The following is a 72,089-nucleotide window of genomic DNA, read 5'->3' on the forward strand; positions in this document are numbered from 1 at the left end:
GAGGCTGTATTCAAGTGTGTGTGTGAGATGAACTCATTTCCTATCCTGCCTTTCCTCCTGTCACTCACTCCTCCACTTAGCACAGCATCTATCCACAATTTAGCCCACCATTGTTTGTGTAAGAGAAGACCTTAGAGATGGCTTAGTTATAGGTCTGAGAACAGAAGGAAGAAAGAAAAAACAGGAGGCCATTTAAATTCACAGCTTGAGGGCTGGAGAGATGGCTCAGTGGTAAAGAACACTTTCTGCTCTTGCTGAGGATCCTGGTTTGATTACCAGTTCCAGAGGCTCTAACACCCTCTTCTGGCCTCCACAGGCACCAGGTGAGTTAGATGCAGGGCAAACACTCACATACATAAGATAAAAATAAGCTCATCTTTACATACACACACACACACACACACACACACACACACACACACACACACACACCCCTCTACAGCCTTAGACTACATCAACAAAAAAAACCATAAAAAATACAAACAAACAAAAAATCTTTTCTGCACATTCCTTTCCTGAAGGCTGAAGTTAACCCAGCAAGGCCACATCATATCACATTCTGATTTGGTTAAGAAGTACCAACAACTCTCCACTTCTTTCCCTCAATCCCGCCCCCCCCCCCCACCCCATTAGAAGACAAGAGCTCCCTGGGTAGCCTAGGCTGGCCTGAAACTTGCCATTCCGCTGCTGTTTCTCATCATCTGGGATGATAGCCCTGCATCACCACGCCAGGCTCACACAAGTCTGTTTTGGATGAACCTTCTATCCCAGGACAATGACTGTTTTGTGGAGTTGGTGCCATTGCACATCTACAGCCAATGCATACGATGTTAATGTAATTGTACGTTTCTTCTCCCTCGGGGCTTATTATGACACACCATGGTCCCTTTAGATCATTCGAGGTCTTCTCCCCCATTGCTTTCTGGCCATGTTGGCGGTGGCCCTTAGCTTTGGATATCATCTGTTTAGTGAGACAAGCCCTTCACTTTCAAAGGCCTCTTAGTCTTGAAAGTCTGACCCGTTTTTGAGCTTTAGGGCTCAGAAGGACCTTCCTGTCTTCCCCTTATCCCCAAGGGGTGGCTGGCATGGCTCATGCACTTGAGAGTTGAGGGGACAAGGGGTGAGACCCATCCGTTAACCTTTTACCTTGCAGAGGTTGGAGATCCTGGAAAGGCCATTTTCAGACTAGGTAGCTTAGGAGACAGAGGCTGAGAGAAGGCCTAGAACCAGAAGAAACCGGAACAACTGGCTCCCTGTATGTGACATGCCTGACAGTTCCCGGGGCTCTTCCCAGGTGGAGGATACTTAAGTCAAGTATTATAAAAGGTTGCTTTAAAACATTTATTACATTTTAATAAGTATACAAAGAATTCGTTTTCATTACAGCATTCCCCCAAAAGATTAATGTTAATTTTATAAGCTAGACACACAGAGTCAAATGCTGTGTGATCTCATTCATGTGTAAGCTACAGATCCTGACCTTGAACAGAGAGTAGAATAGTGAGTATGAGAGGGGAGACAGGGAAGAGGGGGTGATGAGACTGTTCAACAGTTTATTCTTTTATAAAGGATTAGAAGACAGGAGTTGGAGTGTTCCTGGCTAATGGGGATGAAAGTGCTAAGGAACTTGATCTGGCATCATGGTTTGCCTTCATGTTCTGAGAGGTTTCACTGTGCTCTATGAGTGGGAGCAATGATCATATGTCCACTGAGACAAAAGGGAAGAATTAACATAGTGACAAATCACAGCTGTATACGTTTACCTTGATCTAGGCAGGCATGGTGAAGGTGTGGAAGACAGCCTTGCATTTGAGTTCAACCCTGTACCTTTTGGATTTCTGCTTATTTATTGAATTGTTTTTAATTGTTAATTACTCCCTGCTGGCCCTTCTCTCCCTCTAGTTCTGGGATGGGACTCAGGGCCTCATGTACACTTGATGAATGCTCTACTCCTGAGCCATGCCCTATTACTCCATCACTCATGTATGCTTTTACTAGTCTACAGTCAGCCTTTAAAAAAAAATCACATTTATTCAGTGTGTGCGTGTGTGCACGTACGCACCCTCGAGCATGCACAAAGCAGTCAGAGGACAATCTGTGGGAGTTAGTTCTCTCCTTTCACCGTGTAGGGCCAGGACTGAACTCAGGCCATCCAGCTTGGCAGCAATCCTCTTTACCCATCAAACCACCTTGTCCTCCCCACCCTCACTTCTGCAAATTGTTTGTTTTGTGAACTCTATTCCAGCAGCTCACCTTTGCCACCGTAGCTTGGAAGCACCTGCAGAACTACACAGTGAATGAACGCAGCTGTGTACCAACACCATGATTAAAAAATGCCAACAACAGAGATATCAGGCCAGATTTGACTCACAGACTATCACATCAACTCCCATACTATCTAGTTGTTGTCTTTTTTTCTTTTCCAGAGCTGAGGACCGAACCCAGGGCCTTGTACTTGCTAGGCAAGCACTCTACCACTGATATCTAGTTGTTTTTTAGGTCTCAGAGAATTTGTTCCAGACACACCCTCCATCCTAGGTAGACTCCAAACCCCTTGTATTCAAAATCTTTTACATAAAATGGCATCATATTTGCACAGAACGAATTCCTGTCTTCTTTCATATTTAACTCATCTCTATATTACGTTTAATGCCTAGCACAGTGGGTAAAGGTGCTCATCACCAAACTTGAAGTCCTGTGTTCAATCTCTGGGACTTACATGGTGGAGGAGAAAATGGACTCCCAAAAGTTGTCCTCTGACCACACACACAATAATAAATATAAGAATAACTCCACCTAGCACAACTTCAATACTGTGCATATAGTTGCTATGCTATGTTGTTTAGGGAATAAGAGGAAAAGTCTGTTCATGCCCAGTACAGATGCAAATTGAACAACTATTTTTTATCAATTGATTGACTTTTGGTGCTGAGAATTAAATCCAAGCCTTTGCACATGCTAAATTCACACTACCATTGATTTTAAACTATAGATTTATTTTGATGCTGTAGAGATGGCTCAACATTTAAGAGTGCTGGTTGCTCTCACAGAGAACCCACATTCTGCTCCCAGCACCCACAGGGCAGCTCACAACTCCCTGCAGCTCTTGTTCCGGGGGATGCAAGCCCCTTTCTAGACTCCGTGGTCACCGCACACACAGTGCACATACATACATGGAGTCAAACACTTACACACATAAAATAGAAATTATTTTTATCTTTTTAATTATGTGTATTCACATTTGGCTATGTGCACTTGAGTTCAGGTGACTGCAGAGACAGAAGAACGAGTTGGACCCTCTGGCTCTGAGCCACACGACCTGGTCCTTTCAAAGAACAGCAAGCATTGTTAACCTCTGAACCGTCTCTCCAGCCTTACCATTGAGTTTTAAAAAGCATTCCTTGGTGGTTTCATATATGAGCACGTGTATATTTAGATCATGTCTAACTCTCTTCTTTTTCCTCTTCAACTCTTCTTGACTCCTCCTAACTCCTCCTAACTTCAGGTTGCTGCCTCCTCCTCTTTATCTTCCCTTTCCTCTAAAGAATCCACTGAGTCCATTTAGTGCTGCCCCGATGCCCATGAGTACAGGCACCAACCACTGGAGCACGGGCAACCTATCATGGGCCACACCACTGAAGAAAACTGCCCTTTCTTCCTCCAGAACCCATCAACTGTCAAGAGCTCTTGAAGCTAGATGTGAGCTGATTGATTGACTTTCTGATATGAGGTCTTTCTACTCAACTCAGGCTGGCCTTGAACTCCTGCTTCTGCTGGCTCAGCCTCCTAAATGCCGAGATGACGTGTAGATGAAGTGCAGCTCTAGGCTTGACTCATTGAACACTTTACATCCAGTGTTGGTTTTTTTTGTTTTTTTTTTTAATTGGTTTTTCAAGACAGGGTTTCTCTGTGTAGCTTTGCGCCTTCTCCTGGAACTCACTTGGTAGCCCAGGCTGGCCTCGAACTCACAGAAATCCGCCTGGCTCTGCCTCCCGAGTGCTGGGATTAAAGGCGTGCGCCACCACCGCCCGGCCCAGTGTTGGTTTTATCTGAGGAGGTTGATTTGTGAATCTGCAGAGCCAGCTGCCTGGACTATAGGAAAGAGACAAGTGTTCAGGCTCCTAACTGGTTTGGACTCCGTTGAATGCTCTTGGGATTCATAGGTGACTTCTATTTATCATTTGGTAACTAGGAACATGATGTCCCTGAGGAGAGGGAGAGACTGCTCATCTTCTGTGCAGTCCTGTGTCTGTGAGTGTTCAGAGCAAGGTGAGAAGCAACACTGTGGCTTCAGAGGACCAGTTCATTTGGAGCAAAATCCTGAATGGGGCTTCACACTGAGAAGCAGTTGCAGGATACAGGGCATGGAAAGCCTAGTCAGGCGACCTGTCTTTTGGAAACAGGTAGAGAACTGAGACAGATACAGAGGGCAGCCATCTTAGAAGACAGCCATGTGGGTAGTGGCATGAAAACAATGCTGGAACAGTTCAAGGCTGCACGTGGTGGTGCATGCCTGCAATCCCAGCTACTTGGGAAGCTGAGGGGATCAGTACTGAGGACTGAACTTGGAGCCTTGAACATGGCAGGCAAGTACTCTACCACGGAGCTATATAGTCTGGCCCTCTTTAAAAGAGAATTTTATTTTCAGTTTTGATTGTGTGTGTGTGTGTGTGTGTGTGTGTGTATGTGTGTGTGTGTGTGTATGTGTGTGTGTTGTGTGTGTGTGTTTGTACATGTGAGTGCAGGTACCAATGAGGCCAGAAGGGGGCACAGCAGTTCTGAGCTGCCTGATGTGGGTGCTGGGAATGGAACCCTGGTCCTCTACAGAATCAATATGCACCCTCAATCACTGAGCCATCTCCCACCCCTTGCCCAGTAGCTCTCTCTTTAACTTTTTATTTTGAGACAGAGTCCTACTAAGTTCCAGGTGCTGTCCTTGAACTTGTAAACTGCCTTCCCCCACATCCTCTAGAGAAGCTGATATTACAGGGCTGTCAAAGGCTGTGTCAAAAGCCACAGTTTCTAAGCTGTTTTGTAACTTCCAAGTGTTTGGCTGCTAAACAGATTGGCAGGTTTTATATTTACGTGCATTTTATTTAATTCATGGAAAACACATCATCCCATTTTGGTTATCTTTAAAAAAGTAAGTCAAATCGGGCGGTGGTGGCGCACGCCTTTAATCCCAGCACTCCCAGTACTCGGGAGGCAGAGTCAGGCGGATCTTTGTGAGTTCGAGGCCAGCCTGGTCTACAGAGCGAGATCCAGGAAAGGCACAAAGCTACACAGAGAAACCCTGTCTTGAAAAAAAAAAAAAAGTAAGTCAATAAGGATAAATAAATACGGACATATGTAAAAAAGGGACACAAAGTCTGAGGTTTCACTCCAAAGGAGGGTCATGAACCTCAAGCTGGGACTAGAAGTGTCATCATTTCTTTCCCAGCGACCCCTCCCTTACAGCATTGCTGTCCTGGTCATGCACAGGGAGCAGCCACATTAGTTGGGTGCCACTGTTTCCCAGGCACCGGCTGATTTTGTCCTTGTGAAAAGTCGACTATGGGCGTCTTCGGGCTGGACACCCAACTACTGTGGTTAGGGCGACTAGCCTAAAGGTGCCCTTTCAAGAGCTCTTATGCAATGGAACTTCAGCAAAGGCCTGGCACTTTAGATTGAGAGCTGCAGCAGCTCCCAGTTGCTTGAGATGATCTCAGTGAAGGAGGCTGGAGGCAGAAAACCTGCGTGTGTGTGTGTGTGTGTGTGTGTGTGTGTGTGTGTGTGTGTGTGTGTTTCTACCCTGTCTCTAACCACCCTCTCTGGTATTTGGGTCCGAACACCTTAACCTTTTGCTGCTGGGATAAAAACTGAATCCGATCCAGGGCAGGCTCTCAGTCTTCCCTGCAAGGGCATCACCCCTCCCCTGACTTCTGAGCTGCAAGTGCCCGCCCCTCCACTTACCCACTCCTTTCCCAGACTCCTCCCTCACCAGACCTGGTCTCCTCTTTCCCTGGCAGAAACGCGATGAGCAGCCACGGCAACAGTCTGTTCCTGAGGGAGAGCGGCCAGCGCCTGGGTGGCGTGGGCTGTCTGCAGGGCCTGCAGGACAGTCTGCAGCAGAGAGCACTGCGCACGCGCCTGCGTCTGCAGACCATGACCCGAGAGCACGTGTGGCGCTTTCTGCGTAGAAATGCCTTCATCTTGCTCACAGTCAGCGCTGTGATCATTGGTGAGCTCTGCTTCTGGGAGGCGGGACTTCTATTAACTATTCACCCTCTCTGGTGCACTCATCTCACAATCCCCTAGCCCATCAGAGGACGCAGGTAGAGAGGGCACATACATATGCAAACACAGCTGTATGAACACGATGTGATGTCACATGTCTGGGTATGGGCATACACAAGTACACTGAACAGACATGCACTTTATGACTACACACAGAGAAGGATAAATATATCTTACATATGAACATATCTTACATATCTTAATTTAGAAGTGCAGTCACATAAACTGTGCTAACGTTCATAAAAACATGCAGCTATCCATCATACCCTTGGGAGATTGGTTCTGACAAACACTACCCCATTTTTTTAAGGAACTTGATTGTCTATTGGTTTGGGTATCCACAAGCATTTGTTATGTGTGGATGCTCAAGTCCCTTAAATAAAATGGGGTAGTGTTTGTATAGGATTTGTGGCTATCTTGCTCTCTAGGTTACTTGTAACACCCAAAGCAATGTAACTGCTAGGTAAATAGTTGTTATACTGTATTGTCTAGGGAATATTGATAAGAAAAAAAAATCTCTACATGGTCAACAGACATAACTTAAACAATTATGTGTAGGTTGTATAAAATAATGAGTTCCTCATGACATCTTCATATCTATATACAATATGCTTTGATCATATTCTTTTTTCTTCACCCCCCCTTACCTAGTCACCCCCTGCTGGTCCCTTTTCTCTTCCCAAACAGCCCCCCTTCTGCTTTCAACAGATAATTTTTCCCCTAAAAATTTCCATGTGTACTTGATTAATTTGACAGTGTGGATTCCAAGGATACCACGGCCAGCTGTGTTAGACTTTGTGAATACTTTCACACACTCATCTATGCATTTACATCTACATGCTTAGAAGCCCAATTGCATATGCACTTCCATATTTGAAAGTGATAACATAGGGCTGGAGAGATGACTCAGTGGTTAAGAGCAGTGGCTGTTCTTCCAGAGGTCCTGCGTTCAATTCCCACATAATGGCTCACAACCATCTGTAATGAGGTCTGGTACCTTCTTCTGGCCCACAGGAGAACACTGTGTGCATAATCTTAAAAAAATAAAAAGAAAGTGGTAACACAGACAAAAGAGTCACACTTATAGACACACCCAAGAAATGCATGTGCATATCTTCGTATATGAGCCTATGTGCATATGAATGTACACATACACCTATCCATACACAAATGCATACAATGCACATATATATCCATGTGCACACAACTACATGCACACATTCATTCACACAAATGCTCATCATGAACACACACATATATATACCCATGCTCACACAAATGTACACATACTTACACACATACACACATGCACATACATACCCATGTATACATCTTTTTACACATGCCCATTCACTCACAAATACCCACATTTGTATATACACAAGCACACACACACATACCCATGCACAAATGTACCCATGCACACACAAATCCATGTAATACCCATGTACACAAATGCACCTCCTAGAATGGCCATTGCTCACCCTACTATACTCTTTCAGAGATGGATGGAGGGTGCTTGGGGCTGAGATTCATAATTCACTCCATGAACCCTTCTTTTCTGGCTCTAGGGGTCAGCCTGGCATTCGCCTTGCGCCCATACCAGCTTTCCTACCGCCAGATCAAGTACTTCTCTTTTCCTGGTGAGCTGCTCATGAGGATGCTGCAGATGTTGGTGCTCCCCCTCATCGTCTCCAGCCTTGTCACAGGTGAGACCCTAAGCCACTGTGCATCTCCAGGACCCATTCCGAGCCCACACTTGAGAAAAGAGCCACGGCTTCCCCACCCATGGGGACCCTTTCCCAACACATCAACTCAAGCTGTGCCCAGGTCTTGCTTCAGTCTTGCTGTCACAGGATCCATGTGGCCCAATAACTTCCTTGTACTTGTTCTTGAAGGTAAAATCCCATCCTGCCAGATCTCTGGGGTATACAGAGGGGAAAGAAAGGCTGTGGAGGGTCAGGGGAGGCAGCTGGGATATGGGGTAGATGATAGATGGAGTGTGGGTGAACATGTAGGAGGTGAGTGGGATGGAGGTGCCAGGATGGAAGGTGGAGGAAGGGAAGGAGCTATGATGGGTTAGGTAGCACCTTTTCTTCTAGATAGTACATGTTTTCGTTTCAGGGCCATCGAATCTTCGTTTTATGGTCCAGGTCTGATGCTGGAGTAGAAGAGCATCTATAGGCAATATGTCAGCAAGTGGGCATGGCTGTTGCCCTGGTTTCATTTATGTTGTTACAATAAATACTTGACAAAAAGCAACTTAGGGGAGAAAGGGTTTATTTTAGCTGACAGTTTCACGTTAGAGTCCACCATTCAGGGAAGTCAACATAGGAACTTGAAGCGGTTCATCATAACCCACCCACAACCAAGAGCAGAGAGAAAATAAATGGACACATGCTTGTTTGTATCAAGTTCCAACTCTACATGTATATAGTCCAGAATCCCTTGTCTAGGGAATGGTGCTACACACAATGATTGGCCTTCCTCCTTCAATCAATGTAATCTGGACCCCCCCCCCCCCGCCCCCAGTCATGCCACAGGTCCACCTGATCTATAAAATTCCCTATTGAGTCTCTCTTCCTAGTGGTACTAGATCGTGTTGAGTTAACAATTGAAACTACTCATCAGAGTTGTGTTTCAATAAAACTTTACAAAAGCAAATAGTGCACCAGATTTAGGCCATAGGTGATGTTTAGCAACCCTTGGGTTTAGGAACAGAAATAATGATCAAGGCTGGTTTCTTAGGTTGGGCTTCGAAGCCAAGCCTGACATGTAGATCTGGTCACAAGAGACTCACTGACGGAGAAACCCACGAGGAAGTGAGGGAAGAAGGACAGGATGGGGAAGGAAGCTAAGCAAAGGCATGTGTTCAGAAGAAGGCTGGTGTCTCAGTGTGCTCCCACTGGGCAGGGGCTCTAAAGTGTGAGCAACATCATGGGGGTGTCCCTGACCACCACCTCTGTCTTCATCTGAATCCCTGGACCAGCCAATCATTGACTGCTGCTGGACTCTGGGGCCTTTCTGGAGGAGGCCTATCTCAAACTCATAGCAGCTGGATGGTTGCATTGGCCTGGTAGGGGACATATAGGTACAGCATGAACAGTATCCAGGCAAAATGTAGAAAGGGGTGGGTTCAAGGGAGGTGGGAGTTGTGGTGGGCCCTGGGATGAAGACTTCAATGACTGTGATATTTATGGTGCAGGATAGGGGGAGGGTTGGGTGGAAGTTGAAAGGTTGACTTGGAGTAAAGCGGAGGTACTGTGATTGGTGGAGTTATTTGGAGTAATAAAATGGAGTGGTATGTGATCACGTGTGTGTGCTTCCCCACAACATATCTATGGTAGTGAGCAAACTGGTTTTGAGTCAGGTCCAGGGTGCTGGCCCAGTTACTCATTTCTTGAGCAATATTTTCATTTAAAAATTTGTTTTTAGCTTGAGAATCAAAAACTGAATCATCCCTGGGTTGAACCACCAGGGGATTGGTTTCAAGATCCCTATAGACATCAATACATGAGGATGCGGAAGCCCTTTCTGTAAAATGATGTAGTGTTTGCAGATGACCTATGCCTCTCCTCGCTTGTACTTCAGATCATCTCTAGGTGGTGGGGGTATACCCTGTACACTGTACAACTTTATTTCAAAGTGAAACAAAACTTTTATTTACTTTTACATACTGATTTTGTTATTATTATTTAATCATGTGTCTATGTGGGTATGTACACATGAATGCATGTGCCCATGGAGGCCAGAAGGGGGCATCAGATACCCTGGAGCTGGAGTTACAAGTGGTTGTGAGCCACAGAATATTTGTGTTGCTACTGGAATTTGGGTTCCCTGTATGAGCAGTATGTGTTCTTAACACTGAGTAATCTTACCAACTCCCTTTATTCACATTAAAAAACTATAATCAAATTATATTTTGCCTGATAATATATTTATTCATGATAGCATAAAAGTGGTTGTGATAACTCTCAGCATTAGAAGGTGAACCACGTTTTTTGTGGACATCTTCAGTTAAGGGATGTGCAATGATTTTGAGCTGATGGTATGGAATGGGTGGAACAGAAGGAGGGAAAAAGGAGTGGGTGCTGTTGCAGGGACTGCATTATCTCTCTTCTAGGTATGGCATCCCTGGACAACAAGGCAACAGGGCGGATGGGAATGCGGGCAGCTGTGTACTACATGGTGACCACAGTCATTGCGGTTTTCATTGGGATCCTAATGGTCACCATCATCCATCCTGGGAAAGGCTCCAAGGAGGGGCTGCACCGTGAGGGCCGAATTGAGACTGTACCAACAGCTGATGCTTTCATGGACCTGGTCAGGTGACATTCTCATTTTGTTGGGACTTCTGGATATGCATGCAACAATTCTCTTTCTGTGAGCGACTACAGGGAAAGGTGGATCTAGCTTGGAAAAGGAAGCAACTATTGGTTGCCATTTCTGCCCTGGATCCTTGCATATCCTTAAGAAAGCTAAGTCTAGGTCTGATCTTTGAGCTCTGAGGCTGGAGAGGACAGTGTTGTAGTATCCCAGGACCGAGGAAGAGGAGCTGCTGCTGTTCACTAGGTGTTCATAACCTCTTTGGTGAGCAAATGATTCTTTTAGTCCAATAAGACTTTGCCTGTCAGAAGTAATGTCAAAGCCAGCCATACTGTTCCTATGGTACTGACTTGGCACCGGAAGAGTTTAGGAACTCTTATGGTGTTTTCCGCTGCTATTATACACTAGCTGAGATCCAATGAGATGGCTTAGTGGGTAAAGGCATTTGCTGCCAAGCCTGACCACCTGAGTTCGATCCTCTGGACCCACCTGGTGGAAGGAGAGAACAGAGTCCTGCAAGTTGTCCTCCCAACTCCATATACATGCTGTGGCATATGTGTACACACACACACACACACACACACACACACACACACACACACACACGCCTAAATAAATAAAAGTTAGGGACAATGAAATGATTTAGTGGGTAAAGGCACTTGTCACCAGGCCTGACAACCTGACGGGATCCACGTGGTGGAATGAGAGAACCAACTCCTACAAGTTGTCTACCTTTTACCTGTACACCATGGCACGGCACCTCCCAATAAATGTATTAAAAATTAAATAAAAAGTATACTTGAAACTGAGTTAGTTGTAAAATAAAATCAAAACCAAAGAACCAAAAGACAAAGGTTTATTTAGCTCATGTTCAGGGATCTAGGCTGTCCAACAACTTGGCACCAGCATCTGGTGAGGACCTTCTAGCTGCATCCTAACACCGCAGAGAGCACATAATGGTTATCCAGAGCAAGCATATCAAGATCAAGGCCACTTCCTATTACTCTGTAAACTTCTTTAGTCCAAGGCTCCACCATCACCTTTATGGCAATCAGATTCCATGACTGTGGGAGGGGCCTAACTATAGTCAATCCATGGTAAGTTACATCTGCACCTCTGAGCAGCTCTATGGGTTTGGGCGAGCTCCTCTGGCCTTTGGTTACCTCGTGTGGAAGCTAGAGATATTTACAGTGTTTACTTCTAGGGTCATTGCAGGGTTTATGTCAGATGATGTAGGGCAGGTACTTTATCAACATTCGGCCCACACCATGCATTTCTATATTGCCTGCTGCTGCTGTTGTCATGGCTATCAGTGCAGTAATGACCTTTGGCTCACTCCCAGACTCTAACCACTTTCCCTTCTCTGATGTTTTTGTGCAGAAATATGTTTCCACCTAACCTTGTGGAGGCCTGCTTCAAACAGGTTTGGAGAAGCACATGGTTTAATCAAGGAGGGATGGAGGGTGGAGGGAGCTTGCTTCCCAAGGAGAAGGGTGGAAGAAGGGCCTGAGTGGGGGGACCTTGGGGAGGATTCTGGGAGAATATGTGTGCTGCCCATGGCTATGATGGTGAGGCAAAGGGTTGCCAGGTTATGGAACTCATGGAGGCTGGGACGCTGGGGTTGGGGTTCTGAGACTTCTGATCACAGGTGTGCTAAAATCTGTCTGAGCATCAGCTTGGGGCTGATAGTAGAAAAGCAGCCACAGGCAACATGTGAAGAGGACTTACACTTTCCTCTAAAACTTTATTTACAGAAGCGAGTAGGGGACTGGATTTGGCCAGCAGGTGGCGTACAGCAACCCCTTTATTGAAGGCTAGACGTAAAGATGCAGACTATCTATCCATTTTTCCATGCTTTTTAACACCCTCATTATTTGGTTACTTATTTCTTTTCCTTGGTGAAGAGGATGAAACCCAGGACTTGTTTATATTAGGCAAATGTCAGTTACTAATTTCTTTTATATTATTATTATTATTATTATTATTATTATCATTATCATTATTTTCAGTGTGTGTGTGTGTATGTGTGTGTGAATGAATGTCAGGTGTGGATGTGGAGCTCACATGACAACTTTTGGGGGTTGGTTCTCTCCTCCCACCATGGGTTCTGAAGATCTAACTCAGATCGTCAGGCCTGTGCTCAGGGAACACTTTGACCTGCTGTGAGCTGTCTTGCTGGCACAGTTACTCATTTCTTTAGTCATATATTTTATTAAGAAATTTAAAATAGAGATACAAAAATTGTACTATCCCTTGGCATTAACAAAGATTGTATACAAAATCTTCGCTGCTCAAGTCTCTTCTATCAATGGGTAGAATTTGCAGATGACCTCTAGATTACCTCTAGGTGATGCAGGACAGCTAACACATGTAAATGATATGCAGACAGCTGTTCTGCATTAGAACCATTTAGAGCAGTGGTTCTCAACCTTCCTAACACTGTGGCTCTGTAATGCAGTTCCTCATGTTGTGGTGACCTCCAACCATAACATTATTTTTGTTGCTAATTCATAACTGTAATTTTGCTCCTGAGTGGTGTCTCAGTTCCTGAGATGATATGAAGTTCGTGTGTTCCAATGGCCCATGACCCACAGGTTGAGAACCGCTGGTTTAGAAGCTAATGACACACAAAGTTCTGTATGTGTTCGAATGGTTTTCTCCAGCATTTTCAATCCATGGTTGCTTGTGTCTATGGACATGGAACTCATACATGTTGAGGAGTTGTGTGTGAAACTTTTTCTGGGGAGATAAAACACACAGGTCTGTCACCTCATGACAGACCAAAGTCATGATTGCACCAATTTGGTGAGCCAATGAGTTCTTGGCAAGCTTTTTAATTGGAGTGTAGGTGAGGGGTTACTTACAGGAGCAGTCGTGACTCAAAAGCAGTTGCATCCCCAGAAAAGTCCATCCTATCATGGGTGGCAACTGTTGAAAGCTGTATTCCTGGAGGAGCTCTCTGTGCAATGTGCAAGCAGCTCCCCAGGTCTGGGAATCTCCTCTCGGCAGCTTGGCAGGTCAGAGTCTCCTCCACTAGCCACTAGCTAACGATTTTATAAAGACAGGGAAGGGACTTCACAAATCTTGTAAGCTTCAGATTTCTCAAATGGGAAGTTTGTTTACTTCCTGAATTTCATGAATCTTCCAGCTCCCTCCTGGAGCGAATCTTTCAATTTAGAGGAAGCTGCTGTACAACAGGGTGATATGCTGTAAGTCTTTATGGGCCTTTGAAATATATACATGCATATATGTCATATAAATATGATATATAAAACACATATGAAACATGCATATGTATTCATATATGATTCATTATATATGATAAATGCATATATTTCATATATAAATGCAAAATACATAAATATATATGAAATACATATATATAGTGAAATGGCCAAATCATTCCAATTAAACAAGCAGACGCACATGTGCACACAAATAAATCAGTTTTGGTGCATTTTGGTTATTGGATTGTTGTTTTATTGCATTTTATTTACTTTGTGTGCGTGGTTGTTGTATAGATGGGTACATGCCATGGAGCACATGTGTGGAGCAGAGGACAAGTTGCAGAGTCAGCTCTCCACTTCTACCATGTGGGGCCTGGGATCAGACTTAGTTTATCGGCCTTGGTTGAAAGTCCCTTCACTTGCTGAGCCATCTTGTCTGCCACAGATTTGGATTTTTGGGTAGCTCATCTTGTATTTCTTTGAGTTATTTAGTTCACTTCCTCGGTTACGTATCCAACCGTGGGCTTGCTGGGCTTTAAGAGTAATTCGTGTGTGTGTGTGTGTGTGTGTGTGTGTGTGTGTGTGTGTGTGTGTGCATGCTTGTGCAAATGCCAAGTATGGAACTCAGGGCCTCACACACCTAGCTCCTGGTTTTTACTAGCTCCTGGTTTTTATTTTTGTTTTTTTTTTAGGGATATTTACAAGGGAGTTAACCACCATACTGAATCTGGTCTCAATTTCTCCACATTTCAGTTTAAGACGCAGTACAGCACCCGAGTGGTAACCAGGACTATTGTAAGGACAGAGAATGGGTCAGAGCTGGGGGCCTCCATGTCTCCCCCATCCTCAGTGGAGAATGAAACCAGCATCCTGGAAAATGTCACCCGGGCCTTGGGCACCCTGCAGGAGGTGATAAGCTTCGAGGAGACTGTGCCTGTGCCTGGTTCAGCCAGTGGCATCAATGCCTTGGGCCTTGTGGTCTTCTCTGTGGCCTTCGGGCTGGTCATTGGTGGCATGAAGCACAAAGGCCGTGTCCTGAGGGACTTTTTTGACAGCCTCAATGAGGCTATTATGAGGCTGGTGGGCATCATCATCTGGTGAGTAGTGGGTGGGTGCATGTGCCTGGGTGGGTGGTGGTTCCTGGGCGTGACGGTGACCAGGCTGATGGGATTGTTGGAGACATTTGGCCAGTCATTCATCTGTGTGTTAGTTAATTTAATCATTAACTCATCTGTTCATTCATATCTTTCTGTAGTGATTTATTCATAACCCCATTTATTCATAACCCCATTAATCTATTTACTCACTCACTCACTTGTGCATTCACTCTCTGATTCATTCACTCATTCATCTATGTTCATTCTCCCACACATTGGGTCACGACTTCCCCCCATTTTTATATAATAAAAATGTATTCTTAGATAATTTCATACATGTATACAAAGTGTCTTGATAATACCCATATTTCCATTCTCCCTCGACTTCTCTCAGGCTCTCATGTTCCCCTTCCAACTTTATATCCTCATATGCATGTGTTTGTATATATCTCCCATTGATTCCAATTAGAACTGTCTGTATGAACATGGATGAGGGCACAGCCACTGATTTGGGCAACCTACAAGATGCCACATCCAGGAAGAAATTTGACTCTTCATTCCCCAGAAGCCATTAACTGTCAAAATAGTTTCTCAGCTAAGAGTGGGGCTTGTGAGTTTCTCCTCATTCCATGTTAGAATGTTGACTGGCTTGATCCTGTGTCAGTTTGTGCGGACAACTACAGTTGCTGTGAGCTCATTGCACTGTTTTTGAGACACGTCTTCCTATGTAGTCCGGGATTGTCTGGAACCTGCCAGCCTTTTGTGTCAGCCTCCTGATTAATGGAATTACAGGCATGCAACACCACATTTCTGCATTTGTTAATTCACTCATCAACTCACTAATTCACTTCCTCATTCTTTTCTGCAATGATTCGACTTATTCAGTGACTTATTCATTCATTCATTTCCTCATCTATTTCTTTTATTCACTCATTCATTCTCATTTTTTCTAGCATTGGCCCACTTACTTATCTTCTTTTAATGTCTTTTGCTATTTATCAGTTAAATCATTTCTTCGTGTATCTATTCACTGATAAATATGTTCATTAGTTAAATTACTTCACAACGATCACTTTATTATATCTATCTATCTATGTATCTATCTATGTATCTATCTATGTATCTATCTATGTATCTATCTATGTATCTATCTATGTATCTATCTATGTATCTATATATCTCTGTATTTATGTATCTATGTATCTATGTATCTATCTATGTATCTCTGTATCTCTGTATCTATGTATCTATGTATCTCTGTATCTATGTATCTCTGTATCTATGTATCTATCTATGTATCTATCTATGTATCTATCTATCTATCTATCTATCTATCCTGTCTGAATATATGTGTATGGATATGCATACCACAGCATGCATGTGGAGACAGAGGATAAAGTTGTGGGAGTTAGTTCTCTCTTCCTACCATGTGGATTTCAGGATCCAACTCAGGCCACCAGGCTTGGCAGAACATGTCTTTACCTGGGGAGCCATCTTTCTGGCCCCCATAATTATTTTTAAGTGCTAGGGTTGAACCAAGGCCTTACATCTACTAAATAATCAATCACTCTACCACTGAGCTGTACCTTCAGTTTCCTAAATAACAATCTTTTTTTTCCATGGTGCTCAGGATGGAACCTAGGGCCTTGAGTAAGCTAGGCAATTACTGTGACACTGAGCTGTAGTGTTAACCCCATTAGTTAAGACATTGACTGCATTTGTTTATTTACTCACTCAAACCAGTACACTTGGATTCACCCCCAAACCTGTTGATTTATGTATGCATTTGCCATTCTCTCATTTACTCCCTCAGATATTCCATTTATCTCTTCACTTTCATACTTACTCATGCCCTGTTTTAGTTTTCTGTCTACATTTGGGTATGGTGTGATGTGCATGTGAATGTACGTTATTTTTACATGAGTGGGGGCAAGAATGTGTGTGGTGGCCCAAGGGGATGTTGGGAATCATTTTCCATAGCACTTATACCATGGCAACTCTTATAAAAGAAAATTAGGGCTGGTTTTCCATAGCTCTTATTCATTAAGAAAGAATCTCTCAGATAAACCTGGAGCTCAAGGAAATGGCTCATCTTGCTAGTCAAATTGCTCTGAGGGATCCCCTGACTTCACCTTCTGAGGCTGGAAATACAGGCTTGCTGCAATGCCTACCAAGCATTACATAGGTTTTGGAGGGTCCAAACTCTGGTCCTCATGCTTACATGATAAATGTTTTAACCACTGAGCAATCTTCCCAGACCTGTGTCCCCTTTTCACATTAATTTTTTCAAAATTCTTTCACTCCTTCAGTAGCTCATTCATCTAGCAGACAGTTTCCCAGGCTTGAGACACAGCAATACACTGAAGTCATACTTTATCTTGAAGAAGTTTGTAAAATCCAGGGGGAGACAGATGTAGACCACTATGTGTAACACAAAGCCATAGGTGCTGTAGTAAAGCTCCAGCAGTGGTGGATGGACCCATATGCAGTGGATGCTGCCTGGGAAGATGAGGAGTGAGCCATGCAGCTGGGCTTGAAAGGAGAGGAAGAACCTAACTGAATGTAAAGAGGAGAGGGGTACATCACCAACAAGGAAGAGAACAGGCAATGCCTGAGAAACTCCGAGTGACTGGACAAGGAGGACTCTAGGTTCATTTTGGTTGCTAAAATTCTGACATAAAGAGCAAAGGGTTATTTATAGCCTCACATTTCTAGGTTACAGTCCGTTATTGTAGAGAAGACAAAACGGGAACTTAAAACATCACATCACAGTGAAGAGCAGAGAGAATCAACACATGAATCCCTGCTTGCTTGCTTGCTTAGTTTCAGCCAGCTTCCTCTATTCTTACACAGTCCAGGGCCAAGCCCATTAAATAGTGCTGCCCACAGTGGACTGTCTCTTTCTACAACAGTTTGTAATTAAGACAGTCTCCCAAGCACATGTCCACAGGCCAATCTGATCTAGATAATTCCTCATTGAAACTGTTTTCTCAGGTGATTTTAGGTTGTGTCAAGTTGATACTTCAAACTAACTAGCACAGAGAGCAATTTATGGAAATTTAGAAGGCCAGAGATAGGGGATGTCTTAGTGTCTTGTTAGGGTTTCTATTGCTATGAAGAGATACCATGAGCATGGCAACTCTTATAAAGGAAAACATTTAATTAGGGCTGTTTTACAGTTCAGTGATTTAGTTCATTAATATTATGGTAGGAAGTGTGGTGGCATGCAAGCAGGCATGGTGCTGGAGAAGGAGCTAAGAGTTCTACATCTGGACCTGCAGGCAGCAGGAAGAGAGAAACACACTGGGCCTAGCTTGAGCATCTGAAACATCAAACCCTGCCCCAATGACACACTTCCTCCAACAAGACCACACCTAGTCCAATGAGGCCACACCTCCTAGTAGTGTTACTCCCTATGAACCTAGCGGTACCATTTTCATTCAAACTGCCACACTAAGGATGGAATTCTGAAGGGAATAGTCATCTGGAGTTGAGCTGGAAGGGGCCTGAATGAGGGAATGAGATAAAGACCCCAGAAGGCTGAATGATGTGATGTTGTAGGAACTTTTCTGCTGATCAGATGAGTAGTGGGTGACCAGTATGAGGTGGGTACATTCATAGAATCCAATTGTATTAGTTAGCTTTCTGTTGCTATGACAAAATGCCCAGGAAAACCAATTTAAAGGAGGAAAGGTTTATTTTTGCCTCACAAGTTTGCAGGAAACAATGCATGGTTGGCTGGCTCCATTGCTTTTGGGCCATGATGGTGAAAGGATATAGCCAATGCAGCTGCTAACTTCACTGCATCTAGGAAAAAGAGAGGGAGAGAGGGAGAGACTGGGGAGAAGACATGTCCTTCAAGGGTACAACCCCTAATGACCTACTACTGTCTTTAACGAGGCCTTTCCTATAGTTTACTCCCAATAGCTCATTCAGCTATGACTCTATCAATGGATAACCCACAGCGGAGGCTGGAACTGTCATGAAGAGTTAGCTTCCACAGGCCCCACCTCAGAACACTGGTCTTCAATATATGAGCCTTTGGGGGCAATGTTTTGGGAGCAAACCCTAACACCAGTGCTATTTAAAAAATATTTTATTTTATATATGTGTGCGGATGTGTAAGTGTGTGTGCAGGTGTTTCTGTGGGTACCCACAGAGACCAGAAAGTGGTGCCAGATCCCTTGAGCTGGAGTTAGAGGTGTTTTTGAGCTGTTCAATGTGGATGATGTGTCTGAAACTAGATTTTCATCATTGAACAGCAAGTACTCCTAACCACAGGGCCATTTCCCCTGTGTCCCAGTGCTGGCTTTGATGCTCGGGAAAGGTTGGGGTGGAGTTGGGGTTTCGTGGTAAGAACTGTCTGGCTACAGGACACTATATGGGCAAAGTTTGGGGAATGCCAGCTCCAGACCTGTGAGGAAGATCACCCTAATACATATGTGCCTTGCCCAGGTATGCACCTGTGGGCATCCTGTTCCTGATTGCTGGGAAGATTCTGGAAATGGAAGACATGGCTGTCCTTGGAGGTCAGCTGGGCATGTATACTCTGACTGTCATCGTTGGCTTGTTCCTCCATGCTGGTGGTGTTTTGCCTCTCATCTACTTTCTCGTCACCCATCGGAACCCCTTCCCATTCATTGGGGGCATACTACAGGCCCTCATCACAGCCATGGGTACCTCTTCCAGGTATGGCCTTTCCCTGAACTCTCCCTCAGTCCATTCTTCATCTTTCACAGGTTCCTTTAGGTACCCTCCTCTCCACCTCCCCAAACACCTCTTCTGGTTGTACAATAGTATTGGGGAACTCTTGAAGCTCTCCACAGGTGGCCTATACTTGGGGATCTAGTCTTTGTCTTGTGATGACTCTCATAACCTCCTTGTTTCTTTTGTTTCTCTAGTTTATAAGGAGGAGAGGCAGATGTCAATTCTGGGTTTAAGATGGTATTGGGGGAGTAACACAAGCTCAGAGAGTCTTGGCTTCTTAGGCTTTCCTCTCCTGTTTGTGCTTTTAGAGGGTTACTAAAGTGATCCTTATTTCTCATCATCCAAATTCAAAACAGCTTGACAAAATATCCCAAGACCCAGACAGATAGGAGGAAATATTTTTATTGTCCTCATTGAAATATGTACCTTTAGATCTTTGATCTGGGGCTAAATAGAACTGATACTATTGTACTCAGAATTAAACCAGTCTGATCACTATGGAGCTAGTCAGCCCCTGCTCCTACCTCCAGTGCTGTTTCTGATGCTCGGGAAAGGTTGAAGTAGAATTGGGTGCTTTGCAGTAGGCAATGTCTGGTTCCAGGGCCAAAGACTTGAGTCCAAGCTTTAAGTTTCTTGGCATAAAGCTGACCACACAGGGGTCAGTTCTTGCAGACAAACTGACCTCAAATGAGATGCTTACTCTTTCTACTAAAGTTGCCAGTCAAATGAAAGTACCCTTTACAATAGCCACAAATAACATAAAATATCTTGGGGTAACTCTAGCCAAACAAGTAAAAGAACTGTTTGACAGGAACTTAGCTTTCTCCACATCTATTCAAAATAGTACCTGAAGTTCTAGCTACAACAATAAGAAAACTAAAGGAGATCAAGGGGATACAAATTGAAATGGAAATTTCCAAGAATCATTATTCACAGATGATGATAGTATAGATAAGTGACCACAAGAATTATACCAGGGAATGCCAACTGCTGATAAACACCTTCAAAAAATGGCTGGCTACAAGAGTAACTCAAAAAAAAAATCCTCCTATATACAAATGGGCTGTGAAAGAAATCACAGAAACAACACACTTCACAAGGGCCACAAATTATACAAAATAACTTGGTGTAACTTTAAGCAAGTGAAAAATCTGGGTGATAAGAACTACAAGTCTTTGAAGAAAGAAATTAAAGAACATATTAGATGATGGAAAGATATCCCATGCTCATGTATTCACAGGATTAACAGTATAAATGGCCATCTTGCCCAATCCCCAAAAAATGCCAACACAATTATTTATAAACCTTGAAAGAAGAATACTCAACTTCATGTGGAAAAACAAAAATTCCAGAATAGCAAAAAACAATCCAGTATAGTAAAAGAACTTCCAGAGATATCAACATCCCTGATTTCAAGCTCTACTACAGCATTATAGATATAAAAACCTCATGGTTATCATATAAAAATGGACAGGTTGATCAGTGGAATCAAACTTGGGACAGACATAAAGCCACACACCTATGTGGTGTTGATTTTTTTTTTCACTCTTTGGCTTTTTGGAGGACTCACCACCTAGCTCCCAAAGAAATACATATGGAGCCTTATTATTTCTTATAAATGACCAGTCTTAGTTTGACTTGTTTCTACCCAGCTTTTCTTAACTTCAATTATCTCTTCTACCTTTTGCCTCTGGGCTTTTTCCTTTTCTTATTTCTGTATATCTTACTTTCACTCTTACTCTGTGGCTGGGTGTGCGGCTAAGTGCCTGGCCCCTAAGAGTCTCCTCTCCTTGTTCTTGCCATTTCTTCAATCCTTTCTTCCCATATATCTCCTCCTATTTATTCTTTCTGCTTGACAGCCCTATCTATCCTTTCTGCTGCCTTGATATTGGCCATTCGGCTCTTTATTAGACCAATCAGGTGTTTTAAACAGGCAAAGAATAACATAGCTTCTCACAGTTAAACAAATTAAACATAAAAGAATCCAACACATCGTTACATCATTAAAACAAATGTTCCACACCATAAACATGTGTAACACATCTTAAAATAATAATATTTCATACCACCTATGGACACTTAATTTTTTACAAAGATGTCAAAATTATACACTGGAAAAAAGACATCATCTTTAACATATGGTGGTGGTCTAGATGGATATCAATATGTAGAAGAATGCAAATAGATTGATATCTGTCACCCTGCAGAAAAATCAAGTTCAAGTGAATCAAAGATGAAATAAAAAACTGATACACTGAACCTGATAGAAAAGAACGTGAGGAATAGCCTTGAATTTGTTGGCACAGGAGATAATTTTCTGAACAGAACAACAGCGCAGGCACTAAGAATAACAATTAACAAATAGATCCTCATAAAATTGAAATGCTTCTGTAAGGTGAAGTATACAATCAATAGGACAAGACGGCAGCTTATAAAATGGGAAAGATTTTCACTAACTCTACATCTGACAGAGGACTGATTTCCAAAATATATAAGGAACTCAAGAAACTAGATATCATCCAACCAATAATCCAATTAAAATAAAGGCTACAGATCTAAACAGAGCATTATCAACAAAGGGATCTTAAATGACAGAGAACCACTGAAAGAAATGTTTAACATTCTTAGCCATTAGCGAAATGCAAACAAAAACAACTCTGAGATTCCATCTTACACCTGTCAGAATGGCTGAGGTCAAAAACACAAGTGACAGCTCATGCTGGTGAGCATGTGGACCAAGGGGAACACTATTCCATTGCTTTTGGGAGTACAAATTTGTACAGCTACTTTGGAAATCGATATCATGGTTTCTCAGAAAAGTGGGAATTGATCTACCCCAACACCAAGCTATAACACTATTTGAAACATACCTAATGGATGCCCCATCAAATCACAAGGACATTTATTTGCTTAACTTTATTCATAGAAGGTTTTTTCATAATAGCTGGAAACTGGAAACCACCTAGGTGTCTCTCAAGCAAAGAATGGATAAAGAAATTGTGGAACATTTAGACAATGTAATATTACTCAGCTATTAAAAACCATGACATCACAAATGGATGGAATTACAAAAAAATAATAATAATCTCAAGTGAAATATCCAAGACCCAGAAAGAAAAGATGGTATGTACTCACTTAGAAATAAATATTAGCTGTAAAGTAAAAGATAACCATGCTACAATCTACAGACCCAGAAAGGCTAAATAACAAGGCAGGCTGAGGGTGGTGGTGGTACATGAATCTCCCTGGGAAGGAGAATTAGAATAGACATTATGGATGGAGGAGGTGGTGGTAGGGGCAGGTACAGAAGAAATTAGATGGGTAAAGAGGGAAGGAAAGAGTACTGGGAGAGACAACTGAAATGGGGGGGGGCATCTCAGGGACAAGCAAAAACCTAGTACAATGGGAATCCCCATTAATCTCTGAAGGTGACCCTAGCTAAGACTCCTAGCAATGGGGATATGGAATTTGAACTTGCCATCTCCTGTAACCAAGTAAGATGTCCAGTGGAGATATTGGAACACCAATCTAGCCACATAACCTTCAACCTACAATTGGTCCTACCTATAATGTGTGCTGTGGTAAAGGTTGGGCTGAAATTGTGAGAGTGGCCAAGCAATTACTTGTCCAGCTTGAGTCCCATGCCAGGAGAGGGAAATCACTCCTCACAGTACTTGGAAGGCCAGGGCCCAGAAATCAATAGCCAAGGAAGGATAGAACTAAATATTTCTCACAAAAATAATCAATGAAATGATTCTTAATTATATTCTGCTTTACTCATAGATTGGTTCCTAGCCAAATTTTCATCAGAGAGGCTCCAAACAGCAATTGAGGGAAACAGATGCAGAGACCCTCAGCCAAATATTAGGCAGGGCTCAGAGAATCCTGTAAAAGAGGGGAAGGAAGGATTGTATGAGCCAGAGGGGTTAGGGACACTATAAGAAACTACAGAATCAAATAACCTGGGCTCATGGAGGCTTACAGAAATTGATCTGACAATGTGAGAGCCACCATGGAACTGACCCAGGCCCTCTGCATATATGTGACAGTTGTGTAGCTTTGTCTTCTTGTTGGCCTTCTAACAGTGAGAGCAGGTGCTGTCTTTGAATCTTCTGCTGGCTTTTGGGAACATAGAACTCATACTGTGTAACCCCATCCAGCCTTCAACTTGATATGCCATGTTTGGTTGATATCCATGGGAGACCTGCCATTCTCTGCATAGAAATGGAGGAGTAGATGGGGGTGGATGGAGGGGAGGTGCCTATGGGACTGGGAGTAGAGGATGGAGCAGGTTGTAAAAAATAAATAAAAATTAAAAAGAGGTGCCATGGTTGTGGTGTCTCTTCACAGCACTAGAAAGCCTCACTAAACAGTGGGTTACAAGCATGAGCCAAACACAGTACATTCATCAGGAGTTCTGTGTTACATGAATAACCTTCCTACAACACAAGCACCATGTTTGTCAGGTTACTCACGTCAGACTCGCACAGTACATTCACCATGTGTAGTGAAAAACTGATCTCAGTCTCACACAGTTCATGCTCCATGAGTACTGCAATTAAGAGGTATTGTCCCACAGCATATGAACCATGAATGCTGGGTTATTTTCATGGGACCACTACCATATATACACCATGAATGCTGGGTTATCATCTTGAGGCTCACACAGTATGTGCAACTTGAGTACTGGGTTATTGGCATGAGCTTCCCACATTTTATGAACCATGACTGCTTTATTGTCACACAGTACATTCATGAGGATGATTGGGATAAAGGCATGAGCCTTCTGGCACAGCCATAGCTGATGGGAACAGCAAACATCAAAAAGCTAGAACAGCTGCTTGACAAAAATCCAGCAGAGCAGAGTCAGATAATTGCTACCATGACATTTTTGGTCTTGATCTCCACATGTTGCATACTTGGGGGACTTTTAATATTTTTACAATTTGGGGATGTTGGATTGGTGGAAAATTTCTTAAGAATCATTTATGCCTTCTCCCAGGAGTACTGCTTCTATGTTTCTCCAGGAAAGTCCTGAACATACCACCCTCCCACTTTTAGAGAGATATCCTTATCTATTTGAAGGTCTTCCTTACACCTTGGAGGTTATAACATACATTAAGTAGCCAGAGATCTCTTTGTGAGGCTCTGAGATATTCTTGAAACATCTTCCCCTATACTTACTCAAAAACAAGATAATCAAAACAAAGTAAACTTTAAAAGTTCAACAAGGCTCAGCGGGCTAGAAGATTTGGCTGCAGATCAGATTACAAGCCCCTTCCTACTATACACTCAGGTGTCCATGTGGCATATATAGCAACCAAGTTAGGTTAGCAGAAGTTACCTCTGCCCTACTCAGAGACCTATATCGATGAGCAAAGAACGGTGTGGAAAGATGATAAAGGAAAGTGTTAGGACCTCCTTTTGTTAGAGAACTTAGCTCATGCAAAGCCACTGTGGTATCTTATGACCAAGGAACAAAAGAAGGACAGGATTTTATATATATATAAATAAAGTCTGTGAATATATAAGACATAAAATACTGTATTGTGTCATATATTGAAAAATAACTGCAGCAGCTTTGGCCTTAGAATGCTTCTTGGGCACTCTGATCATTAAGAGTTAATAGTACACTGGTTGGGACATGGTAATCTTCCCAGCATGGCTTGGAGGTTTTCTCTCTGTCTAGCATCCTTGAAGCCACAAGAAGTGCCAGCCTTAGAACAGGCTGCCATATGCCTTTGGATTCTTAAAAAATGGTTTTTGGGATTGATGATTAAAAATTTTTATAAAAGATAATCAATTGTAAAAGATAATGATGACTAGACTTGAGGGAAAATAATTGTAAAAGATACCTCTTCTCTGTGATGGTTTATCAATGATGACTAAACTTATGACCCTAGAAGTGTAAGAGAAAAAGTTAAACATGATATGATCTGTTTTAGAACAACATGAATCTGACCCTGCTTACTGAATTCTGTATAAATAAAGAAGCATTCTGACTGCTGGCTAGTCAGGGTGCAAGATTCTCTCTATCATCATGATTCACTCATCCTTCCCTGGCCAACTCCTTACGTCCTCTCTGGGACATGGTCACTACCAGAGCTGGCCCCAGGCAGCCTAGAACAATAAATTATACATGGTTGCTGCATTATATCCATGAGCAAAGCATAGTACATTCACCATGAACGCTGACTTACAGCCATGAACCCACTGAATGCATGCAGTATGCATGCTGACACACTAGTTTAAGTTTCGCACAGGTCACTTACAATGAATTCTAGGTTATTGGCATGAGATGCCCACAGTACAGTGCAGCCTAAGTTCTGGATTACTGTGTTGAGTCTCACACAATACATTTACAATGGGTGCTGGGTCACAGGTGTAAACCTACCACAGTACAAAAAAAAAGGAATCTTGAGATCCAGATGTAAGCCTCCACAGTACATGCACCATGGGGGACAGATTGAAGCCATGGGACCCCATAGTACATGCAACATGAATTCTGGGTTGTAGGCATAGCCATCCTGGAAAAAAGAATCATGTTTTCTGGGATACTTCTGTCAGCCTCATATAGTACATGGTTTACGAACGTTTGGATACAGGCATGAGCCTCTGACAGTACACGTACTATAGGTGCTGACATGCTGGTGTCAATCTCACACAGTACATGAGCCATGATTGCTGCATTAAGGTTGGATTCTTCCACAGTATATGATCCATAAGTTTTGAGTGACAGCCATTGGGCCAACACAGAGCATGCAAGAAAAATGTGGGGTTATAGGCATGAGTATTCTACAGACATGTACCATGAGTGTTGGGCTACTGGTGCAACCATTCCACATTTCATAAACCAGTCATGCTTGAGTAGAAAGGTACATTCATGATGATTGTTGAGTTATTAGCCTGAGCACCCAACAGTACAAACACCATGTTTGCTGGTTAGTAGGCATGACCCTGCCAAAGTTCTTGCACTATAGATGGTGGTACATGTATCAGCCGCCAATAGTTCTTGCATCATGCATGAGTGCTGCATTATATCCATGACTAAGCCACAGTATATCCTCCATAAATACTGGCTTACAGTCATCAACCCAACACAGCACATACAGCACCAGTGCTGACTTAGTTGTCTGAGTCTCACACAAGGAATTCTATGGTATTGGACTGATGCACCCAGAGTACCTGCCCCATGAGCTTTGGATTACTGAGTTCAGTCTGACATAGAACTTCCACAAAGATAATTGGGGGAATTATCTTGAATAATAATTAATTCAGAAAGATCTAGGCATAACTATTCCATGAGCAGGTGATGCTAGGCTGCATTAAAAAGCTACCTAGCTATATATGAGTCTGTGAGTGAGGGAGACAGTAAACAGCTTGTTTTCTGCTTCACATTTCTGCTTAACTTCCTGGCCTTATCTCCTTCAATGATGGACTGCAACATGAAGTAGTATGTAGTGGTATTTAAGTCTTTTCCAATAGCAATCTCTGAAGTCTCCAGAAGAAAGATGGGGCCCCACAACAATGACTCTACCCAGTCCAGAATGACCCCATGGTATTCATAAACATTACTCGATGATCAATCCAAGACTGAAAACTCTCCAAAATAGTCCCATAATAAGATGGTCCATCATAATCCACTTCTAGCCAGAATCTCAGACAACCCATTACTCTGAGACTGGCTGCAAATCTACAGTTAGTCCAACTGAGACCTAACTATCTGAGCTTTCTTACAGGACCCCACAGAGATACCATCGCCCCCTGAACAGCAGGAAGCAATTCTAAGAAAACAATGCCCCTTTTCTCAAAGGTTTCATGTTTCTCAGGGTTATGGATAATGGTTATAAGGTTGGGGGTGGAAGAAAATATTGGACTTGGGACTCTTCTTAAGAAAAGAAAAAGGGGAATGGATAGGTATGGGATATTAAGGTAGATTATTGTATATACTAGTAAACTAATTTAGTAAAGTATCAGATTTAGATGAATTGCATTGTTATGGATTCTTGTACATTGATACAAATGTAAGTTATGTTTATATTCTTATTAAAGATAAATTATATATTGATACAAATGCAGAACTATAATTCTTGTAATGTACATATATTTCTACTCTTATTTGAAATGTTTGCATATTGATAGAAATGTAAAATTTTATTTGTCATACTGTATGTATATTCTACCTCTGTTTAGGATATTTTGTATATTGAAATGTATTTAGCATTTTTGTCATATTGCACTATACATTCCTACCTGTGCTTTAGCTATTTTGTGTATTGCCACAATTTTCAGGTCATTGTCCTTTTACTGTACTTTTGCTTACAGTCTGTTTACCTTGTTTACATGAAGCCTTAGTCCTTAGGTTATTGAGGTAGATAAGACTTACAGATTTATAGTCACCTATGCTTGTCATCTCTATAGTTATGTTAGTTAGTTTGTCCAGATTTACAGATATATAGGTCAGATGGACAAATAATCTTCAAACACTTCATAGACCTAGAGAATATGGCATTTAAAAAACCTAGAATTCTGTTCACATGATTACGTCTTAGAGCACTGATTCGATCCCAAGAGAATGTTGGGCTTCTAAGATATTTCCATTTGGAAGTTTGTCTTCTTGGCACAAAATGGCCTCCTGGGCAAAGATCTGCCCTTGTGTTGACTGCTGACAGTAGGAATACTGTCCCTTCAGAATGAGTGGGCCACAAAGATAAGCAACTCCTGAGCTCTGCCAAGACAGGGTAAGATAATCTTTCAAAATATCTGCTTCTGAAAAAGATTTCTCAGATACTCTAGGCCTATAGCCAATTTGAATGCACCAATGATGATGAGAAGCTTTAGTTGACTGTCCAGGCTGCCAGCTGTCTCTGTCTACTCTTGCAAGATTCCTGAAAGTTGCTTGAGTCCATCTCCTGTTTTCTCAGATATTATGTTCCTTCTCAGTTCTTTCATGGAGTTGAAGACTAGATAGTTACAGTTACAATTTTCCCATATCTTAGCTAGAAGATATTAGTACTAGAGTCAGAATCTTCAAGGTAGGACAGCTATTGTAATCTTGGTAATTTGCCATTTACCTATGTTCTAAATATTTCTAGACATTTAGCATGTCTTTCTTGTTTGATGTTATTCTTGTTGGTTGTAGTTCCATTTTTGTTTATGTTATTGCCCTTTATTTTTCCTGGACAATATTTGATAATCATTCTTATTGTATATAGTTTGCATTAATATTAGACCTTCTCATTTAGACAAAAGGAGAAAACCTAGTGGTAATTGCTCCATCCATGACCTTGGACTATACGGACCAAAGGAGGTGGTGCTTCATGCTCTTGTACATGACCTCTTACAAGGGGTAGTGGAAGGGTCACATGCCCTTCATCCTCCTCCTGCCTGCAAGGTGGTTTCCATCCCAGTAGGAACACAGGATGGCTTCTTTTGTCTACTCCATTCTATAATTATAAGTGTGTTTTCTAAATTTATATCTTAATAAATTCTGTTACACATTTAATACACTCACATGGATTGATCATAATAGTAGTAAACTGTAGATGTAACCAACTGTCTTATTAAATAAGAAACACAGAACCAATGCAAAGAAGAAAGCCAAGAGGTCAGAGCTAAGAGCTAAAACATTACCCTTCCTCCTGCGGTGGTCCTACCTCTCCAGACCAGAGCTACTTCCTGTGTTAAAGTCTTTATATAGACTTTCGGTTCTGCCTTCTCATTGGTTGTAAACCCAACCACATGACCGCCTCATCACTGCGTGTCTGTATAGACCTCCAGGTCTTCTATGGTTGGTATTGAGATTAAAGGCATGTGTCTCCAATGCTGGCAGTATCCCTGAACACACAGAGATCTACCTAGCTCTGCCTACCAAGTGCTGGGATTGTAAGTGTATGCCACCACCTCCTGGCTTTCCTATGGCTTGCTAATAGCTCTGACCCCTGGGCAAATTTATTTATTAACATACAAATAACATTTTAGTACAAAATAAAATATCACCATATTTCCCCTTTTCTATTTTAAAAAAATGAAAAAGCTTATAATTGACATAAGAAAAGCTATATACAAAAGTACAATAACTATATATAATAATAACTATAATATATACAAGTAATAAATACCTAAACAATGTCTAGTCCATTTGTATTTGACAAATTCAGAGAAAATAATTCCATTACCTATCCTATTTTGGTAAGTCCAAAATGTATCTAATTCACTTTCTATCCTAATTAATCTTCAGCTATAACTAACTAATCTTCGACTCCCTCAGAGACCCAAGAAGGAAATAATACAGCGATACAGCCTCACGGACTACTCCATGATCCTAAAATTTTCTTTGTGTCCCCATAAGATACAGCGCCCCCCTCCAGCAGGAAGTAGTAAGAGAAGCTACGCCCAAATTCCCAAATTATATGTAATTTTACTTTAAGGTTAAAACTTTCCTTTTTGAAAAAAAAATAGGGGAAGTGCTGTGGGATGTTCTGTATGGCAAATGTGTTGCTGATTGGTCAATAAATAAAACACTGATTGGCCATTGGCTAGGCAGGAAGTGTAGGCAGGACAAGGAGGAGAATAAAGCTGGGAAGTGGAAGGCTGAGTCAGAGAGACACTGCCAGCCGCCACGATGATAAACAGCATGTGAAGGTGCCAGGAAGCCACAAGCCATGTGGCAAGGTATAGATTTATAGAAATGGATTAATTTAAGCTGTAAGAACAGTTAGCAAGAAGCCTGCCACGTCCATACATTTTGTAACCAATATAAATCTCTGTGTTTACTTGGTCGGGTCTGAAAGGCTGTGGGACTGGCAGGTAAAAGAGATTTGTCCTGACTGTGGGCCAGGCAGGAAAACTCTAGCTACAAATGGCACCCAACGTGGGCTAACAAAAATAAAAAACAGGAAGTACCTACAAGCAACTTCCAAAAAATTGTGAGTTGACAGAATCAGCCAGCTGCCTGGACAGTCATCTGAGGTTTCTCCGCAGTGTTGGGGCATCATCCCAGCCTATAGGCTTAGCATATCTGACAGGCTCATTTGTGAAGTAGGATGTACACAAGGTGAACAGTTCAACCTCACATTGGGTGAGAGCAGTCCATGTAACAGAAACACCTGAATTCCACTAGTGTCATGTCATGATTCAGGATTTTAAATTCTGGAAATTGTTGGTAGTTTTTGAATTCAGCTGTTCATTCTTCTTGGCTATGTGTGTATGTGGCTTCATCTCAGCATCCTGTTCTTCTCCACATCCCTCTATTAAATTCCATTCTACTATTGAGAGGCGTGAGCTTAATTACTCTTCAAGAATAACTGTTTTAGCTGGTGTTCCATTGCACATCAGAAGCCATCGGCCCACTGCCTGTTCAGCTGCCTTCGAAGAAAAGGGCACTGTACCTTTTCCAGATTGCAAAGGCCACTTCAGGGATGGTGCTATATCGTCCTGGCCTCAGAAGATGCCTTTTGATAAAGCCATAACCACACTTGTTTTGGCAAGAATCAGTAGTCCTTTGTTTCGTGTCCTGTCTATCTTGTTTGTCAGCAGTTGATTCGAGGATACTTTGTTGTCCAGTGGCTAACTTTTGCCACAATGAAAGTTAACTCCAATTGCAGTTTTTTCAATGCCCATATTTTCTCTGAAGTAGATTGGTACTGCCAGGAGTCAACATGTCTCATAGTCATAACAAAAAATAAAAATTTTCTAAGTTATTAAAACAATTTAAGTGCCATATTCTGTAGATCTCTGAAGGGTCTGAGGATGACCTGTGTATCTAAAATATATCTGCTTAATCTTGAAAACATACCTAATATGACTACAAGTTCTATTATAATGTCTAACTACTAACTTTCATTTCTTTATATCCTAATAGTTGGTAATAACAACATTCAAGGATCAGAAAATTGCATTACATTGTTAAATGAATGGTATAAGTACAATTAGAAACATACATATAGCATTTTCTAACAATATGAATTTCAATATATATAATTTGTATACAATATAAAACAATCCAATCCAATGTAAAGTATTTACATTTTTCTTTTCTTTTCTTTCTTTTTTTAAACAAGAACCTTAAATCTAATCTCCTTTGCTTAGCCCTCTTCCTAACCCTTGACAACAACTTGTAACCAACCCCCCTAATCAATGAAAATTATCCCAGACCCAAAACCCATTAAAAGACCCCCCCAAAAAAACCACCCAACCCACACCACCTCTTTGGGAATGTGGGCATCGTATTCTTAAAATTGCTTCTTGTTGGGTATGGGCGAAGGTATCTTTATCCTGAAAAGAAAAATTTTAAGTTAATTGTCAAATTCTAGGAAAGGTAACTATATCCTTCATTATCCAGTCTGTGTATAATGCAAAAGTACAGGGTTTATCTCAAATCCTTATTTAAGTAGTCTTTGAGACTGGATCATCTCAGCTAGTCCTCTCAAAATTGCTCTGAGCACTTTGTATTTCAAAGCTGAACTGTAGATGATGTTTGTCAGCTTAGTGATGTTATTATTGTCCATGTGGAATTGTTGTTGTTGTGGGGCCCCATCTTCTTCCTGGAGACTTCAGTTGATTTTAGGCCCGGCCATGAATTGCTGCAGAAAAATGATAAGAGACTCGAACACAAAGACATATATATGCAGCTAATTGAAGCCTTTTATCTTTCTAGAATTAGTTAGTACTCTATATGACCATTCATATCTTAACAAAGTTTAAAATGTATATATATATATTAATCTTGTAAATTTTGATATAAAATACATACTTTAAGAGAAGTTTAAAGAATCAGAATAGAATCAAAGAGTTGAGATTAGTAATAGAATAGTCCCTTAATTAATTTGGCTTTTCTCCTGTCCCATAGCAGAAGATGGCTCTTTTATTCTGGCATGATACAGGGAGTTTGCATTTTCCTTTTAACAACATGTTTGAGTTTAAAGAAGGAGAGAGCCATTCTCCAACTCCAAAGTCAGCTTTAAATTTTAATTGAACTGGGACTATTAGAAGATCAATAGTGTTAAATCTTTAGAGAAAAGCAGAAACAAACATTTAGGAAGACATAAAATTTTTTAGAGGATATACCCATATGCCATTTCACTCTGTTTCCTGGGATAGATGATTTGTCCCTTTTCTTCAGTTGTCTTATTTGTCCAGTGTTCTTCAGATTCCTTAACCTTCATTCTCCTAAAAGGCAAAAACAAAAACCTTCCCCAAAGGTTTTTTGGGGATGTTCCTTTTGGGCAAGTATTGGTGAAATTATTAAGGCCACTCCATGTAGTTAAAAGGAGATTTATTTAATGGCGTAACTTACAAATTAAGGGATAGGTAGATCGCGGGTTCTGGGGAAGGTGTATCGCAGTCCAGCAGTGTTCTCTGGAGCTCTGCTTGGCCCACCTCCACTCTCCAGGGTCCTGGAACAGAGTGAGAGTGCAGCCCATCCAGATCTCAGGTCTTCAGGCGCCTCCCTTGGCCCCGCCTTGTAGGCTTGACAGTTGCCGAAGTCTCAGTGGGGGTTGGAACTTCCAGATCAAAGCTGGAATGGCTACTCACTACATCTCCCCCTTTTTGTCTAAATAAGAAGGTTCTAACCTAATACAAGACTATATACAAAGGAATGGTCATCAAATATTGTCCAGGAATAATGAGGGATAATGACCTAGATAAGATGGAACTACAACCAATGAAAACAATATCAAGCAAGAAACACATACTAAAATCCAGAGAAGTATAGAGCACAGGTAAATGGCATGTTACAAAGATCATTCCAAAAGGTGTCCTATCCTAAAGAACCTGAATCTAATACTTAATATGTTCTGTCTACTAAGTTGTCACTATAACTGCTAGTCTTCAATCCCATCAAAGACCTGAAAAGGAATATAATGGTACCTGAGAAATGGTAGATGGATGCAAGCAACTTTCGGGAATCTTGCAAGAGTAGACTGAGACAGCTGGCAGCCTGGACAGTCACCTAATGTTTCTCAGCATTGTTGGTACATTCAAATTGGCTACAGGCCTAAAGTATCTGACAGACCATTTTCAGAAGCAGGAATTCTGAAAGACCATCTTACTCTGTCTTGGCAGAGTACAGTGATCACTTTCCTTTTGTCCCGCTTGTCCAGAAAGGACAGCATTGCATTCGTACTGTCAGCCGTCGAGACAAGGGCAGTTCTTTGCCCAATAGGCCATTTTGTGCCAAGAAGACAAACTTCCAAATGGAAATGTCTTAGAAGTCCAACACTCTCTTGGGATCAAATTGGTGCAGCCAGGAGCAATTGTGTCTCACGTCAACAGAATTCTAAGTTATTTAAATGCCATATTCTCTAGGTCTATGAAGTGTTTGAAGATTACCTGTCCATCTGACCTATGTATCTGTAAATCTGGATAACCTAACTAACATAACTATAGAGATGACAAGCATAGGTGACTATAAATCTGTAAGTCTTATCTACCAAAATAACCTAAGGACTAAGGCTTCACATAAACAAGGTAAACAGTCTATAAGCAAATGTATGGTAAAGAACAATGACTTCAAAATTGTGACAATACACAAGATATTTATAACAGAGGTAGGAGTATATAGTGCAATATGCAATATGACAATAATCTTAAATATATATGAATATACTGAATATCCTAAACAGAAGTAGAACATACATAAAGTATGACAGATATAAATTTACATTTGTATCAATATACAAATATTTCAAATAAGAGTAGAAATATATGTACATTATAACAAATATAGTTCTGTATTTGTATCAATATACAAATTATCTTAAACAGGAATATAAAAATAGTTTACATTTGTATCAACATATAAGAATCCATAACAGTGCAAATTACAGTGCAAATTATCTAAGGTTGCTATTTTACTAAATTTGTTTACAAATATATACAATAATCTACCATAATATCTTATACCTATCCATTCCATTTCTTCTTTTCCCTTTTCTCTCTCTCTCTTTTTTTTAGGAATACTGAGTTTAATATTTTCTTCCACCCCCAACCCTATAACCATCATCCATAACCCTGAGAATTATGAAACCTAAGGGAGAAGGGGCGTCGTTTTCTTAGAATTGCTTCCTGCATAGATGTTATCTCTTTTGGGTACTGTGAGAAAGCTCAGATAGTTAAATCTCAGTTAGACTAACTGTAGGTTCTGCAGCAAGTCTTAGAGTAATGGGTAAGATTGTCTGAAATTCTGGTAAGAAGTGTAGTATGATGGTGATTACCATGGCATCATTCTGGATTGGGTAGAGTTGTTGTTGTTGGGGCCACATCTTTCTTCTGGAGACTTCCAAGATTGCTATTGGAAAAACTTATTTGTTATCAAAATGGAAGGTTTGGATTTAAAGAGGACATAGCATGTAAGAAAGGATTCTGAGAAATCAAGAGTAAGCATGGAGAGAATTAGAATCTTGAAGACAATGGTCCCTTTTTATTGGTTTCATTCTGTCTCACACCAGAGGGCTCTTCTGATATGGGACTGAAGAATCTCTCAAACTTTTCTTTTAGCAATATGCTTGGGTTTAGAGAAGGAGTGAGCCAATTCCATCTCCAAAGCCAGCTTGGCTTATAATTGAATTGGAACCACAACTTTTCTAGATTGATAGAGAGATGTTAGACAGTGAGATTTTACCATGTGTAGATTGGTACCAATAGATTCTTTCTTTCTGCTGTAAACATCCGGATATCCAAGGCCTTATGATTTTTGGAAGATGGGTAATTCCATTATCCTGGAAAGACAAAAACAGAACCCTACCCCAACTTTGGTTGTTAAATTTTTCTTACAACTTGTAGAGTTGTCACATTTGTGGATGATCTTTTACTTCTCCTCATCAAGGGTTTTTTCCTGTTCGAATCTAATTTTTATTTATTTTGTTGGTATCCATAGCTTTTCTTCTCCTGCAGAAACAAAGGCAAAACCCCTTCCCCGACATAGAACATATCCAGGTTTCCATTCTGAGGTCAGCACAGCTTTGAAATAAACGTTGGTTTAGCTCAGGAGTTTTGTCTGTCATCCAATGTATCTCCGCAGCTGTTATTCCTTTCTCATCAGCATTGAGAAAAAGCACTATGCAATCTATTTCTAGGAGTCATTGTTACCTGTTGCTGTTTATTTAACATATCCTTTAAAGTTCGATTGGATCTTTCTATGACTGCTTGGCCTGTGGGATTGTGTGGTATACCTGTAACATGCTTTATATTGTAATAAGCAAAGAATTGTCTCATTTTATTGGAGACATATGCTGGGGCATTGTCTGTCTTAATTTGTACAGGTATTCTCATGATGGCCATAACTTCTAATAGGTGTGTAATCACAGAATCAGCCTTCTCAGAACTCAGGAGTTGCCCATTTAAATCCTGAATAGGTGTCAATGGTATGATGTACTTACTTTAATCTACCAAATTCTGCAAAATGAAACACATCCATCTGCCAAATTTCATTTCTTTGTATACTTTTAGGATTGCTCCCTGCAGGTAATGTAATTTGGTTATAGATGGAACAAGTAGGACATTTTTTCACAATATCCTTAGCCTGTTGCCAAGTGATGGAGAAATCTTTCTTCAAACCTTTGCTATTTACATGGTATTTCTTAGGAAATTCTGAAGCTTCTAGCACATTACCTATTAGTAACTGATCAATCTCATCATTACCTTATGCTAGAGGTCCTGGCAGACCTGTATGGGATCTGATATGTGATATATATATATATATAGGATCCTATATATATATATAGGATGTTCCCTTTTTCTGATGATTTCCTGCAATTGTATGAATAATGAAGTTAATTCTGTATTATCAGGAATAAATTCAGCAGTTTCAATATGTAAAACAACTCTCTCTGCATATTGAGAGTCAGTGACTATATTGAGGGGTTCTGTAAAGTCCATCAGTACCATAAGAATGGCATACAGTTTTGCCTTTTGTACAGAGCTGTATGGACTTTGCACCACTTTACTTAAGTCTCCTGATTTATATCCTGCTTTCCCTGATTTATTTGCATCAGTATGGAATGTGAGGACTCCAGAAATTGGCTTTTGTCGTACAATGTGAGGAAGGATCCATTCAGTCTTCTTTATGAATTCTATTCTCTTGCTTTTGGGATAGTGGTTGTTAATCTCTCCCAAAAAGTTACTGCAGGCTCTCTGGCAGTATTCAGTATCTTTCCATAGTGATGAAATTTCCTCATTAGTTAAAGGTACTACAATTTCTGCTGGGTACATTCCTGTGAACTGGTGAAGTCTTAGTTTACCTTTTTGAATTAAATCATAGATCTTTTCTACATAAATCTTTAATTTCTTATTTGGTTTACATGGTAGGAATATCCATTCCAATATAATATCTTCCCTCTGCATCAAAATACCTGTGGGGGAATGTCTGGAAAGGAATATGACAAGAATGCATTTAAGTTCTGGATCCACACGATCCACATGTGCTTCTCAAATTGTCTTTTCTACTAGAGCCAATTCCTTCTCATCTTCAGCTGATAATTCTCTTGGACTATTTAATTCTTTGTCCCCTTCTAGAGTATTAGCCAAATTTTGTAGTCCATCTTTGGGTATTCCCATGATACCCAGTAAGTTGGAAATGCTTCCTAATAACTTTTGAAAATCATTAAGAGTCTTCAATCAATCTCTCCTTAGGTGTACCTTTTGGGGTCTAATTTTTTGTAGCTCTATCTTATATCCTAAGTAATTAATAAAATCTCCTCTTTGTATTTTTTCAGGAGCAATTTGCAGTCCCCAGTGAGGCAAAACTTTTTTTACTTCTTCAAACATGCTTTCTAATGTATTTAATTTTAGATCAGCTAATAGGATATCATCCATATAGTGATAAATTATGGATTGTGGAAAGTTTACACGAATTATCTCCAATGGTTTCTGCACAAAGTATTGGCACAAGGTAGGGCTGTTTAACATTCCCTGTGGGAGGAACTTCCATTGATATCTCTTGACTGGCTGTCAATTGTTATAATTAGGTACTGTGAAGGCAAATTTTTCTCTATCATTTTCTTGTAAGAGTATGGTAAAGAAACAGTCTTTTAAGTCAATAACTATTATAGGCCATTCTTTAGGTAGCAGAGAGGGCAAGGGCATCCCAGTCTGTAGGGAGCTCATTGGCTGAATTACTTTATTAATAGCTCTCAGATCTGTCAGCATTCTCCAATTACCAGACTTTTTTTTAAATAACAAATACAGGAGAATTCCAAGGGCTGGTAGATTCCTCAATGTGTTGAGCATTTAACTGCTCTTGAACCAGCTGTTCTAAAGCTTGTAGCTTCTCTTTTGTCAAAGGCCATTGTCCAACCCAGACAGGTTTATTAGTTAGCCATTTTAAAGATAAGGCAGTTGGTACTTCTGAGAGTTCAACACCAGTCGTGCTCTGTTTGTGAACAGCCTGAATGGTTGGTGACTGATTTTTATAGCATGTCATGATAATATTCCTAGAAACATGCATTGGTCTGTATTCCTTTTCTAAAAGTGTAGGAATTTTAATCTGGGTATTCCACTGTTGTAACAGATCTCAGCCCCAAAGATTTACTGCTACATTTGCTACATATGGCTTCAAACTTCCTCTCTGTCCTTCTGGCCCTATGCACTCAACCCATCTCGAACTCTGTTTTATCTGAGATAGGGTTCCAATCTCTAAAAGTTGGACATCTACCTCTCAAAGAGGCCAATTCAGATGCCATGATTTTGGTTTAATTAGAATCACATCTGCACCTGTGTCTACCAGGCCCTCCAGAACCAGTCCATTAATTCGAATTTTAAGCTTTGGTCTTTGTTCATTTACAGAAGTCTGCCAAAATATTTGTTTTATGATGTTCTTGGTAAACTGTGATCCACCTATCAGAGCTGTTTTACCATCCATTGCAGTATCGGTTTTTACATTAGGCATTGGTTTATTCAGTTGTGCTGGAGAGGAATTTCTTCCTCAGTGGCTGGGAATGTTTGTACTACATTTGATTTTGGGGCCTGCAAGAGGCCCCTTGAGGCGTTTCCCACCAGTAAAGGGTTGCCTCGTATATCTATTTTTGATCTGCACTCACTGGTCCAATGTCGGCCTTTGCCACACCTTCTACATAATCCAGGAGGTGGTTGGGGTCTCCTGTTTAGGCTATTCCTAAAAGGAGTATTACTTCTAGAAGTACCCCATGTACAATTTTTACTTATATGACCTGTTGTACCAGTTTTAAAACATTTGGTAACATGAGGCCTTCTTTCACCTCTGGGATTTGTCTCTCCTATCCAAGTCTCATTACTATAGTTACGAGACTCAACACCATTACTATACTGAATCCATTCTTCCAAAGGAGCTGATCTGATCTTTAATGGTGTAACTATTCTTCTGCATTCTGCATTAGCATTGTCGAACGCCAAGGACTCAGTTAATACTTTTCTTAATTCTTTATCTGATACAGCTTTTGTTATAGCTGTGTTGAGCCTTTGTAAAAAATCGGTGAAGGGTTCGTGCGGTCCCTGAAATATCTTTGTGTATACCTCAGTTGGTTTTCCAGGTTCTGGAATTTTTTCCCAAGCATTTAGAGCTGCTGTATGGCATAGGGATATTGTATGCTCATCATAAGTGTACATTCCTGTCAGTGAAACATCCCTCACCAAGTATTTGATCATGGGAGATCACAAAACCTCTAATTTTACCTTGTTGTTCTAAATTTTTTGCCTCTTCTCTCAACCAACTTTTCCACTGTAGCTGCTGGCTATATTCTAGCACAGCTGAAATTAACTGATGCCAGTTCTGGGATGATTCTATGTGAGGTAGACCACGAATTAACATCTGTTTTATGTATGTGGAGTGTATCCCATACGTAACTACTGCTTACTATATATTTTTAAAGTCCCTTGTTGAAATTGGTTGTAATGTATATGTATTATATGGCTCGGGGTGTGTGTCATCTGCTGGCTTCTCATGGATGATAACAGGATAAGCCATTGTATGAGAGCCATTTGGAGATGTTACAACTTCTATGGTCTTGCCTTTCTGCTTATTAGGTCCCTTGTCATGTTTACTGAGAGTTTCTTCTAAGGCTTGCAATGAGCACCTAGGGTCTGTTCTAGGGAGTCAACCTCCTCCCTGGCAAGGGACTTCAGATTTCTCATGGAATCATAGAAGTTTTTATGTTCCTCAGAAACACATGATTCCATGGACCTTATCTTATCAATTAATGATAATATTTCTTCCTTATATAGTGTCTGGAGAGTTAGTGTTCTGTCCATTAAATATTCACATTTATTATCAATAAGATCATTTTTTGGTACAAGCCTGTTTTGTAAATCCTGATCAGCAGATTCCAGAGAAAGAATCTTTTTCTGTAAGGCTTCATTGCTATCTTTTAAAGCAGATTCCAGAGAGAGAATCTTTTTCTGTAAGCCTTCATTGCTATTCTTTAAAGCCTGTAAATCCTGGTTAGCATATTCCAGAGAAAGAAAATCTTTTTCTGTAAGCTTTCATTGCTATTTTTTAAAGCCTGTAAATCCTGTTTAGCAGATTCCAAAGAGAGAATCTTTTTCTCTAAGTTTTCATTGCTATCTTTTAAAGCTTGTATCAGTCCCAATAATGACTCATCTTTGTTCTTGTTATTAAACCAGTGTTTGAACACTGTGTGAATTATTACGATGGATGTCAAAATGGTACAGGCCAGATATGCCTTAGGAAGGTCATATATTTCCAGGAAGATGTCATTCATCATACAGGCAAAAAAGTTTTCAAATTCTTGTGAGGTAATGTTGTCGGCCATATTACAAGAATTTCTCAAAATTTGTTAGTCAATTTTAAGGTGTAAAATTATCAAGTACTTTTACTTGAAACAATATGTTTACCTTTCGTGGTTTTGGGGGGTGTAGTAGCACTTTTCAGCCAGCAGGTGGCGTTGGTACAGCTCCAAAGCAGGGCCTGCTGGTGATCTTGGCTGACTGCAGCTCGCTGGAGTCAAGATGGCAGGAGCCGGAGCCTACACTCCGGAAGCGGGGGAGTGCCTCTTTCGCTGGTCTCGGGGCTAAGCTAGGGAACTGAGACCGGACTAGCTGCTCCCTTTTTCGGGAATGGAACTGTGTAGGCATTCCCTGGTTATATGGAACTTTGCAGGCAGGTTTAGGTACCCACTAGCTGGGGAGGAGGCTGAGGGTGGGAGCCACCCAGGCCTTTGGAACTTGCCCCAAGTGAGCGCCAGATATTGGTGAAATTATTAAGGCCACTCCACATAGTTATACGTAGATTTATTTAATGGTGTAACTTACAAATTAAGGGATAGGTAGATCGTGGGGTCTGGGGAAGGTGTATCGCAGTCCAGCAGTGTTCTCTGGAGCTCTGCTTGGCCCACCTCCACCCTCCAGGGTCCCAGAACAGAGTGAGAGTGCAGCCCATACAGATCTCAGGTCTTCAGGTTCCTCCCTTGGCCCCGCTTTGTAGGTGTGACAGTTGCTGAAGTCTCAATGGGGGTTGGAACTTCCAGATCAAAGCTGGAATGGCTACCCACTACAGGCAAGTTATCATCTGATTAAATGAAAAGGCATGTGTTGCTGGTGTAAGTTAGTTTAAATTGGATGTTCATGCTATTTGATGAACTATCACCTCCTCTAATTAAGAGGTCTCTCTTGTTCAAATCGAACCTTTATCAATTTTGATGGTACCCACAGCTTATCTTCTCCTGTAGAAACAAAAGCAAAACCTCGTCCCCAATGTAACACATATCCTGGTTTCCATTCTGAGGTCAGCACATCCTTACAGTATATAGGCTGATTTAATTCTGTAGTTTTTCTATTATCCAATGTCTCTCTGCAGCTGTTGTTCCTTTTTCATTGGCATTGAGAAAATTTAAAGTTATTAGAGCATTATGTAGTCTATTTCTGGGTTTTTTTGTTACCCCTGTCTGTTTATTTAGCATATCCTTTAGAGTTCTGTTTGATCTTTCTATAACTGCTTGACCTGTAGGATTATGTGGTATGCCTGTAATATGATTTACACTGTAATAAGCAAAAAACTGTTTCATTTTAACAGAGACATATGATGGAGCATTGTCAGTTTTGATTTGTGCAGGTATACCCATGATGGCCATAACTTCTAGTAAATGAGTGATTACAGAATCAGCTTTTTCAGAACTCAAAGCAGTTGCCCATTGAAATCCTGAGTAAGTATCAATGGTGTGGTATACATATTTCAATTGTCCAAATTTTGCAAAGTGAAAATGTCCATCTGCCAGATTTCATTCCTCTGAGTACCCTTTGGGTTACATCCTGCTGGTAATGGCGTTTGATTGTAGAAGGAACAAGTAGGACATTTCTTTACTATTTCTTTGGCTTGTTGCCAGGTTATGGAAAAATCCTTTTTTAAACCTTTACTATTGACATGATGTTTTTTATGAAATTCTGAGGCCTCCATATTAATAATAATTAATAAGGACTTTGAATTACTTTACTGAAATTCTCTGATTTGTAACCTGCCTTTCCTTGTTTGTTGGCATCTGTATAAAATGTACGAAATCCAGATATGGGTTTTTCCTGTACAATTTGAGGCAAGGTTCAATCAGCTCTCTTTGTAAGATCAATTCTATCACTTTTGGGATATTTGCGGTTAATTTCTCCAAAAAAATTAATGCAAGCTTTTTGCCAAGGTTCACTTTCTATCCATAAGTTTTCAATGTCCTTCTTAGTTAAAGGTACAACAATTTCTGCTGAGTCTATTCCTGCTAACTGACCAAGTCTCAATTTTCCTTTCCAAATCAAGTCAGAGATTTTTTTCCACATAAGTTTTTAATTTCTTATTTGGTTTATTTGGTAAAAATATCCATCCAATATAATATCTTCCCTTTGCATTAATATTCCTGTTGGAAAATGCCTAGAATTAAATAACCAAAATGCAATCCAGGTTTGGATCAATACGATCCACGTGCCCTTCATGTACTTTCTTTTGAACCAAGGCCAATTCTTTCTCAGCTTCAGGTGATAATTCTCTTGGACTATTTAAGTCCTTGTCACCTTCTAAGGTTTTAAACAAATTATTCAGTTCATCATTTTTTACCCCAACAATAGTTCGTAGATGAGAAATATCTCCAAATAATCTTTGAAAGTCATTAAGAGTCTGTAGTCTATCTCTCCTAATTTGCACCTTTTGAGGTCTAATTTTTTGTAGCTCTATTTTATATCCTAAATAATTAATAGAATCTCCTCTTTGTATCTTTTCAGGAGCAATTGGTAATCCCCAGCAAGGCAAAATTTTCTTTACTTCTTCAAACATTCTTTCTAAAGTGTCTGCATTTGAGTCAGCTAGTAAAATATCATCCATATAATGATAAATTATAGATTTAGGAAATTTTTTACATATCACTTCCAATGGCTGTTGTACAAAATATTGGCACAGTGTTGGACTGTTCAACATTCCCTGTGGGAGGACCCTCCATTGAAATCTTTTAACCAGTTGAGAATTATTATAAGTAGGCACTGTGAAAGCAAATCTTTCTCTGTCTTTTTCTTGTAAGGGTATTGAAAAGAAACAGTCTTTTAAATCAATAGCTATGAGAGGTCATCCTTTTGGTAACAGAGTAGGCAAAGGAATTCCAGATTGTAGAGATCCCATTGGCTGAATTACTTTGTTAATTGCTCTAAGGTCTGTTACCATTCTCCATTTATCAGATTTCTTTTTAATAACAAATACGGGAGAATTCCAAGGGCTGGTTGATTCTTCAATATGCTGAGTATTTAACCGTTCTTCTACCAGCTCTTCTAAAGCCTGGAGTTTCTCTGTTGTTAAAGGCCATTGCTGAACCCATACAGGCTTGTCTTTTGACAATTTTAAAGGTAGAGCTGTTGGTGTTTTTGAAGATTATCAGTTGTTGTGCCCTGTTCTTGTGTGACATGGATGGCTGGTGACCACTCATTAGAATAATATCTTCTAATATTTCTCTCAGAAACATGTAGTAGTTTATGATTTGTTTCTGAGATTAATCTGAGTATTCCATTGTTGCAACAAGTCTTGATCCCACAGGTTCATAACTATGTTAGCCACATATGGTTTTAATTTTCCTTTTTGTCCTTCTGGACCTATACATTCAAGCCATCTTGCACTCTGTTTCACTCGAGATAATGTCCCAATTACTAACAGTTGGACGCTTACCTCCTGAAGAGGCCAAGTTGGATGCCAAAATTCTGGTGCAATTATGGTAATGTCCTTACCTGTGTCTACCAGACCAGACAACAAAACACCATTTATTTTTATTGTTAATTTTGGTCTTTGTTCATTAATAGAAGTTTGCTAAAAAATTTTCTTTATGTTATTTCCTGAATTTCCTATTCTCTCTGTTTCATCATCCTGACCAGCATGATTTATTCCAATAGGCATTTGGTTATTTAGTTGCTTTGAGTAGGGGTTTCCTCTACAACTGGAGGAAAGGTTTGAACTGGATTTACTGTGGAGGCCTGCTTCAGGCCCCTCTGGGAGTTTCCCGAAGCCTGAGGCAAAGGATTACCCTGTCTGTCCCTTGTTGATCTTCATTCATTGGTCCAGTATTTTCTCTTACCACACCTGCATACTCCAGAAGGAAGGGGCATTCTGTTGCCATTGTTCCTTGAAGAAACATTATTTCTAGGAATGACCTGTTTACAGTCCCTTTTCAAATGTCCTTGCTTTCCATATCCAAAACATCTAACATTGCTCAAACCTTTTGAAATTGCTTTTCCTACCCACAGATCATCATGGTCATGAGCCTCAACATTAATGGTATCTCTAATCAAACCTTCCAAAGGTGCAGATCTTGCCTTTAACGGCCTGATTATTGTTTTGCATGCTGCATTTGCATTCTCAAAGGCCAAAGATTCGATTATTATCTGACTAGCCTCTGAATTCGGGACCATTCTCTGTACTGCTAAAGTCAATCTTTGTAAGAAAAGTGAAAGATTCTTTTGAACCCTGTATAACCTTTGTAAATGACTCAGTTTTTTTCCTGGTTCCTCAACTCTGTCCCATGCATTCAAGGCTGCTGTTTGACATAGAATTAGGGTTTGGACATCATATAAACATTGTGTTTGTACTGAAGCATATTGGCCTTCTCCAATAAGCTGATCCTGGCAGACTTGTATTCCTTTATCCCTCCATTGTTTTTCTATATTTTTAGTCTCCTCTTTGAATCACATTTTCCACTGGAGATTTTGTCTGGGTTCAAGAACAGCCTTTGCCAGCTCCCACCAGTCCTGTGGTAGAATCCTATTACAAGTTGACCAGGTATTTAACATTTTCTTTACATATGTGGAATGCATGCCATAAGATTCTATTTCCTCTTTAAATCTTTGTAAGTCTAACATTTCAATTGGAATCCAAGTATTTTGTCCATTCTCTTCACCAGGTAGCTGCTGTACAGCTACCGGATAAATTAAGGGTGATTGTGTGAAAACAGGCTTTCTTTCTGTAACCTTATGATCCAATTTTGAAACAACTTCACTGTTAATTTCTTCTGTCTGAATTTGAATTTCTCTATAATTCATTTTTATAGGTTTAATAGATTTTTCTAAGACTGTTATCCTGGCACTTAATTCGACTATCTTTTTAACTAGTAAAATGAGGATAAGAAAAGTAATAAACTGAATAATTCAATCAATATTAATCTTCTCATATAGTTGTTCCATTGTCAGAGTGCCTAAAATTTCAAAAAAAAGCCCAATTTTCTTCCAATGTACACATAAAGCCCATTTTTTAAATGTAGAAAAAAAATTTCTCTTTTAAATAGATATCTTAATTGACTTACCAAGTCTGTGCAGAACAGTAGAAATCTGAGGGAATTTCAAAACAGCCACCTGGTGTCCGAGGTGTGAATCCAGAGACAGAGAGGGAGAGAGAGAGAGAGAGAGAGAGAGAGAGAGAGAGAGAGAGAGACAGAGACAGAGAGACAGAGAGAGAGAGAGAATGCATAGCCACAAGTTCTGACTTGCTTAAATCCAGCCACATTTTTCCCGCTTGAGCCGAAGTCAAGCCTTGACTTTACAGGCAGGGGCCATGTTCGGCAGGGCAGGCCTGAGTTGCTTGTACCAGTGGTTTTATGCAAGTAGCTCCAGCTGTGGATCAGTTAGACCTGGGCCCGAGCTAGGGAGACGGGCCGCCCAGGCCGGAAATTGGACCTGCCACCAAGCGGTTTTTAATGGATTCTTGTCACATTGGGTGCCAAATGTAGATGTAACCAACTGTCTTATTAAATAAGAAACACAGAACCAATGCAAAGAAGAAAGCCAAGAGGTCAGAGCCAAGAGCTAAAACTTTACCCTTCCTCCTGCGGTGGTCCTACCTCTCCAGACCAGAGCTACTTCCTGTGTTAAAGTCTTTATATAGACTTTCGGTTCTGCCTTCTCATTGGTTGTAAACCCAACCACATGATCACCTCGTCACTGCCTGTCTGTATAGACCTCCAGGTCTTCTATGGTTCGTATTGAGATTAAAGGCATGTGTCCCCAATGCTGGCGGTATCCCTGAACATGCAGAGATCTACCTAGCTCTGCCTACCAAGTGCTGGGATTATAAGTGTACACCATCACTGCCTGGCTTTCCTATGGCTTGCTAATAGGTCTGACCCCCAGGCAATTTTATTTATTAACATACAAATAACATTTTAGTACAAAATAAAATCACCATAGTAAGCTGAAATAATTCTTTCTTCTGTAGGGTGCTTTTGTCATAGAGTTTTATATGGCAGCAGGATAAAACTAGAGCACACACATACATGCTAACTGCTACACAGATGCTGAATTCCAGGACAGAGGGACTCAGGATGTTTCCCAGTTGGTAGAATGTTTGCACAGCATGAACAAAGACTATGGTTTTATCTCCAGTATCTCTTAAGTCCGAAGAGGTGGTTCACACCTATAATCCCAGTAGTAGCTAAATGAAAGAAGCAGGATCAGGAATTGAAGGTCATTATTGGTTATCATGAGTTCAAAGCAAGCCAGGAATTAAGAGAACATAGACTCACAGGGGGTTTTAACTGATCTACTTCCTTTAAGCACAGAGGCAGAATAAGGGCAAGAAAATGCTGTGTTCTTTCAAAGGATTGTAATTTAGTCACTTGTCTCACCTGATAAAAATGACCAGCAGGTCTTACCCTCATCTCAAATCTCCTCAGCAGAAGCATTTCTGTTAAAACAGATGACATGAGTTCTCTAGAATGCCAGCAACTATGTCTAATTCATCTTGAGCTTTCTTTAATGCCAGATAAACTTACTCCCCTTGGGGTACATGTAGGAAGCAGGTGAAGTTTTGGTTGAATGTATATAGTTGACCAGGGCATGGTAATACCAAGGATTCCAATGTCTCATACCCATGGGAATGGCAAAGTCTTTCCCTGTTCAGTCTTGAAGAAAAACAAAAGCCCTCCTGAGGACCACATATCAATGTTGACAGCATGTAAAACTTGCAATCACAGCTTCCTTTTCCTGGCCACCTACAATCTGACCCAGCTTCCCTAACAAAGACACTACCACACAACACCAAAAAGATTAACACTGTGCTTGATGGTTTTATGTCAACTTGACACAAGATGAAGTCATTTGAGAGGAGGAATCTCAAATTTTAAAAAAGTCTCCAAAAGGTCTATTTGTGGGCAAGCCTATAGGACATTTTCTTAAATAATGATTGATATGAGAGGGACCAGAGGGACCAGTCCATTGTGTTTGGTGCTATCCTTGAGCTGGTGGTCCTAGTTCCTATCAAAAGACTGGCTGTGCAATCCCATAATGCACCATCTGGTAAGCAACCCTCCACAGCCTTGCATCAGTTTTTGCCTAATGTCTCCTATCCTCACTGTCCCTGATGAACTGTTATATGGAACTGTGAGCAAAATAAACCCTTTACTCCCCAGGTTGCTTTTTGTCATGGTGTTTTATCACAACAGTAACCCTAAGACACCTGGCTTCCCCATTTAGCTGTATAAAATACCCCAGCTCCTCAGTTCAGATTCAGATGTATTAAAGCACACACATACACAACACATGCACACACAACACACACACACACACACACACACACACACACACACGCTGAGTTTCCTTAGTTGCTAGGCTACAGCTGGTGTGCCTCCATAAGAGGCCATGGACCTACTAAATGCAAACTTTCCTGTATATGTATCTTTCATTTCTTCATTCCATGCTACTCAATTAAGGTTAATATGTAAGCAAAATGAACAATAAACCTTTATTCATAACTCCATCCTCACCCATTAGGTGCAAGCAATACTTCAAAAATCAGGACCATGAACAAACACTGCCCTTGTAAGATCTTCAGACAAAGGAAGTTCTTGTGTTTCCTTAAGTGATTGGACCTATCTGATTACAGCATCATCGACAAAAAGGTCTCAAGGTCTTGGGATTGCACCCTAACACTAGCCATCCATGAACACCAGTCATCTATCCTCACCAGCATCCAGAATTGTAATTGAGAAGCCATAGAGAAAAAGAAGGGCATACTAAGAAACCAGAGCTCTTTTTTTTTATCACTATAGCTCTATAGTAGAGAGGTCAGAGATGGTGATACCTCCAAAGGTGACTTTATTGTACAGGATTGTTTTAGCTATTCTGGGTTTTTTGTTTTTCCGTATTAAGTTGAGTATTGTTCTTTCCAGGTCTGTGAAGAATTATGTTGGGATTTTGATGGGGATCACATTGAATCTGTAGATTGCTTTTCGTAAGATCACCATTTTTACTATGTTAATCCTACCTTCTCATGAGCATGGGAGATCTTTCCATTTTCTGATATCTTCTTCAATTTCTTTCTTCAGAGACTTAAAGTTCTTGTCATACAGGTCTTTCACTTGCTTAGTTAGAGTTACCCCCAAGGTATTTTATATTATTTGTGGGTATTGTAAAGGGTGATGTTTCTCTGATTTCTTTCTCAGCCCAATTGTCATTTGTATATAGGAGGGCTACTGAGTTTTTTGAATTAATCTTGTATTCTGAAACATTACTGAAGGGGTTTATCAGTTGTAGGAATTCCCTGGTAGAATTTTTGGGGTCATATCATCTGTAAATAGTGCAAGTTTGACTTCTTCTTTTCCAATTTGTATCCCCTTGATCTCCTTTTGTTGTCTTATTGCTCTAGCTAGATCTTCAAGTACTATATTGAATAAATATGGGGAGAGTGGACAGCCTTGTCTTGTTCCTGATTTGAGTGGAATGGCATTCAGTTTCTCTTCATTTAATTTGATGTTGGCTGTTGGCTTGGTGTAAATGTCCTTTATTATGTTTTGGTATGTTCCTTGTATTCCTGGTCTCAGAAACCTTTATCATGAAAGGGTATTGGGTTTTGTCAAAGGTATGTAAAATAAAAAAAATCTTAAAAAAAGTCATATTCAACAAATATTTGTTTAAATTTTGGGGGAAAAAGCCAGAGCTATGCCAGGCATGGTGTGACTTAAAGATGCGGGAGCCTAAGTCTGCAAGACCACTTTTGTAGGCTCTGAAGGACTGTCCTTGAGAAAAAGGAGGAAATGAGAATTCCTACTGCTAATTCACAGGCAGGATGTTCATTAGCTCCAGGGAAGTATCTGGGGAGGAGCATGGTAGAAGCAGAACACAACACATGTCGCTCAGTCCAGACATCAGGTGAACTGGTGCTGAAATGAGCTTCACATTGTTTAGCCAGGTGGCCACACCTTCCACCTGGGTTGACATCAGGGTAAACCTTCATGACCTTGGACTAGGATGCTACCTGCAGCTGAGGCAAACCCTGAAAGTAGCTTGGAAAGCAAGTATGTCCACTAAGGTTCCTCTTAAGAGGGAAGAGCAGAAACCAGTAAGAGAAAGCAACTGTAAGCCAGACCCTAGCATAGGACTCAGAGCTGGCCCTGTCATCTGCCCTCTTGTTCAAGGGAACTCTGAGATAAGACTGCATTCTCTGTAGAAAAGCATAGCATATTGGTACTTGTCTATTTGCCCAGGTATCCAGCCATTTAAAAATTGTCTGCAGCTTGGGTGGCATGGAAGGGATCTGACAGGAAGAGCCCTTCATCTAATATTTTCAGGGTATATCAGCATGTTACAGCAAAATAAACTTTATCCTATACTCACTTGTAACCAAGTCAGCAGGATCATATTAGAGGTAAAGTTTGCAACTCTATTGACATCTAGGAAATCCAATACCGGCAATACAAAAAGGGTTCCAAAAAAACGTTTTCATAGTCACTCAAAAACAAGAATTCTAATCTGCAAAAATGCATGAGAGGTTCCTTTCATCTCTTAATTGTATTATCCTGGCTTGTAGTATGTCTACAAATCTGTATTTGTATTTCTATATGAATCTTCCATAATTAATGTGCTAATTATCTTGAATAGTATTTTTCCTACTGCACTGAGTACTGCTAAACTAATTTTCTTAACACTTTTAGGGTTTTCTAGTTGTACATGACCATGCGTGTTGCATTATTTCTATTTCTAGATTTTCACTGGTGAATGAGTATTTTAAAGGTGGATAATAGTTGAGTATTATTATTGGTGTGTGTGTCTGTTCTTTTAGGATCAATCTTCAGATGAATCTACACTTCTAGCACTAGTTTTGACAAATGCAATGCATATGGGGGTTTTCTAGGCTGGACTTTATAAGGTACATTAATTAATGCCTTATAATGAGGAACTAATTTAACAAAATTGTGAACAAAGTGTTTTATCTTTAATATCAATTTTCTGGTAGACAAAATTTTTGAGGAAAATTTGTGGGTTCATTACATGTTTTATAATATGATTTTCCAAGAGAGATGAAACATTCATATATATTTACTCATAAAAAGAAAAGAACTGGGACTGCAGAGCTCTTAGCAGCCAGATGGACTCAGTTCCCAGGGAAAGGACAAGGATGGCAAAATCTTTTAGCCTTTAGGGGATGCCTTTGTTAGGCACCGTTCACAATGGGCAGCTCCCGCCTGCGGGTCTTTGAACCTCATTTAGAGAGGAAAGATTCTGAGGCACTCTCTGGGCACCAGCTGCCCTTGCCTACCTTTGATGTGCCTTATTTCAAATACATCGATGAAGAAGATGAAGACGATGAATGGAGTAGCCGCTCACAGTCTTCCACTGAGGATGACTCAGTGGACTCTCTGCTCTCTGACAGGTACATGGTGGTGTCTGGGACCCTGGAGAAGACCTTGGAGCACCTTTTGAATGACTTGCACCTGGCAAAGGCCTAGCACATAGAAACAGAGATGCTCCTTGATGACTTCCTTCTCACATACACAGTATTCATGACAACTGATGACCTGTGCCAGGCACTGTTAAGGCACTATTCTGCTAAGAAGTATCAAGGGGAAGAAGAAAACTCAGATGTCCTTTGTCAAAAGCGTAAGGTCTTACATCTGGTTTTGCAGTAGATTGCTCTGTACAAAGACTGGTTACACGAAGATGAACATTCAAAAATGTTTCTAAAGACCATATACAGGAATGTGCTGGATGACATCTATGAATACCCAATTCTTGAGAAAGAATTGAAATAATTTCAGAAGATACTTGGGATGCATCATCATCACACTGTCGACGAATATTCACCACAAAGGAAGAATAAAGCCCTTTTCCATCAATTCAGTCTTAAGGAGAACTGGCTCCAGCACAGAGGAGCTGTGGCCGAAACAGAGGAAATTTTTTTGCCATGTGTATATAATGGAGCACTCCTATGTCAATGTGATGGCGAAAATTTCCAGTACAGCCCAGGTAATCCTGAAGGTGGTGGCTGAGAAGCTGCAGCATGCCGAAGAGGATCTGGCTCTGGTGGCCATCATGTTTTCTGGAGAAAAGCATGAAATTCAGCTAAATGACTTGGCCATTTCCAAATACCTGGAGGCATCAGGTCAGATATTTGTCTACCAGAAAGATCTAGCAGACACTTTGAATCCTTTTGCAGAAAATTAGGAATCACAGCAAAGGTCGATGAGGATTTTGGGAATGAACACTTGGGACCTTGCTCTGGAATTAATGAGCTTTGATTGGAGTCTGTTCAACTCAATCCATGAGCAAGAGCTGATCTACTTCATGTTCAGCAGACAGGGAAGTGGGGAGCACACAGTCAACCTCAGCCTTCTGCTCCAGAGATGCAATGTGGTCCAGCTCTGGGTGGCCACGGAGATTCTGCTCTGCAGCCAGCTGGGCAAGCTCGTGCAGCTGGTGAAAAAGTTCATCAAGATTGCTGCTCACTGCAAAGCTCAGCAGAACCTGAACTCTTTCTTTGCTATCCTGATGGGTCTCAACACTGCCTCTGTCAGCCGGCTGTCCCAGACCTGGAAGAAAATTCCTGGGAAGTTTAAGAAACTTTTCTCTGAACTTGAAAGCTTAATGGATCCTTCCCTAAACCACAAAGCCTACAGGGATGCACTCAAAAAGACTAAGCTGCCAAAAATCCCTTTCATGCCCTTATTGCTTAAAGATGTAACATTTATTCATGAAGGAAATAAAACATTCTTGGATAATCTTGCCAACTTTGAAAAGCTGCACATGATTGCAGACACTGTCCAAACGCTGAGACACTGCAGAAGTAACCAGTTTGTAAGTGACATGTCTCCAAAGGAGCAGCAAGAGTCCTATGTCAACCAAATATATGTCATTGACAGCCAGCAGGCCCTGTTTGAGCTTTCTCACAGGCTGGAGCCCCGGGCCTGAGCCATGCCATTCTGCCCTGTGACTGCAGCACATAGAGTGAAGGAAAGGTCTCTGTACAGCATGTTGCTTCCTGTGAGAAAAGAGGTTACTGAGTTTTATCAGCATACCATGAGACAAGTGCAGGAAAGCCAGCCAAAGCAAGTTTGGGAAGTGATGTCATCCACCAGAGGTGGGAGAGTGCCCCCCCTCCACCTCTGCTGTCAGTGAGAAGACAAAAGGAATCAGAGCATCCTTGGAACAGGGTTTTTCTTATGATGGTGATTTCAATCCAGCCCGTCTCAGCTTATGGTGTGGCAGCATTAAGAGAAAACGTGTCTTGATATACAGCAGCCAGGTTATTGCTGTTTTTTTCCAGTAAGATTGTGTGTATAGCAGGAATGACTGTCACTCCTCCTGCACCACTTGACTGCCTATGGGCCATTAAGAGACTGAGAACACCTGAAGACATCTTCAGTGAGAGCATCTCCAGAGGGCCCAGGAGAGGCTTCTGCAGCTAGAAACTGGACATCACCCTGGCAGGCATGGCCTGCTGTGCAAATAAGAAATGCCTGGCACACACTTCTTTTCTTCCACAATCATTTACCAGTGTATAGGCAGATGAAACTAGCTTCTGTACCACTGATGTACTCCTGTAAGCAAGGTAGACTGAGTTTGTCATCCAATAAGGAACTTGGCAGCATTCAGTGTCTGGGAACTTACTTTATATATATTTTTGTTGTTGTTGTCATTGAGCACAACGTGATTTTCAGAAAAACCTGGAGCCCAGATGGTGGGTGCTCAGTGTCCACTTACTGAGATCACAGAATTGTCAGTTTCTGAATTCTTGTGCCTGATGCAGCCTTGGTGTTTGCAGAACTCCACCAGGCTCCCTGCCCACAGGATGCAGAATGTCAGCCCATGAGGGAGCAGGAGTGAAGCAGAGTATATATCGCTTAGCGGAGTATATATTGCTTAGCGGAGTATATATTGCTTAACAGTTGGGCTTATCAGTCTTTCAGTGGTTGAAAGATACCCAGAAATGCCTAAAATCTGACTTAACTGGAGAGTTGGAACCCCCACAGTCCACTTCCCAAGTAAGGCCAGAGCTTCTCTGCAAAAAAAAAAAAAAAAAAAAAGAACAAAGATGTCACTGAAGTTAATCTTGCTGAATGAATGAGTTTTATTCAGGTTACTTACAGGAATGTGTGAAAGGAGTTGCTTACAGTCATAAAAAGGGCTCAGATAGTTGCTACCATGAAACTCCAATCCACCGTGGGATACAACTTATGAACAATGGACACCCTGAGCTCACTGCACATGTGTAGGCTTGTTTACATGCTGGAGCATATGAATGATTTCACACATACACTACATTGTAAGGTTTCTCTCCTGTATGAAGTTGCTTATGTATTCTAAGTTTTAAAGAACTTGAAAAGGAGTTCTCACATTCCCAACATTTGTAAGATCTTTCTCCTGTATGAATTCTCTCATGTTTTCTAAGTCCTGATCTATATTTAAAGAATTTATTACATATTCTACATTTAAGGTTTCTTCCCTGAATGAATTTTCTTATGTGACTCAAGATTTGTAATACATGCAAAGGATTTTATACATTCATTATGTTTGTAAGGTTTCTCACCTGTATGAATTCTCTGATGTTTTATAAGAGTTGAGCCAGATCCAAAGGATTTCTCACATTCTCTACATTTGTAAGGTTTCTCTCCTGTATGAGTTCTCTGATGATTTTTAAAATTTGAACTATGTGTAAATGACTTCTCACATTCACTACATTTGTAAGGTTTCTCTCCTGTATGAATTCTCTGATGATTTTTAAGAGTTGAACTATATGCAAATGACTTCTCACATTCCCAACATTTGTAAGGTTTCCCTCCTGTATGAATCTTCTGATGATTTTTAAGAGTTGAATTATGTGTAAATGACTTCTCACATTCACTACATTTGTGAGGTTTCTGTCCTTTATGAGATTTCTGATGTGTTCCAAGATTTGAGCTACATCCAAAAGATTTTTCGCATTCACCATATTTGTAAGGTTCCTCTCCTGTACAAATTTTCTGATGGTTTCCTGTAGTATTTCTGGTGTTATAAGGTATACACAGAGATGATTCATAAAGCATTTTGCCAAGGTCATTATTTTTATAAGACTTCTTTTGGATATTCACATGCTGATAGACAGTACTCTTTGATCCTTGATCCATGATGTTCCCATATTTACCACATATGCGATGTTTCTCTGGAAAGTGAGAACAAATAGGGCTAATAGGAACTGATGAATGAGTAAGAAATTAAATATTCGAAGTTCCCTTATGTTACCTAGCATTTACTAGAAGCAGAGCTCTCAGCATAGGCCTTCTGTGTTTTACTATCATTAACTGAACAGTAATAAAAACCACTGTAGTCTCCATTAAACACAAGGATCACTAAAGGGGCTTTGATCCTCACATGAAATGGATATTTTCAAGAGGCAGGAAAAATGGGTGATTGAGAAAGGATCATATGTGGATTATTTCTATACAGAGTCATACTGTGCAGCCTTGGTTGACTAGGAACTAACTATGTAACCCAAGGTAGCCTTGTGAGACCAAAATGAGCCATCTTAGAAATAAGACCAAAATGCTTTCACCCTAAAACTAAGGCCTGAGATTTCTCCTTTTAGGTACAGGCCATGAGTTACTAAAACCAGTCAGTTCAGATTCCAGAAACCAGGAAGTATAAAAGTACAGAGTCACAAGGTAGTCACGAGGTAATGACTGCTGGACTATGGAATGTCCTCTCCCTGGTTTCCAGGGTAACTGACCACAGAAATGTCCCCACCTGAGGGAAGCCAATGAGAAATGGTGGCAGGTAACCACTCCCTTAGCAGTAAGATTAAGCCATGATTTCTAGAAAGCCCCTAGAAGTGAGCCAATCAGAATTGTACCTGTACTAGCACCCCTAAATGATGTAACCTTGTGGCTTTTGCCTTTAAAAACTGAGCTTGCAGACAGGCAGGCACTTCCTTCAGCCTCCACTGTGTTGGATGTATTGGACGAAGTCCCTGCCTAGGCTTGTATTGGATATCCAGAATTAAACCTTGCTTTTGCAATCCGGCATGCTTGACTTTGGTGGTCTCTCTGGGGGTCATGATCTGGGCACAACAGCCTGAAACTCACTGAGTCTAGGGGTTGAACATAGCCCTAGTCTGGACCTGAGTATAAGGGGAGGAAGGAACTCTTCAGCCTCAGAGGGGCTGAAGTGAAGGGACAGGCCTAGAGCCAAGACAACTAGAGTGTTTCCCTGATTTAGAAAGGCCAATTATTTTTTTCTTTTCTGCTCACTTTTTTTTAGACAAGATGTAGCTCACAGTGAGCTCGCATTTTATGTGTCCCTAAAGACAACCTTGAAATGCACTTGCTGACTTCATCTATCACGTGCTGGTATTGCAGATATGTGTAGGTATGCTGAACACATGTCAGGCTACAAAAGCCAAAGATGGCGCTGAGAGAAAGTGAGCTGGGTAGGGACCTAACTTGTTTACCAAAAATTATGATTGGATCAGGAGAGATGACACAGGTGCCTAGCCTCCTCGTGATCATCATGCTGAGCTATGCTCTGAAAGGCTCATGGATACCTGACCTTTGTTGTGATTGGTAGAAGGAAAGCTGGCTTGTGGTTTGGTGCTTTATAAAGAGTTTGCTGATGCTTAATAAATGAGTTCCTGCTTGGCCCAGCTCCCCACTGGGTCTGATTGTCTCTGGGTTCTGGGAAGCTGGGTGACAGGCAGGTGGCACACTGCCCCTCCTCAGTTAAGGTCTGCTGTGGGCAGTGGACCTAATTCTTCAGTGGGGTCAGGGGAACCCCACAGGTATGCACCACCATGTCCTGGATCTGGGGATTAAATCCAGGGCTCTGTGAATGCTAAGCAAGCACTTAGCTAACTGAGCTACACTCCAGCCCCTTTCTAATTTCAAAGGACTGGAAATGGAGTTTCCTCTTCACTGTTACATTCTCCTCTCCTCCCCCCCCTCAAACGCTATCCACAGCTCCTGGAACAAACCGCTAAACTGGCCAGCACCACCCCTAGCTCCTGGCTGTCCTTCCACATCCCTGTGCAGGAAAAGGCTGAGGCCTGGGTTCTCTCTCACCTTGACTCCAGGACCTGATGGGAAACTGCTGGAAGAAACTCAAGTATGGCGTTGGTTTCTCTTTCAGCCTGAAACCTCCAGAGATTCTGCCCCTCCTCCAGCTCAGGCCAGCCTCTTTCTCAATGTGAGGTCATGATGTCGGGACATCAAGGGGGTGGACAGTTGCAGCTCTGAGATCCTATTCCTTTAAAGCAGAAGGATCTGATGGAGGGTCCAATCTGTGCTTTGTCTTATAAAGTGAGGACCCCATACACCACAGGGTGCTCTCTGCAGTCACCATGGTGCACCTCCCCTTTGGTGTGCAGAAGCGCCCTGCTCTCTCCTGCTACCATGCTTTTCTGCCAATGGAAGCCTGGGCTTCCTGCCCTGGCAGCTGATTCCCCTATTTGCATCAGTCTTAAAGGCCCTGGCAACTGCCCCTGGCTGACCTTGGAATCAGCCCACTGCAAGTCTGGATATGCAGAGCACAAGGCAACAGCTAGGCTGGTGATTGGCAGCCACATGTGGGAGCCACAAACCCTGAAAGCAGACATGTTGACCTTCAGCTTTCATACACTGTTGCAAGGTCCCCAGCGTCTGCATGTCTGCATGGTGGTGGGTTACTTTGTGAGTGGGTGACTCAGCACAGCCAGAGAGTCTGGCCCACCACCTGTGGTGGAAGCCTTTCCTAAGGAGCTTGGTTTGGTGGAGTTATCCACAGGTTGGCAGGCATGCTTGAACCCACTGCGATTTCCTTTTTCAGATCTTTTCTATGTTCTCCCAGTGGAAAGGTGTGGTGGTATTTTACTTGTACTGAAATGTGATTTTAATTGTATGTTAATAAATAAAGTTGCCTGGGGGTCAGAGTTTTAGAGCCATAGCAAGTGCGTGGCGGTGGTGGCGCACGCCTTTAAGGACCTGGAGGGCGGTACATACAGGCAATGACAAGGCAGTCTCGTGTTTAGGTTTACAACCAATGAGAAGGCAGAACAGCTAGACTATAAAAAGGTATACACACAGGAAGTAGGCCCCTTTTTTCGGAGAGCTCTCTTGGCTGAAGCAGGATAGCTGAAGCAGGAAGGGTAAGGCTCTCAGTTCTGACCTCTTGGCTTTCTTCTCTGAATCGGCTCTGTGTTTCTTATTTAATAAGACAGTTGGTTACATCTACATTTGGCGCCCAACGTGACAAGAATCCATTAAAAACTGCTTAACTTGGCTTGGCAGCAGGTCCGGGTTCCCTCCAGGGCGGCCGGCAGGTCTGGTTTCCCACTAGGGCGGCCGGCTCCCTAGCCCGGGCCCAGGTCGGCTTGGCCTCAGGCCGGACTAACCTTGAGCTACTTGCTTAAAGCCAGTGCTACAAACAACTCAGGCCTGCCCTGCCAAACAGGGCCCCTGCCTGTAAAGCCAACGCACGTGGTTGGAGCTTAAGGTAGCCAGAGCCAAGGCTTGACTAGGCTCAAGCGGGAACACATGGCTGGATTCAAGCTCTTAGGCCGAACTTGTGGCTACGCTTGCTTGCTCTCTCTCTCTCTCTCTTTCTCTCTCTCTCTCTCTCTCTCTCTCTCTCTCTCTCTCTGGACTCACACCTCGGACACTAGGTGGCTGTTTTGAAATTCCCTCGGATTGGTACTGTTCTACAAGGACTTGGTAAGTCACTTAACATATCAGATATTTTAAAGGAAACTATTTAAAAGAAAATTTTTTTTCCACATTAAAAAAAAATGGGTTTTCTGTGTACATTGGAAGAAAATTGGGCTTTGTTTGCAATTTTAGACAGTCTGAAAATGGAACAGCTATATGAGAAGATTAATGTTGATCGAATTATGCATTTTATTACTATGTTTATCCTCATTTTACTATTTAAAAAGATAGTCAATTTAAGTGCCAGGGTGACAGCTTTAGAAAAACCTATTAAACCTGTAAAAACTCAGACAGAAGAAACTAACAGTGAAGTTGCTTCAAGATTGGATCATAGGGTTACAGAAAGAAAGCCTGTTTTCACACAGTCACCCTTAGTTTGTCCAGTAACCATACAGCAGTCGCCTGATCAAATGACTACACAAAATATTTGGGCTCCAATTGAAATGTTAGATTTACGAAGGTTTAAGGAGGCAATAGTATCTTATGGCATGCATTCCCCATATGTAAAGCAAATGTTAAACTCTTGGTCAACATATAATAGGATTGTACCACAGGACTGGCGGGAGCTGGCATAAGCTGTTCTTGAACCCAGTCAAAGGCTTCAGTGGCTAACTTGGTTCAAGGACGAAGCTAAAAACATAGAAAGACAGTGGAGGGATAAAGGAATACAAGTCTGCCAGGATCAGCTTATTGGAGAAGGTCAATATGCTTCAGCACAAACACAATGTTTATATGATGTCCAAACCCTAATTTTATGTCGAACAGCAGCCTTGAATGCATGGAACAGAGTTGAGGAACCAGGAAAAAAAACTGAGTCATTTACAGAGGTTGTACAAGGCCCAAAAGAATCTTTCACAGATTTTTTACAAAGACTGGCTTCAGCAGTAAAGAGAATGGGCCCGGATTCAGAAGCTAGTAAGATAATAATTGAATCTTTGGCCTTTGAGAATGCGAATGCAGCATGCAAAACAATAATCAGGCCGTTAAAGGCAAGATCTGCACCTTTGGAAGATTGGATTAGAGATACGGTTAATGTTGAAGCTCATGAGCATGATGATACGTGGGTAGGAGAAGCAATTTCAAAAGGTTTGAGGAATGTTAGATGTTTTGGATATGGAAAGCAAGGACATTTGAAAAGGGACTGTAAACAGGTCATTCCTAGAAACAATGTTTCTTCAAGGAACAATGGCAACAGAATGTCCCTTCCTTCTGGAGTATGCAGAAGGTGTGGTAAGGGAAAACACTGGACCAACGAATGTAGACCAACAAGGGACAGACAGGGTAATCCTTTGCCTCAGTCTTCGGGAAACTCCCAGAGGGGCCTCATGCAGGCCCCAATAGCAAATCCAGTTCAAACCTTTCCTGCAGTTGTAGAGGAAACCCCTACTCAGAGCAATTAAATAACCAAATGCCTATTGGAATAAGTCATGCTGGTCAGGATGATGAAACAAAGAGAATAGAAAATTCAGGAGCAAATATAAAGAAAATTTTTTGGCAAACTTCTATTAATGAACAAAGACCAAAATTATCGATAAAAATAAATGATGTTTTGTTGTCTGGTCTGGTAGACACAGGTGCGGACATTACCATAATTGCACCAGAATTTTGGCATCCAACTTGGCCTCTTCAGGAGGTAAATGTTCAAATGTTAGGAATTGGGACATTGTCTCAGGTGAAACAGAGTGCAAGATGGCTCGAATGTATAGGTCCAGAAGGACAGAGAGGAAAATTGAAACCATATGTAGCTAACATAGCTATGAACTTGTGGGGTCGAGACTTGTTGCAACAATGGAATACTCAGATTAACATCCCTCCAATCTCAGAAACAAATCATAAATTAGCACATGTTTCTGAGAGAAATATTAGAAGGCATTATTCTGAGTGGTCACCAGCCATCCATATTATACAAGAACAGGGCACAACAACTGATGATCTTCCAAAGACACCAACAGCTCTACCTTTAAAATGGTTAACAGACAAGCCTGTATGGGTCCAGCAATGGCCTTTAACAACAGAGAAACTCCAGGCTTTAGAAGAGCTGGTAGAAGAACAGTTAAATGCTCAGCATATTGAGGGATCAACCAGCCCTTGGAATTCTCCTGTATTTGTTATTAAAAAGAAATCTGGTAAATGGAGAATGGTAACAGACCTTAGAGCAATTAACAAAGTAATTCAGTCAATGGGCTCTCTACAATCTGGAATTCCTCTGCCTACTCTGTTACCAAAAGGATGGCCTCTCATAGTTATTGATTTAAAAGACTGTTTCTTTTCAATACCGTTACAAGAAAAAGACAGAGAAAGATTTGCTTTCGCAGTGCCTACTTATAATAGATCTCAACCGGTTAAAGGATTTCAATGGAGAGTCCTCCCACAGGGAATGTTGAATAGCCCAACTCTGTGCCAATATTTTGTACAACAGCCATTGGAAGTGATACGTAAAAAAATTCCTAAATCTATAATTTATCATTATATGGATGATATTTTACTAGCTGACTCAAATGCAGATACTTTAGAAAGAATGTTTGAAGAAGTAAAGAAAATTTTGCCTTGCTGGGGATTACAAATTGCTCCTGAAAAGATACAAAGAGGAGATTCTATTAATTATTTAGGATATAAAATAGAGCTACAAAAAAATTAGACCCCAAAAGGTGCAAATTAGGAGAGATAGACTACAGACTCTTAATGACTTTCAAAGATTATTTGGAAATATTTCTCATCTACGAACTATTGTTGGGGTAAAAAATGATGAACTGCATAATTTGTTCAAAACCTTAGAAGGTGACAAGGACTGAAATAGTCCAAGAGAGTTATCACCTGAAGCTGAGAAAGAATTGGCCTTGGTAGAAAAGAAAGTACATGAAGGGCACATGGATCGTATTGATCCAAAGCTGGATTGCATTTTGGTTATTTTACCTTCTAGGCATTCTCCTACAGGAATATTAATGCAGAGGGAAGATATTATATTAGAATGGATATTTTTACCAAATAAACCAAATAAAAAATTAAAAACTTATGTGGAAAAAATCTCTGACTTGATTTGTAAAGGAAAATTGAGACTTCGTCAATTAGCAGGAAGAGACCTAGCAGAAATTGTCACACCTTTAACTAAGGAGGACATTGAAAAATTATGGACAGAAAGTGAACCGTGGCAAAGAGCTTGCAGTAATTTTTTGGGAGAAATTAACAGCAAATATCCCAAAAGCGATAGAATTGATCTTATAAAGAGAGCTGATTGGATCTTGCCTCGAATTGTACGGGAAAAGCCCATATCTGGAGTTCGTACATTTTATACAGATGCCAACAAACAAAGAAAGGCAGGTTACAAATCAGAAAATTTAAGTAAAGTGGTTCAAAGTCCTTATAATTCAGTTCAAAAATCAGAATTATATGCTATTCTGTTGGTATTAATGGATTTTTCAGAACCTCTCAATGTAGTAACTGACTCTCAGTATGCTGAAAGAGTAGTATTACATATTGAGACTGCAGAATTTATCCCTGATGCTTCAGAATTAACTTCACTATTTATTCAGTTACAAGATACAATCAGGAAAAGGAGTCATCCTTTATATATAACTCACATTCGATCCCATACTGGTCTGCCAGGCCCTCTAGCACAAGGCAATGATGAGATTGATAAGTTATTAATAGGAAATGTGCTGGAGGCCTCAGAATGTCATAAAAAACATCATGTCAATAGTAAAGGTTTAAAAAAGGATTTTTCCATAACCTGGCAACAAGCCGAAGAAATAGTAAAGAAATGTCCTACTTGTTCCTTCTACAATCAAACGCCATTACCAGCAGGATGTAACCCAAAGGGTACTCAGAGGAATGAAATCTGGCAGATGGATGTGTTTCACTTTGCAGAATTTGGAAAACTGAAATATGTACACCACACTATCGATACTTATTCAGGATTTCAGTGGGCAACTTCTTTGAGTTCTGAAAAAGCTGATTCTGTAATCACTCATTTGCTAGAAGTTATGGCCATCATGGGTATACCTGCACAAATCAAAACTGATAATGCTCTATCATATGTCTCTGTTAAAATGAAACAGTTTTTTGCTTATTACAATATAAAGCATATTACAGGCATACCACATAATCCTACAGGTCAAGCAGTTATAGAAAGATCAAACAGAACTCTAAAGGATATGCTAAATAAACAGAAAGGGGTAACAAAAACCCCCAGAAATAGACTGCATAATGCTCTATTAACTTTGAATTTTCTTAATGCCAATAAGAAAGGAACAACAGCTGCAGAGAGACATTGGATAATAGAAAAAACTACAGAATTTAATCAGCCTATATACTTTAAGGATGTGCTGACCTCAGAATGGAAACCAGGGTATGTGTTAATTTGGGGACGAGGTTTTGCTTTTGTTTCTACAGGAGAAGATAAGTTGTGGGTACCATCAAAATTGATAAAGGTTCGATTTGAACAAGAGAAACCTCTTAATTAGAGGAGGTGATAGCTCATCAATCAACATGGACATCCAATTTAAACTAACTTATACCAGTAACACATGTCTTTTCATTTAATCAGATAATAACTTGCCAAAAAGGAACATCCCCAAAATTAGTCTTGGGGAAAGGTTTTTGTTTTTGTCTTTTAGGAGAATGAAGGTTAAGGAATCTGAAGAACACTGGACAAATAAGACAACTGAAGACAAGGGACAAATCATCTATCCCAGGAAGCAGATTGAAATGGCGTATGGGTATATATTATCTAAAAAATTTTATATCTTCCTAAATCTTTGTTCCTGCTTTTCTCTAAAGATTTAACTATTGGTCTTCTAATAGTCGCAGTTCAATTAAAATTTAAAGCTGACTTTGGAGTTGGAGAATGGCTCTCTCCTTCTTTAAACTCAAGCATGTTGTTAAAAGGAAAATGCAAACTCCCTGTATCATGCTAGAATAAAAGAGCCATCTTCTGCTATGGGACAGGAGAAAAGCCAAATTAATTAAGGGACTATTCTATTACTAATCTCAACTCTTTGATTCTATTCTGATTCTTTAAACTTTTCTTAAAGTATAAATTTTATATCAAAACTTACAAGATTAATATATATATAGATATATAGATATACATTTTAAACTTTGCTAAGATATGAATGGTCATATAGAGTACTAATTAATTCTAGAAAAAAGGCTTCAATTAGCTGCATATATATGTCTTTGTGTTCGAGTCTCTTATCAGTTTTCTGCAGGAATTCACGGCCAGGCCTAACATCAACTGAAGTCTCCAGGAAGAAGTTGGGGCCCCACAACAACAACAATTCCACGTGGACAATAATAACATCACTAAGCTGACAAACATCATCTACAGATCAGCTTTGAACTACAAGGTGCTCAGAGCAATTTTGAGATGACTAGCTGAGATGATCCAGTCTCAAAGACTACTTGAATAAGGACTTGAGATAAACCCTGAACTTTGGCATTATACACAGACTGGATAATGAAGGATATAGTTACCTTTCCTAGAATTTGACAATTAACCTAAAATTTTTCTTTCAGGATAAAGATAACTTCGCCCATACCCAGCAGGAAGCAATTTTAAGAATACGACGCCCACATTCCCAAAGAGGTGGTGTGGGGCGGGTGGTTTTTCAGTCTTTTTATGGGTTTTGGGTCTGGGATAATTTTCATTGTTTAGGGGGGTTGGTTACAAGTTGTTGTCAAGGGTTAGGAAAAAGACTAAGCAGATTAGATTTAAGGTTCTTATTTTTTTTTAAAAAAAAAGAAAGAAAGAAGAAAAGGACAATTACTAGTTTTAAACACTTTACATTGGATTGGATTGTTTTATATTGTATACAAATTACATATATTGAAATTGATATTGTTAGAAAATGCTATATGTATATTTCTAATTGTACTTATATTGTTCATTTAACAATGCAATTTTCTGATCCTTGAATGTTATTATTACCAACTATTAGGATATAAAGAAATGATAGTTAGTAGTTAGACATTACAATAGAACTTGTAGTCATATTAGATATGTTTTAAAAATTGAGCAGATATATTTTAGATAGGTCATCTTCAAACCCTTCAGAAATCTACAGAATATGGCATTTAAAATGTTTTAATAACATAGAAAATTTTTCTTTTTTGTTATGACTATGAGACATGTCGGCTCCTGGCAGTACCAATCTACTTCAGAGAAAATATGGGCATTGAAGAAACTGCATATGGAGTTAGCTTTCATTGTGGCAAAAGTTAGCCACTGGACAACAAAGTATCCTCGAATCAACTGCTGACAAACAGGACAGACAGGAGATGAAACAAAGGACTACTGATTCTTGCCTAAAGAAGCGTGGTTATGGCTTTATCAAAAGGCATCTTCTGAGGCCAGGACAATATGGCACCATCCCTGACGTGGCCTTCGCAACTTGGAAAAGGTACAGTGCCCTTTTCTTCGAAGGCAGCTGAACAGGCAGTGGGCCGATGGCTTCTGATGTGCTATGGAACAGCAGCTGAAACAGTTATTCTTGAAGAGTAACTAAGCTCACGCCTCTCAATAGTAGACTGGCATTTGATACAGAGATGTGGAGAAGAACGGGATGCTGAAATGAAGCCATATGTACACAGCCAAGAAGAATGGAGAGCTGAATTAAAAAACCATCAACATTTTCCAGAATTTAAAATCCTGAATCATGACATGACACTAGTGGAATTCAGGTGTTTCTGGTGCATGGACTGCTCTCACCCAATGTGAGGTTGAACTGTTGACCTTGTGTACATCCTACTTCACAAATGAGTCTGTCAGATATGCTAAGCCTATAGGCTGAAGATGATGCCCCAGCATTGTGGAGAAACTTCAGGTGACTGTCCAGGCAGCTGGCTGTTTCTGTCAACTCACAAATTTTTTGGAAGTTGCTTGCATGCACTTTCTGTTTTTATTTTTGTTAGGTAATATTATTTCCTTCTTGGGTCTCTGAGGGAGTTGAAGATTAGTTAGTTATAGTTGAAGGTTAGTTAGTTATAGTTGAAGATTAATTAGGATAGAAAGTGAATTAGATACATTTTGGACTTAGCAAAATAGGATAATGAAATTATTATCTCTGAATTTGTCAAATACAAATGGACTAGACATTGTTTAGACATTTATTATTTGTATATATTGTATATAGTTATTGTACTTTTGTATATAGTTTTTCTTTTGTTAGTTATAACCTTTTTCTTTTTTTTTTATTAAAATAGAAAAGGGGAAATGTGGTGGTATTTTACTTGTACTGAAATGTGATTTTAATTGTATGTTAATAAATAAAGTTGCCTGGGGGTCAGAGTTTTAGAGCCATAGCAAGTGCGTGGCGGTGGTGGCGCACGCCTTTAAGGACCTGGAGGGCGGTACATACAGGCAATGACAAGGCAGTCTCGTGTTTAGGTTTACAACCAATGAGAAGGCAGAACAGCTAGACTATAAAAAGGCATACACACAGGAAGTAGGCCCCTTTTTTCGGAGAGCTCTCTTGGCTGAAGCAGGATAGCTGAAGCAGGAAGGGTAAGGCTCTTAGTTCTGACCTCTTGGCTTTCTTCTCTGAATCGGCTCTGTGTTTCTTATTTAATAAGACAGTTGGTTACATCTACAGAAAGGAGAAAAAATTGAGAGGGGGCGGATGCAGAAAGATTCATAGGCTCCTCCCCACCAGAGAGCTCAGATTATGTTGCCCAGATACATAGAGTGGGTGTAGAGTGTGGTGCCCTCCCTTTGTGGCTGCTCCCCATGCACATTCTGCAGTGACTAGGGTGGCTGGGGCCTATTTACAACTGTTTGAAATGGCCAAGGCTGACAGGTGACCACCCCATCTAATATTCCTGGAGTGATTAAATCAAGTTTTGCTGAACACACCTGTAGTCACACCTTAAGACATTGAAGTAAGGGGTCATTAGTTCAGTGCAAACATGGGCAAAATAGAGGAAATCTGTGTTAAAGGGTGCTGGGAACATAAGGAAGGCACAAGGTAACTGCAACCAATGGCTGTAAACTAAGTACTCACTCACTCCATGTTCAATCGGAAAAGGTAACAAAAGGGGATTCACTGTCATTAGAATTCAGGTGAGAAATCAAGTTACTTCCCAGTCCATTAGTATTCTGCAAAACAAATTATCACAGTGAAAGTAATCCTAGGCTTGAAATGTCATCATTAGGATAGGGAATTTCATATTTTCCTTTTCTTACAACATTTAAATGATTTCACAGTATACTCTGTTGATTTAACTTCTTTTCTTGGAATACACAAAATTGACAATAGAGACCACAGAACAGTTAAATTTGACATAGATGTTCCGAGTAGGTTGGGTTAATGTCTTTTTTTTATGTGCACAGAAAGGTAGCACATTGCATGCTATACTCAAATTTACATGGTTACAGTATAAGGTCTGATATAACATTGGATGAGGAAAGGGAGAGAGGGGTTGAATTAATTATTATTATCTAAAAACAACATTCAAATTTTCAAAAAGGAAAAGGCATACACACACTGAAGTTTAACTCCAGTGGGGTTCTGAACCACACAGCAGAGGTATGAAGTAGGTGAAAAAATGCAGATCCTGATCACTGATTGTCTTTCAAACAGATGGCATCAAACAACTCAAGCTGTTTTTATTTATACAAGTTCTAATGCACTCAAGCTTGAGCAGTTGCAATACATTTCTCTTTAACCATTTTCCAAGAATCATTAACATTTACCCATTGTAGTTTCTTTTCCTCTTCCCCACTCCCTTGACAACCCTGACCTTTACCCATATCATTAATTTATATTGCATGCCTAATGATTATATCAAACAAGGCACATCTTATATTGTGCCCCAGCTGGCAGCAAACATGCAGTTACAAAAAAAGAGATTCAAGCCTCATGATTAGTCCTTAACAATGTGATACTTTTCTATTTTTGTGATCAGCTGAGTATACAATTCCATAGCTAGGATATAATTTTCAGGTGAAAGTCAATTATTTAGATAATCTATGTATCACTTTTATGTGGACAACTGGTATAATCCTACTCTTTATAAATTCTCAAAATGGTAATGATTATCTAACTCATTAACTGTTGGGACCAAGTTTCTGTTCTTCCTGGCAGTTTCTATGTGTACTTTTCTCTTCCAATGAAACTTGGAGATTTAACATAAAAAAAGTATCTAACAATTCATGTCTTGGCACCAGTGATTTGTCTGATCATAGTGAGAACTCCAATGGAGTCTGACTAAGGAGTATTAGGGAGTTTATTAGGATATAAATTGGAGAGAACAACTCCTTAAACAGGATAAGTCAAAATTATTGCAGAGTCCTGGAAGGCTGATGGCCAGTCCCATGCTGCTTCTGCTGCCTGAGTCAGTCCACACTGTCCAAGTCCACGAGGGAGAGAAGAGAGTAAGGCATAGATGCCCTTGGGCCTTTTTTTTAAGCTTTATTCATTTACTTATTTATTTATTTATTTATTTATTTATTTATTTATTTATTTATTTATTTATTTATTATGTATACAGTGTTCTCGAATGTATGCCTACACACTAGAAGAGGGCACCGAATCTCATTATAGATGGTTGTGAGCCACCATGTGGTTGCTGGGAATTGAACTCAGGACTTCTGGAAGAGCAGCCAGTGCTCTTAACCTCTCAGCCATCTCTCCAGTCCCCCTCTCAGGTCTTAAGCTAGTCCCAAGGCCATGCCTTAGGGACTGGTACCTCAAGGTCACAGGTGGAACAGGTACTTAGTACATCTTCTCTTTTTGTCTAAATAAGAAAGTTCTAAGCTAATACAAAACTATATACAGTAGGAATGATTATTAAGTATTGTGCAGGAGAGGGGAAGGTAATAACATAAACGAAGATAAAAATACAACCAACAAGAACAACATCAAACAAGAAACAAATACTAAATGTCCAGAAATGTTCAGACCATAGGTAAATGGCAAGTTACAGAGATTATTTCAATAGCTGTGCTGTCCTGAAGAATCTAACTTTAGTACCTAAAATATTCTTAGCTAAGACATGAGAGGATTATAACTGTAACTATCTAGTCTTCAACCCCATCAAAGACCTAAGAAGAAAATAATACTAACTGAGTAAACAGGAAGTGCAAGCAAGCAACTTCGAAAAATTGCAAGAATTGACAGAGATAGATTGCAGTCATCTAATGTTTCTCATCATCCTTGGGGCATCCATTTTGGCTACAGGCCTAGAATATCTGACAGACCATTTTTAGAAGCAGGGATTCTGAAAGACCATCTTACCCTGTCTTCGCAAGTTTCAGCAGTCACCTTTCCTTGTGTCCTGCTTGTCCAGAAAGGACAGATGTGCCCCTCAGATCTTAAGCTAGCCCTGAGACCATGCCCTAGGGACTGGTACCTCAAGGTCATAAGTGGAATAGGTACCCACTACATCTGACCTTTCATATCCTTTACCTTTTCCTTATGTGTCCCTATAAGTCTTTAATGTATCTTTTAAGAGACCATCTCCCAAGTTCTGAAGTTCTTTGGAATATAGTTATCTCTTTTTAAGAAGAGTTACATAAGCAAGAATCATTAACCTTAGTGAATTCCTCATACTTACTCAGAATGACTGTAAAGCTGCCCAGGGGTGACCAGAGAAATCGGTTTCTGTGAAAGATTGAAGAGAGGCTTAATTTCCTTGTACAAACTTTAGAAAAATCACAGCTTTTTTTTTTTTTTTTTTTTTTTTTTTTTTTTTTTTTGCCCACTAGGTCACAATCGCAACTGACAAAGCAAAAGTAAGAATTAGCATAAAAATAACCACAGCAAAAATTAGAGAAGGAGCAGGCAGTGGTGGCGCATGCCTTTAATCCCAGCACTCTGGAAGCAGGTAGATCTCTGTGAATTCGAGGCCAGCCTGGTCTATGGGAACTAGTTCCAGGACAGTTAGGGGTGTTACACAGAGAAACCCCGTCTCAATAAACAACAACAACAAAAAATGTTAGAGAGGCCTGAAGCACATGAGCTCCCTAGAATCAGTGCAATAGTCTTCAGTATCACCTCCACAGGTCTTTGTCAGGTGGGTGGGATTCTCCAAAGGCCATTACTGTTAGGAGCTCCATTCACAAAATATTTATTCACTGTTTCCAGAGATGACAGCATCGCTTCCACCAGTCCAAGATTTCATAGAAGATTTGAGTCAGGAATTTTTCAGATTTAACATTTTCTTTGATTTAACCTTTTCTATCTTATCTTCAATGCCTGAGACTCCCTCTTCCATCTCTTGTAGTCTGTTGGATGCTTGTGTCTGTATTTCCTACTCACTTACCTAACTTTATCACTTCCAGAATTCCCTCACTTTATGTTTTCTTTATTGCTTCTATTTCCATTTTCAGATGTTGAACAGTTTTATTTATTTTCTTCAACTCTTGTTTTTTATTGACTTTCTTTAAGGGATTTATTCATTTCCTCTATTATTTTTGTTTGTCTTTTCCTAGATTTCTTTAAGGGATTTATTCATTTCCTCTTTAAGGACCTTTATCATCTTCATAAATTTTATTTTAAGGACTTTTTCTTGTGCTTTAGCTGTGTTGGAATATTCAGGGCTTTCTGTAGTAGGATAGCTCAGCTCTGGTGGTAACATAGTACCTTGTCTGTTGTTCATGTGTTCTCATTCTGGCATCTGGGCATCTGGGTTTGGGGTAACTATAGGGCTAGATGTTGATTTGAAGCATGAATCTTAAAGAGTCTTATTAATAAAATCAAACCCAGGGCCAGTTATTGGGGTGAACTGCTGGATGGTCAGAGAGACAGAACAAGCCACAGCTACCTCACCTCGCCAGATCCTCAGCTGGTCTTGTTTCCTCAGACTGGAGGCCTCTGAGTCTTCATCCAGAATGGGTCTCAGCTGAAACTCATCTGGGTTTGGGGTGACTCTAGGGCTAGATGTTGATTCTTGTGTTTAACATTATTAGACAGATGTTTTGTTCCTTGGTTTCTTTTTTCATTAGTCTTCTGGCTTGTGTGGCCTGTGGTTGAGCAGGGGTCTCTGCCTGAGTACAGGACTGGGACAGAGCAATAAAGAGGGGAGGAGGAGATAGGATAGGGTGGATGGGCACCCAGAAAGTGGGGAAGGTCCACAGACAGGCAACCTACTTGGATTTCTAGAATCCAGAGTAGTGCTGGTCAAGCAGATGCCTCTTCCAAGTTGGAGACCATAGATTAATGAAATATTTTACATACTGAGTTTAATGGCATGGATTGAACAGGTATTTACTTTACAACTTCAAAACATTAGAAACAGACAGATCTGAAAGTATGGGCTATGTAAATGTTAAAGCTAAAATGAAAGTGGTGAGATTGTATTACATTAATGAGGAGGGGAGGGAGTTGGGGTAGGGTGGACTGGAACTTACAGTCGAGGAGGTCCATGAGCAGGTGGCCTACCTGGAGTTCTAGTGGCCAGTATATCCTCTGGTTAAGTGGGGGAGTCTCTGCCCAAATCAGGGCCTAGATGTTTTTCATATACTTATTTTTTGTTTTGGTTTGTTGGATTTCTTTTTTTCTGATTTTCTTTTTTTGTTGTTCTCTACTTTCTTTTTTATGACAGAGAAAGAATAAGAATCTGGGTGTTTAGAAAGGTGAAGAGTATCTGGGAGGAGTTAGCTGAGGGTAAATAATCTGAGGGAAATATAATGCATGAAAAATTTAAATAACACTTTAAAATCTTCATTAATTAAATATTATATTGCCTGCTTTTTCCACATATATTTCAGGTGTAGATGTTCTTCTCCAAGCCACATTGCAATGCAGCTTTAAAAGATTTTCAATAGAATGGCCGGCCTGAAAAATCAGCACTCGGAAGGTAAGTGTTGATGACATAGAGAGTTCAAGTTATAGGCTGAACAAACAAATGTCAAAGTAGAGGTGGGGGTTACAGAGACAGATAAATATGTGAAGTATTTGCAATGCTAACCTGAAGATCTAACTTCCCTTTCACAAACCAATGTAAAAATACTGGGAAAGGTGGCCTGTGCTTGTAATCTTATTCTGGTAGACCTTTGTCGTTTAAAGGGCAGCTAGGGCAATGAGACATCTGTGTCAAGAAAATCAGGAGACACTGATGATTGACACCTGAAGTTTAATTCTGACTTCCACAGCCATGTACACATAGGCACACATATCTGAACCTGAACATACAAAATAGTATCTTTAAAACAGTATTTCTACAACAAATTTATAATTGCCTATGTATGTGTATAATGAAAAATATGATCAGAAATGCTCACATCTGTTATCCCAGGGCTGGGGAGGCTAAGATAGGAGATCATGGCCAACTTGATTTAATATAGATACTCTATCTGGAAATAAAGAGGTGGGTTCAGGGAAGGAAGCTCAATTCCAAAGTACTTACATGACATTTGCAAAACCAGAGCAATAAGAAAACCAAACAATGCAGTCAGACACCTGGAAGGAAATTCCAGAAAAGTTCTGTCCAATAGGAAAAAGAATGTGTAGAGGATGTAAAAAGGAATGGTGGGAGCATAGAATCAGAAGTGCGGGTTGAAAAGGACACAGGTTATGAGAGTTCCATGCTCATAGTCCCCCAGATGCCTCCCTACCACCACAGCTTTTTGCTATTTTGTTTCCACGGCCTGAGGGTATCCTATTCCTACAGCTGGTACCTCACTATATCTGACATCTCTGAATTCTTCCTGTCACTGTCAAAGCCCTAAGGTTTATATTCTGATCCTGTTGTTTTCTCATGAACTCTCTCATTCCAGGCTGGCCTCAAATTCATTATGTAGATAAGACTGTCCTAAACTCCTGATACTGCCTTCTAACCTCCTCAGTTCTGCTAATAAAGGCATTCACCAACATGCTTGAATTACTTTAATTTTTTCTAAAGGTGTCCAACTATATTTCTCAGACAATCTTTTTATCAAGGTTTATCAATTCACCTCCCTGCCTCTTCTTAGCACTGGGAAAACAAGTATTTGCCAACACATAAGCTTTTAATTTGTGTGGTTGTTTTTCATGTATTTATTTGATGTGTGAGTTCTGTGCGTATGCAATGTATGTGTTCTTGGTTTGCATGGAGCACAAAGGAAGGTATCAGATGCACTGGAACTGGAGTTACAGACAGTTTTAAGCCACTATGTGAATGCC

At 40.5% G+C, this 72,089-nt stretch overlaps 1 protein-coding gene and 1 pseudogene across 1 annotated transcript; both read left to right on the forward strand.

The window, feature by feature from the left end:
* Window positions 1-6,015: 6,015 nt before the first annotated feature.
* Window positions 6,016-14,930, forward strand: Slc1a6 (solute carrier family 1 member 6). Its single transcript, XM_059252027.1, has 5 exons — window positions 6,016-6,220; window positions 7,848-7,985; window positions 10,400-10,604; window positions 11,983-12,025; window positions 14,583-14,930. Exons 1-5 carry the CDS (start codon window positions 6,016-6,018, stop codon window positions 14,928-14,930), a joined length of 939 nt encoding a protein of 312 aa, XP_059108010.1.
* A 35,581-nt stretch (window positions 14,931-50,511) lies between these two features.
* Window positions 50,512-52,249, forward strand: LOC131900667 (rap guanine nucleotide exchange factor 5-like; annotated as a pseudogene).
* Window positions 52,250-72,089: the final 19,840 nt, after the last annotated feature.

Source organism: Peromyscus eremicus, unplaced genomic scaffold, assembly GCF_949786415.1.
Source record: "Peromyscus eremicus unplaced genomic scaffold, PerEre_H2_v1 PerEre#2#chr22_unloc_1, whole genome shotgun sequence".
In the NCBI taxonomy this organism is placed as follows: Eukaryota; Metazoa; Chordata; class Mammalia; order Rodentia; family Cricetidae; genus Peromyscus; species Peromyscus eremicus.

Bases quoted from the DNA above. Each gene is read 5' to 3' on its own strand.
- Slc1a6 (XM_059252027.1), top strand. From the start codon at position 6,016: ATGAGCAGCCACGGCAACAGTCTGTTCCTGAGGGAGAGCGGCCAGCGC. The intron at 7,986-10,399 runs GTGAGACCCTAA...TCTCTCTTCTAG, and splicing joins CGTCTCCAGCCTTGTCACAG to GTATGGCATCCCTGGACAAC. The intron at 12,026-14,582 runs GTTTGGAGAAGC...TCCACATTTCAG, and splicing joins TGGAGGCCTGCTTCAAACAG to TTTAAGACGCAGTACAGCAC.